The sequence below is a fragment of the Mustela lutreola genome, chromosome 14 (genome assembly GCF_030435805.1).
Source record: "Mustela lutreola isolate mMusLut2 chromosome 14, mMusLut2.pri, whole genome shotgun sequence".
NCBI lineage: Eukaryota > Metazoa > Chordata > Mammalia > Carnivora > Mustelidae > Mustela > Mustela lutreola.
Genome location: NC_081303.1, coordinates 14,726,406 through 14,798,494, shown reverse-complemented (window position 1 = coordinate 14,798,494; position 72,089 = coordinate 14,726,406). Strand labels below are relative to the sequence as shown.

At 43.5% G+C, this 72,089-nt stretch overlaps 1 long non-coding RNA gene across 1 annotated transcript; it reads right to left on the bottom strand.

Moving 5' to 3' along the window:
* Positions 1-30,091: 30,091 nt before the first annotated feature.
* LOC131815085 (uncharacterized) lies at positions 30,092-47,860 on the bottom strand. Its single transcript, XR_009347557.1, has 3 exons — positions 47,549-47,860; positions 31,233-31,357; positions 30,092-30,337 (listed from the first exon to the last, which is right to left on the bottom strand). It is a non-coding gene; the product is annotated as an uncharacterized LOC131815085 (long non-coding RNA).
* Positions 47,861-72,089: the final 24,229 nt, after the last annotated feature.

Genomic DNA, 72,089 nt, shown 5'->3' with positions numbered 1-72,089 from the left:
TTATATTGGAAATCTCCTAGTAGAGAAGGTGGAAACAGCAGAACTTGGATATAATGTACTTTGTGATTGCCTGAGTTTTAGCTATGCCTTGTTCTAATCACCTACCACACAACTAAAAGTCAAAACTTTTTAGGATATTCCCTAGGTGGGGCACATGCAATACTATGAGGTAGATCAAGCATGCTTTAGCATTCTAGGCTCTCCACATCCGCTCTTGGTATGTTCTGGGCCCTTTGGATGTCTTCCTATTCACAGTGCTCTCCTGACAGCTGCCACCCATCACGGGTGTCAGTCCAGAGAACACCCAGGCAGGGCCCTCTTCCCAGGCTTTTGATCTTGCCTCATCCTTTCCCAATAAATGACAACAGTTGCTCATCATGTCTGTCATCCTAACTTCAGAATTGCTGAACGACTCAATACTAAGATGGATACGACTGGAATTATATTCTATCTCCTAGGAAAACTATTCACATATTGACAATGGGCTTCTGCTGATTAGGCCCAATATTCTTCATTATATTTTAATTTAATGCAAAATATCTCAGTGTTGATCAACACCTTCTTAAAACTCTCTCCTCTCTAGAATTCTGTCAGTACTCAGGTCCTTCTCTTATCCATGAGTGTTCTCCATTTCTCTCTACCTTTCTCCTTGTTTCGCTCTGGCACATCCAGCCACTCATTATTGGACGTCTGCTTCCCATTCCCTGTAGTACCCCTGTGCATTCTAGTCCTGCCTGAAAACCTTTAGAGAGAGGTTATATCCCATCTGTAGGAAGGGTCTGTAATTTATCTTATTATGCTACCCCAGATAGCTGCTGTAAATACCCCCGTAGGTTTATATTGTAAAGAAATTCAGTCTATAGAGAAGTCCCAGTCTGCAAGATGTTGGTAGCTGGTGCATGAAGAGAGGTATAGAACCTGAAAGGAAGGATGCCTGTGATTGGCACTTCTTCGGGCTCTGGAGTTTGTCCTCTGTCACCTTGAGGGTCTCTCCTGCCTCCCATTACAACTAAGGAACTTAATGACAGCCATGTATATGTACATACAAAAACAATGAAATAAATGATCACTAACTATCTGGAATGAAGAATTCAAAATGAGATTCTTAACATAAGGGGTGTGGTAGATTATATTATTCATTCCTAATTATTTGGGGTATGTTATAGGCAGGACATATTCTCTACCACCATGGACTTTGAGTTTAGTTAAATGAGTCACTTTGGCCTGTGGGTCTGATCTACACTAGGTCCAAGGTAAAGCTTCAAATGTGCTTGTCTGGTTTGGTTCTATAGTCTGTTTGATCTTCTGCCTTTCACTGTGAGGAGAACTTGTTCTAGATTCATCCTGGGTCCCATAGAGAAAAGACATTTAGAACCAGGCAGCTCCCAGTGGCAGGACTCAACAGAATAGTATCTAACCCATGGCCCTCAAGCAACGTAAGCAAGAAATTAATGTGTAATTTCTGTAATTTCAAGCAATTTGTGTAATTGTTGCAACAGCAAAAGTGGATGAGTACAGGAATTGGTACCAAGAGTGGAATTCTTCCTTAACAAAACCTTCAAATATGTGGTATTGTTTCAGTAATTAAGGAAGAGATAAGAAGATGGAAAAATCAGTAACCGATGCTATATATTGGTGAAACAGTTGGTAAAATTGTTATAGGTAGAAAATGTACCTACTGGATTTGTGTGAAGGGACCTTGAAACAGATTGTTGGTAGCATGGATTGGTTATCATCAGTTGCATATGATAGGAGACTATAAGAAAGCTGAGGAAAAGAAATGGCTTGTTTGCAATGAGAAAGGGAAAATGAGGATTCATGAATTCTGGGATCTGCTGATTTGATATGCTACACTTTTCCATGTCCTTTCAATAAAAAGTTCTCATTTTAATATATAACCTGAGGACGAGGGCTAAATGAGGAGTGCTACCATTAACACACAGACTGGGAGCAGTAACACATTTACAACATGGCTTACACATCTTTCATTCAGGTGTCTGTTTAAATTAATAGTGTCTCCTCAAGTAGTTTATTTCAGTTGGACAGAATAACTGAGAGCAAAAAGAAGGGCCTGGTTGTACCAAATCCCGATAAACTTTAAGTACTTGTAATGAAGAGAGAAAGATACATAGGGATGTAGAAGTTGAAAGGAACCATGGTACGGTTATTGGCATAGGAAGTTGACTGCAATCAAACAGATGAAAGGCCTACAAACAGAATCCTTTAACATTTAATATAACACTCTTACCAAAAATGCTTTAACATGGGTTCAGAAAAACTGTGACTGAGATTTTAAAAATAACCTAAGTTTATAGAGATAGAAAGTAAGCTTAGGAGATTGCTTGACCACCAGGAGAGCATATCTTCTGGTGCCTTATTCAGATGTGGTCAAGGATGATGATGGAAGAGAACAGAACCCCTGGAAAGTTGAGGCAAGACATGTGAAGAGTAATAAACTGGCATAGTCCTCCCAAGGAGTGCAAGTGGGCCGTAACCCAGGCTCCACTCTTTCCTTCCTTCTCTAAACAGAAGTATTTACTGGAATTACCCTGTTCCTGTCTGACCATAGTATGTGGAATGTGGTGAAGGGGAATAATATGTTTTTTCAAGTTCATATGTCTCTGGATCAACAAGAACTGGAACTGGACCTGACGGAAATGATGAGATCCTCATCTTTAAGCCTGAAGACTTGATTGAATAATACTTTGGTCTCAGGAAGAAAGCAAATACTCATGATCAAGAGGTTGATCTTGGTAGATAGTCCTATTTGTCTACAATTACGCTTTCTGTCACTTCCCTTGCCACGCCTCCCTCTGGTGGGAACGTACTTTTCCACCCTATTGACTTCCGGCTTGGCATGAGATTTACCTTGGTTGGGGGGATAGGAGGAGCACAGGAGCGTGATATATGCCACATCCTGATAGGAGCTTTAAATGTGCTTGCGTGGGTTGGCTCTGTCTGTACCAACCCTTGATGTTCTAGTGTCATGCTCTTCATAGTGGATGCTACTTTTCCTGTGACTGCAGTGGGTTGACATGTCAGAAAACCTTGGAGGTGCTTAGCATGGACACAGCCCTACCTTAGACCTCTGTGAGCAAAAAGTGTTTATTCTTGGAAAACACTGAGATTTGGGCATTGTTTGTTGCTATGGCAAAAGCTGACCACTATAAAGGATTACAAAATCAGAGAAGAAATCATACGTGAGACAGAATAAGATAATATCGTGCAAGAAACCAACATCTTGTTGAACTCTAACATTTATTACACATAATTGTTGAACTGTCAAAGGAAGCAAACAAGGAAGTCAAAATAAATGAGAATTTCTTTGATTTTATATCTGAAACACAGATTTAATTGAAGAACTGGAGAAAACATCTTTGAATGTTAGGACTGTCAAGGGGCAGCCTATTATAATGGAACTAACATGGTTGGTTGGAAAAAGGCATACAAGCCAGTATTTCTGAAAATCCAGATGTATTCTTTGTGTCATGTTGCATGCATAGTTTCAATTTGTTACTAGGAGACATGACTACGACTGATAAGGATGACCTTCTTTGGTATACTTCAAAGATTATGTATTATATTTTCTAAATCTGTCTAAAGACGAGCCATCTTGATAGAAAAAAATATAATTTGACCTTAGATTTACTGTCAGACTCACAAAAGGAATGCTAACTAAATGCTGTTAAAGTAATTAGGTTTAATTTAGACAAGACACGCGATTCACTAGAAGACTTAAGCAAAACAATAGAAGTCCTCAAATAAAAAACAAATTGTAGACTCTGATGGAAAATGAAATTAATTTTGAATTTTTACTGTGCATGGTTACTTGGTATAGATTTTAAATTTCTATTACTGTTAGACAGGAATACAAAACAGTCAAATAGACCTACGTTTGCCTATTTCATTTTTCAAATGGCTAAAACTGTCTTTTTAATTATAGAGGAACTATCTTTCCCTTACTGGAAGAAGCTACATGAGTTAAGTACAACAAAAGTGACATTCTAATAAAAAGAGAAGGAGACTGAAACAAGAATAAGAAAAACTTGCGTGACTATGGAAAAGAAGGAAAAGAAAGAGATGTAATTACAATTCAAAATGGATCTTAAGCGATATGTTGCAATAGTTTTGTTTTTTAAGTATCCAAATGTTGAAACATTTGAAAAGATGTAAGAAATACTTGAACACTCTAGATACTGTTGTAAGAAATGATGAAACTTACAGTGTGAGTGATAGTAATTTATATGATTAATTTAAAAACATTTTATATCTCGTTTGCAATAATTTGCATATATGACACCATCATAATGTTTATACATGATACGTAAAATTCATGGGGCATCTCTGAATCTAAGTATTATTTTAAGCATTTTTTACTGGCAAGTCCATTTACTACCACAAAGTTTTTCCATAATGAGATTAATTTAAAAAAATTAAGAGGCACCTGGGTGGCTCAGTGGGTTAAGGGACTGACTTTCGATTTCAGCTCCGGTCATGACCTCAGCATTGGGAGATGGAACCCCGCGTAGGCCTCTGTGCTGGACATGGAGCCTGCTTAAGATTCCTTCTCTCCCTCTCCTTCTGCCTTCCCCATCCCTAAAAAAAAAAACTGAAGAATGACGATGGCTCAGGAAAGGTTGTCGAATATGGTATTATTAAAAATAGAACATAGATTATGTGACAGTCTTGATTACAGCAACATACTTGGTGATTTTGCTGAAACGAAGGTAAGAAAAATAAATTTTATGGATGCATATAAGTAATATACTCAGTGTGTATATCCTTACTAGTAACCCACCATTGGATGAGTCAGTAAAAAGACTGGAAGAGGTTTTGAGATAAATTCACCTGAATTTAAGGGCGCCTGGGTGGCTCAGTGGGTTAAGCCGCTGCCTTCGGCTCAGGTCATGATCTCAGGGTCCTGGGATCGAGGCCCGCATCCGGCTCTCTGCTCAGCAGGGAGCCTGCTTCCCTCTCTCTCTGCCTGCCTCTCCATCTACTTGTGATTTCTCTGTCAAGTAAATAAATAAAATCTTTAAAAAAAAAAAAAAAAAAAAAAATTCACCTGAATTTAAGCATTCAAATAAATCTGCCTCCCACCCCCCAGTAACTGTCTTAGAATACCATATCTTTATTCCTTAGCTTTATTGTAATGATGTTTCCTTGAGGAAAATTATTCTGGAATTCATCTGGTATTTGAAGCCAGGTTTGTGTTGTGTTTTTTGTTTTTGTTTGTTTTTTGTTTCTTGTCTTTTTTTGCTGGTGTTTGAGGATCTCGAGAAAATTGGTTACCACTTCAGCCACATTCCTCCTTTGATTACAATTGCTTTGATCTGTGTCACCGTCATTGCACTAAATGTCCAACATCCTAACATACCTACAGGAGCCATGGGGCTATGTCAGGGCTGGTGGACTCATTAAAGCAAATCAAGAACATCCCTTCACCACAGTGCCCACAGATTGGGCTCTGATGGGAGGCTAATGGGTGTGAAATGAAAAAAGGGTTTATAGTCAAACAAATTCGGGAAATTCTGCTTAAGACTACCAGATGCATGTATTTTTCTATGCCTCAGGATTTCTCAGAGCATTTAGTACGTTGATGTGCACTGCAGTCTTTGCAATGGATTATTCAAAATATCTAGCTGACCAATGTCCTCTGGAACACACTTTTGAGGAACGATTCTCTATAGTAACACTTCACGTTTCATGGTCTCTACCTCTCCACCAAATCCCGTTGTTTGCAAAAATGAGAGGCCCAAATATTAAGGCAGCACCTGGATGAGAAAGGGGAGGAGAGGAAATCAGGGAGCCCTGCTGTCTGTCCGTCATCTTCTGAAATGCAAGGGCATGAATGGCTCCCCTGCCCTCACAGCTTTCTTTTTTCCTCCAAGAACAAGAAGCAGGGCCTCTCGAACAAACAAAACTGCTTGTGCACTGATGCAGGCACGGTGGTTCTGAGTTGCTCTGAGGCTCGTGCCTGAATTAAAGGCGAGGGGCCACATAGGAGAAAATAAAACGGTCTGCTCAGAGATCAAATGCAACATTTGTATAGAACCTTATTCAAAATGGATACAAATGCATCAATTCTTCAGAATTATAGGTGAATCAAAGGAAAATTACATCCAAGGAGATAAAGCAGCAGCTAGCAGTCGGACCACGTACGGTGCAGAGATGCAACTTTGAAGCTTCTGGCCTAGCGTGCCAAAGAGCCAGATGTGACAGGTGGAATCATAGCAGCTCTAGCTCAGCATCTGGAGTGTGTAAATCTGTCCCACAGAAAATTAAGAGGTGCACAAGAAGGTGGTGAGAATGACCAGTTGAAAATATCTTTTTGAAAGAAAAATCACTTTGAAGAACATAGCGCATTTTAAAAAATGAAAATTCTATCTAGACTTAAATTGCTCTACATAGCAATGGTGGTGTGAAAGGATCATATACAAGGATTCTTCAAGCTCCCCAATCGCAGAGCCCCCAAGATCTTGTTCTTTTCTGGCAGAGGGAGAGAGAAGAAGAAGGAGAGAGGGAGAGAGAGAACAAGTGGCAGAGAGAGAAAGAGAGAACAAGGTAGCATTGTGTCATTGCGCAGATAGGAAGAAAAGAGGATGCTGGGTGACTGAGCCTATTATTCCGATTGGGACCCTGATTCAGTCATTCCACAGGTGAGGATGTATTCCCCAAGGCTTTCTTATACAGATCAGAGAACTGGGATCATTTTTATCACCAAAAAGACAGGCAATATATAAAACAGGTGCAGCAGATATGAACAATGTAAAGACAATATGCAGCATCACTAATAAGCGTTTATGTAGATCAGAGAATCTTCTGGCTTGAAGGGACTTTGGGGATTACCTAGTCAACCCACTCACACTACAGAAGCTGCAACGGGGAATGGCTAAGAAAGGGACTTGTGTGAGGAAAGCTCCGTGGGTGACAGAGGCCGGGTGGGTGTCGGGATCCCAAGTCCCAGTTCAACATTTTCTCTCTCTTTATCGTGCTTGCTGCCTTGCGGGATGGTTTCAGAGGCTTTCCAAGCATGTTGCTCTACAACAACACCACACAATCAGAACTGATGTGAATATAGGCACAGGGGGTCTCCTGGTCCAAGAAGGATTCCTTTACTGTGAGTAGCAACTGTCTATGTCTTTGCCAAGAAAGAAAGATGGACAACGGGAGTAAAGCAAAGTGCTGGGGAAGGGTTTGGTTAATTATGAGTTAATGCTCTCTCAGGGGCGTTCTTCTGGGACTTGACACTCATATCTGGGCCTCGGCAATCATGAGGTAGATTCCAAGCATGAACAATGGGTCACCAAGTAACTTGATAACATACCTTGTCATCATCTCCCTTGAATTTAGTGAAGATGCGGAAAAAAAAAAAAAAAAAAAAAAAAAAGATGGGCCCTTTGGCCTATGAATGACTGTCTCAGCCTATGATCTCTTCTGATTCGGTTCTGTTCTGGGAACCCACCGCTGATACCCTTAACGCTTTCTTGCAGCCAAGATGATCTTTTGATCCTCAGCACTGACCGCTGAGGTAGGCCAAGGGTTATCATGCCCATTTGCAGATAAGGAAACACAGATTCTAAGCAGTTCAGTGCCTTGCTCGGCAGCGGGAGGTAGACCCAGGTCACTTGTCTCCCAAACTGGTGATTCGCCCACCCTCCAAGCTGCTCCTGGGACCGCTTGTGTGATGAAGGAGTGGGGGGGGGGGCGCTTTCCCCCCAGGGAGCCCACTGTGGACAAGGCTGGGGTAGGAAGCTGCACCCTGCTTCTGGAGACCCATGTCAGGTTAGAGAGATGACAGAAAAGGTGAGCAACGATGGGGTGACAAATTGATGGAGGGCTCTTGAAGACAGCTGAGATTGAGACCAGGGTGTGACAGGCAGTCAGGACCGCTGTAGGGGTCTTGACAGTGTGATGGACGCAGTAGCCCCTGAGGAAGATGCTTCTCTTGGATAATAGCTCTCACAGCAAACACGATAGCATCAGCATCTTTCCCGGGCCTCATCTCTGGGCTTTCCAAATGCTGCCTGTCACCGTGAGAAAGATAAAAAGCCTTCTCGGTTGGAATCTGGCCAGCTAATCTCAGAGCTCCAGTTCAAGGAGCGGGCCAGATGTGTCCTAGTAAGGAAACACTGCATGTTTGGACAAAGGCTTGTTCAGGTATAAAATATAGCTCTGGCGTTGGTGACAATTCCTACCACATGTGTAGGAAGAGAGGCTCGCAAGCTGGTTAATGTTGGTGGTGCTTTTTCTTCCTCTGGGAACAATGTGCTCTCCCTGCTCTGCACATCCCGGGAAGCTTGATGTGAGCCCAGACCTCCAAGCATCTGGGGATTAGCGTATTTTTATTTGGGATCAGCATCCATTTCTTAATTCCTAGTTAAACCTTATTAACTTGAAGATACATTTGGGCTTCCTTGATGTTATCTTATGCAGCATGTAGTCCTAAGGACAAAGCACTGAGTTTGGCACCAGCTAGTCCCAATTCTGTCTCTGTGACCACTTAAGATTCCCCAGCTGTAAGATCATCTCAGCAAAATGTTCATAAGACAGTGAGTGTTCAATCAATTCATGTTTTCGGCTGGAGGTGTGTGTAAGAATCAATGTGGGGCTCCCCCCCCCCCCAAAATGTAACAAGGTTGTGCTTTTCTTGTTTGTCCACAGGTATGGAGAGGAGAGTGTCTGGGGGAGAGACTGCGCACCTTCTGGTTGTGAAGATACCTCAGGTAATTTGATGAACAACTCCAGCTAAGAACCATCCCCCAAATATTGCTGCTCTTGCTTAATGATGTTTATGAACAATGGAGCCTAAGGACCTAGGACCTTAATCGTCTGCATACAAACAATTACTGTGTAACATCATGTGGCTGAGAAATTCATTCCAGTAGATTCTCTACTTGAATATGATTTAATATTTAGTTTCCTATAACTATTAGAATTTTTAAAAAAAAAATACTTCATTTCTATCCCATTTTGTTCCAAAAAGGATTTGAGAGGGTTTTTGTAAAACAACTTTTCTACATAAGATGGACTTTCATTCAGACTGACCTTTGTACCTAATTAGTTTGAATTAAGGAAGTTTTTTCATTTTTGAGTATTAATGTTTCTCCCGGAGTTCATTTCTCTGAACATGCTCCCCATCTTCTTTTAATTTCCCTCCAAGGACAGATATGGCAGAAATGGTGAATTGTAATGTGTCTGGGGATCGCCTTAACAGAAAAACAGAAACCTCCAGATTTCAGGGGCTGTGTCAGATTCTATCAGAAGGATTTGGCTAAGCAGTCAGAGAGTAAGGCAGTGGAAGACGGCAAACGGGAATACAAATGAGCTCATTATCATATCAATTTCCCATCATCAATGACTGTTCCATTTTCACAGGTGCCGTAGACCCACCAAATGTTCACGTTTTCCTCCTCAGCAGTAGAATGCATTGCCAGGTAAAGCCATTAACCCACAATCTCATTTACCTTCCTTTCCTGAAATATCACTTTAGAAGGGAAGAAGAGAAGGATTTACCATTTATTGAGCATCCAATATTCTAGGAGTTATTTTAGTTTCAAACATTATAAGGAAGTTAAGGAGCTATTCCAGAAGTAATACAATGGATTGGTCCAAATTAAAGTCACAAAATAACACTCAGGACTCCGTGGAGTGTGATAATTCCCACTCCTTCTTGACCAGCACGACCATGAATTCCCTCATCGGACAAGACATGCCCCCATCTCAGACCTATTTATTTTATTTGGTTCTGTGGTCGAGTCACACAGCATTGGTTAGTTTCTAAAATAGAGCCTACAAAGTGATTACAAAGGGTGCACTGTCCTTTGACTTATAAGAGCTGGAAGTGAAGTATACTCCTTACTGAATTTCAAATTCTCTAGCTCTTGCCATTGCTAATTACCTGAGAGCAAGCACCTCCTAGTCCCTTACCCCAGTCCCCAAATCTCCGAGGGCTGTTTGGGCTATATCGGCACCTGCAGCCAGGGCTCTCCCAAATCCTCCAGTCCCGTAGGGATTGGTTCATTTGAGGCATTTCATAAACGTGGAGTAATAAGCACAAAAAGGACCTATTATTATTATTTGAGATTTTTACACATTTAGTGTTTCTGCTATTAGTCTGCGGAGAACAGTTCAATTTTGAGCATCAGTTTTTAAAAGAATTGCTATGCTTTCCCAATTTTCATTTGTTTCCCTATTTCGTTGTTTGTATATCAGCCAAAATTCTGTAAGAGCCCATGACTCTTCAGTTGTGACCTGATCCTTTATTTTTTTCCATATGAATTATGAAATAGATGTATCCTGTCTACCTTTCCAGATCCTAAATGATCTTTTCTTTTTAATTGATTTAAATTGATTTAAAATATTTTTCCAGATGGTTTGTTGAGTAAGAAGCATTGTTGAAAAAGAACATTTCTTTTACAGGGTTAAGCTGATTTGCTTATAGTCTCTATGTTCTTCTTGGTTTTGCTTTCTTTCATTGCATAATCACACAGCAAATCTACCAGGCCTTCTATGTGATATTTCTCTCGTCAACACTGAGAAGCAGCAATCAGTGTCTGCTCACGTCTGCACTATCCATCCACCCTCTCTGGTGGCAGAAACAGCCCAACATTCACCTCCTTCCAACCCAAGTTATTCCTAACAGGAGTTGCTTTTGTTAAGATTTCAAAAGGGACAAATCCACAGTCACATAGGATTACTTGCTCCAAACAATTACATTTACAAGGAAGAAATTTAACTTAACTTTTAGACAGTTTGTATCTATCTTTTCTCAATCTAGATCTGTGTTTTTCAACTTTTGAGCTGTAGCATATTCATTTATGCGTTGAAATAGATTAAGTGCATCATGGTTGACATTTAAAAAAAAATATATGTTTATAAAAAATAAAAAATTAAAAAAAAAAAAAAAAGGAACAGGATAAAGTGAAATAGACTTCAAAAAGTACAACATGTAAAATTGTCTTGTGGAACTTTGTTTCAGGCATGTGTATGTTGGGGGGGGATGGAGGAGGTGTGGTCTTATAGGTCATGGTGAGAAAATATTTTCAAAGCACTGATTTGAATGACTTGTTTAAAAAATTATATTCCTAGGGGCATCTGGGTGTCTCAGTGGGTTAAAGCCTCTGCCTTCGGCTCAGGTCTTGGTCCCAGGGTCCTGGGATCGAGCCCCACGTTGGGCTCTCTGCTCAGTGGGGAGCCTGCTTCCTCCTCTCTCTCTCTGCCTGCCTCTCTGCCTACTTGTGCTGTCTGTCAAATAAATAAATAAAATCTTAAAAAAAATTATATTCCTCAAATTTTAGAGTTCCAGAAAAGGTGTTTGAGATGGTTAGAAGAGTAGAGGGCCTCCATCACTAATCCAGTCATTAAAAAACCATTTTTTTTGTTGTTGTTGTTGTTTTATGTGTTGGAGATGCTACCTAAGATATCATTTGGAGAAACTATTCTGGTTTCAAATAAAAATAAGGTTTGGAAGCCACTGGTTTATACTGACAGTATGTTGATCACCCCTCTACTTAGAATTGCACTTCTCCTCCTACAAAATAATTAATTATTCAGTGTCCCCCAGCCTTCTTCCAAGCTGGACATTCTCACCTGTTTCATTGTTGATTGTAGTTTTGCAATCTTTCCATAATTCCTGTTAGACCCGTGTGGATCCTTTCTTATTTCTCCCTACTTTCCCAGATATCAAGAAGATCTGAGGCCCAATTATCACTGTGATTTGGAGTGGTCTGGGTCATCACAACTCCATATAGATTTCCACATCCTACAACAGAGAGCAGCCTTTCATTCTGCCATAGCTTCCAACTCCGGGTGAGGGTATCTTTACCCAGATAGCAGCCACGTAAAAATGAGCCATGACTGCCTAACTTCCTTGGTATCTCTCTCCTTCCCAGCTTGTGACATAAAGAGCCTGTGGCCTTTCTGGCTGTTTGGATACTAACCAAGGATAAAGAATGTTGAATTGAATCACAAGTCAACTGAGTAACACAATTTTAAGCTTGAAAGGGATTTAAACATCACCTACTCACACTCAGTCATTTTTGTGTGTCAGGAAACAGGCCCAACTCACTAACCCAAAGCTACACAGCTTATAAATTCATATTCTCTTCTGCTCAGAGGCCTCATTCGAACATACCATGACTTTATTTTTACTACCCAACTTCTATTGAACATAAGAGATTTATACCCTAAGCAGTGTCAGTAGAACTTTTTAACTGCACTCCAGTATAGGTAAACACATATATGATCAAATGCATAAATAATAAAACAGAAATGTCACAAAACAGTGCATACCCTTCCAACAAGTGGTGAGCTTTTCTGTTTTTCTATTCTAGTTGTGTCTTAGGCATATGGTAGGTGCTGTAGCACAGAAATCCAAAAGACTTACTTTAAATGAGATAGAAGTTTACTACTTTCTTATGAAATAATCCAGTGATGAGTAATTCACATTTGGCTGGCTGGTTTTGCCTGACAAGCCATTCAGGGACAAGGTTCCTTCTATTTTATTGGTCTCCTATCTCTGGGTGGTTGTACTTATAAGCTGGTTGGACTCAGTTCACCTATAGATCTACCTTTGAGCCCACAGGGAAGAAAAAGGGAAAGTCTGGACCAAATAGTTTTGTCTTTAGGGCATGGCCTGGATGGTGCTTACATTTTCTTCTTGCCACATCTTACTAGCCCAGATTTAACTATGTGACAGTCCCTGAAAATTTAATTCTATCTTGCCTAGCTAAAACTCAGGATATATTTCTAGAAGAATGAAGTGTGAATGGGTACTTGTAAGAACGTGAGGTCTGCTACTACTCCATTTCTTTCCCTTCCCAGTGATTACTACTTACAAAATCCATTTCATCATCCACTAACAGGCCACAACACATGGTTTAAAAACATTGTCCTCCAGTATGGTAGGTGACATATTATGAATAATTTTACCGAGCCAGCTTAGCTTGAGAAGTTTAAAAACTACATATGGGTTTAAAATAGTATTCATAGTTTAGCTAGTTTTAATTTTTACAGAAGCTATACAGGCACAGAGTGACAAGGGCCACATGGTTTTGTAAGTACCCACACTCATCCCCGTCACTTTCAGTTTCTTCCTGGATGGATTTTCAACTCTCCAAACGGACTCTTTTGGGACTCATCTGCATATATTCTTACGATGTGTTTCTATTTCTACTTCCTGGTGTTTTCGTCTTGGGCATTATGTATGGATTATCCCACTGAAGAAATGAGGATTTACTCCTCTACCCAGCACTGCTTACCCTGCACGTAACTCCTTATCCTTTCAAAGTTCCAGCACAGTCATATCGTAATCTGGGATAGATCAGGATTCTTTGTTTACGTTATCACGACTCTGCAAATTAACTCACAGGCGCTTCATGTGTTCTCCTAGGATTAATTTTCTTTCTGGCACAGTCTTTTGCGTATTCTCATTATTGCCTTTTCTAGAACTTAGTGCTCTCTGTGCTTATCACTTATTCATCTGTCCGATTTTCCTCCCAGGTTTGTAAATCTCCACTTAGCACCTTCAAACATATTAGGCATTGTATCGACTTCATCCTCTTGAAGGAGACGTTTCCAGTCTTTTGCTCTGTTCCCATTGGGACCAAATGGCCACAGAGGTATGATCCCGGATTCTCCCTCCAACTCCCTCATGTCCTGGATACACTATTTTTTGGACCCTGTCTTCCCTTTTTAAAATTTTTTATTTTTTACTCTTCACTCTAGTGGAGCGTACCCTCCAGCAATAACCTGGATGAAGGTATAGGTAAAATAAATGCTCTGAGATCTTGCCTGTTTGAAAATGTCTTCATTCGACCCTGACACTTAATTCATAGTCTGTACGTCAAATTCCAGGTTAGGGATAATTTTCCCCTGAAACATTGAAGATATTGCTCCATTGTCTTCTGGCTTTTAAGTTGTCATGGGAAAGTCTGATATTACTCTGATGCTTGATTCTTTGTAGAAAACCTTTCTCTTTTTTTTTTTTCCTGGAAGCTTATAGGCATTCTGTATTCAGCTTGCTGAAAGTTGACATTGGCATTTCTTGGTGGGGATCTCTTTTTATTCATTGTTGGGAATACTTGGTTGATCCTATAAATCTGGGAAACAACAATAATTCTATTAATCATTTTCCCCCATCACTTTTTTTCTGTTCTCCCCCCATTTGTTTGTTTGTTTGTTTGTTTTGGACTTTGATTATCATAATATTTAACTTCCTGGGCTGGTCTTTTAGTCTTATAATTTTTTTATTTGCTATTTCCATCTTTTTGTCTTTGTGTTCTTCTTAATTTATTATCTTAGCTTTATCCCTCAACACTTCTGATAATTTTTTTCTGACATTGCTTTTTTTTTTTTTTTAAATTCTAAGGTTATCTTTCTCTCTCTCTTTGTTCTTTGGATGTTCCTTTAAAAATTAAAAAAGAATCTTTCTAAAGATTTCATTTATTGGAGAGAGAGAGAGTGAAGTTGCAAGCATGAGTGAAGGGAGGGGCAGAGGAATACAGGCTCCCCACTGAGCAGGGAGCCCCATGAGATGTGGGCTCCATCTCCAGACCCTGAAATCATGACACAAGCCAAAGTCAGATGCTTAACTGACCGAGCCACCCAGGCGCCCTGAAAGTTCCTTTTTTTAGAGCGTCCTATTCATGTTTCCTTTATCTCTGTGAAGACATTAATGCTTTTTTTGGGGGGGGGGTCTGTTTGTTGTTTCTTCTAATATGGTCTCTGCTCCTTTCGAGGTGCTTTTATCCTGGTTTTCTGCTCTCTGAATCCATTTTAGATGATTTTCTCTGACGTCTGGTGACACTTGGCCGTCTGTTCACATTCTAGAACGGGGCTATAGAACCCCACTTGGAAACTGTGTACCTGGAGGGATTCCCTGTAGGATGAGCTAGTTGGGACTTTTCCTTGGGGAAATCCACAGATCAGTATCATTCGTTCCTTCCCCTTAGGCTCATCAGAAGCCCTAGTCTAGAGTCTGCCTATTCCCTGCCTCCAGTATTCTGAGGACCAAGCTGGGGAAGGAAGAGGGGTAAGGAAGTAGGATTGGAGGGTCTCCACACGCACTGCATGAACCTCCTGCTCCTTCGGTTTTCTTGACAGTGCCCTAACCTCAAACGTGCTTGCTGTCCTCAGTGCAGAGGCTTCTCTAGGGAGTAAGCCTCCTGTCTCCTACTGGTCGATGTGGGAAGGGGCAGGTGCTGAGCTTAGCAGAGCATAGTGGAGATTTGTGCTTCTGAAATAGACTTTCAACCAAACTTCCTCTCTTAGCCCCACCTCTGGGGCTACATCCAGAGCTACCTGGTTCCACCAAGTGGTCAATCTGTATCGGTTCTGAGTTTCAGTCAGGTGCTTCTGCGGCTTCTTTACTCCTGGGCAGCGACGCAGTTTTCATGAGTCTGCTGTCGGTTATCACACGAACATCTGCTTTCCAGATTCCGAAATAGTGGTTTGTCTCCCCCCCCCCCCCATTTTATTTCTCCTTGTGGGTTTATTTCCTTAAAAATAAGCAAAGAACAACCTTCCCCCTCCCCCAACCCCCCCCAAAACCTTTATTTCTGTTGTATCAGTGGAGATTCTAAAGGAAGCAGAGTTTCAATGAATGTGTTCAGCTGCTGTGTATGACTCCTATGCTTAGGCTTCCCGATTTATTTTTTATTTTTTAAATGATTTTATTTATTTAACAGAGACTGAGCATGAGCAGGGGGCCAGGGCAGAGGGAGAGGGAGAAGAATGCTCCCCACTAACAGCAGGAAGCCTGATGCAGGACTCTATCCCAGGACCTTGGGATCATGACCTGAGCAGAAGGCAGATGTTTAACTGACTGAGCCACCCAGGTGCCTGAGGCCTCTCAGGCAATTTATTTTAAATGAATAGCTTTAACCCTTTCTTAACTTCTCCTCACAGTCCTTATTAAGAAGTAGTAAAAAAATAAATAAATAAATAAAGGGGATTAAGAGTACATGAATCTTGAGATGGCTGGGTGGCTCAGTTGGTTAAGCATCTGCCTTCAGCTCAGGTCATGATCTCAGGGTCCTGGGTTCGAGTTCTGCATCAGGCTCCCTGCTCAGTGGGGAGCCTGCTTCCTTTCCTCTCTCTCTGCCTGCCTCTCTGCCTACTTGTGACCTCTGTCTGTCAAATAAATAAAATCTTAAAAAAAAGAGACTGTGCTTATCTTGACAAACACTGAGGAATGTGCAGAATTGTTGAGTCATTATATTAAGCACCTAAAACTGATTTTAAAAAAAAGTACTATGGTTGTCTAATTAACATGTCCTTTCTGCATTACTGTATTATCTTTCTTCCTCTCATAGAAATACATTTGAACTTTAACAGCCAATTTGTGAATACTGGGGGGAGGAAGAAAACGGATGGGAATTAGTTAACCCTCAGACTCAATTTTTGTCTCGTGACTTATTGAACATGACTGTGTCTAATATTTTAGAAGATTAACAAGTAAAAAGATCTGAACACTGAAATTTGTATAGTTTACACAGATTTTTTTTTTCTTTTGACTGACATTATGAAACATTTAGGGGAAAAAAATTTGAAATCTCTGCTTTTTAAAGTAGCTGACCTTGGTTATTGGCCCTGAAACTAAGTCAATAGAAGTTGCTGTGTTGTTCCTGGGGCTCTGACAAGAAACACGCTTGTGACTGTTTGGTTTTTCTCTTTCATCAGAAGAAGAGATAAGGAACTTCAGACTGCGATAATAATAACAAAACTGTGAGATCAAGTGGCACCCAAATTTCCAGCATTCACGTGCTCACGGAAGTGTCTCAAGGAAAATGACACTGCCTCCCCACACGCCCGTCATCATTTTTTAAGCCAAAAGCAGCAGCAGGGGACGGTGGTTTTGAAAAGGTGTGTGAGATTTGGCATCAAACAGACCTAGAGGGCCCTAATTCAACTTCTGTCTTCATCACGAACAGCCTTGTGAATTTGTACCGGATACTCAGCCACTCGGAACCAACTCCTCCTCTGCACACTAAGGGCGACAACAGTGTCTTCTTTGAAGGGTTGGAGATAGTGCTTGTAAATCTCCGGCAGTGGGTGAATACATGGTCGTGTCTCCCAGAATATGAGGAGCCGTCCCCCTGGTGGGCTAGAAAAGGATACAAACTAGCTTGGAGGTTGGAGATCTAGAAAGGGGGGAGGGAGGGAGAAGAAGAAGTAAAACAAGAAAAGGAAAAAAGAGAAAGAGTGGGAGAGTCCTCAGTTGGGAATGCTGTCTTCTCCCTTCTGGGTAGATGGTTCCATGTGAACTATCCCAGATTAGTGAAGCAGGGAGGTGGTGAAGTAGGGCATATAATTCATGTTGCAGTTCATTAGGATGGATCAAGTCTCCTCTGCTTCACAGAAGCTCATCTCTTGAGCTCCATTTAAATAGTGTGCTGAGCCCTAGTGCATGCGAACAATAATGTCCCTAGTCACTGCCAGCAAATAACCTTTTTTCCAGCAATAAACTCCAAAGCCTCCAGAAATTAACGTGGAGTTAATTTTAGCAGAGACATAACCAATGAGGCTGCCCGGAAAGGCAGAAGAAGAGTATAAACAGGACCACAATAAGTAGGCCAGAAGCAGCAGTCAGATGTGCCAGGAGACTTGAAACCTCTCAGTGGTACCACAACTTTGGGGGTGGGGGGGGTGCATCTCTATGTGAAGTCTACATGCATGCGTGTGTGTGTGTGTGTGTATTAAACACATGTAGATGTGGACATCTCTACCATAGGCAGCTCAAGCAGGACCGTCCCAGGAGAGGCTGGGCAGGGAGGGACGAGACCCCAGATGGGAATGGTTGGCCCAGGTCTGAGACAGAGACTTCTACCTTCTCTCCTGACGCTTCCTTCCTGCCCTTGACTCTAGGCTGTGGCTCTAGATATAAAAAACTCCTGTCTCCCACACTGTTTTAAATCATGAGGAGTAACGAGATTGCCTGTGATCTCTTGTTCAGAAAGCCTTGAAAAGTAATCCATTCATGAAGTTGAAAGCCAGAAATTAAAAAGAAAAGAAAGAAAGAAAAAGGAAAAGAAAGGGGGGGGCGGGGGGAAGGAAGAAAGGAGGAAGGAAAACCAACAACCAAAAAAAAAAAAAACCAGCCCTTGGTCTTTCACTTGCTAAACCAAAGTATGGACTCTCATTTCTCTTCTAAGAGTCATAAAATGAGCTTCCTCTGGATAGAAGTCCCTTGGCTCTGAAGCCCTGGGTTTTAACAAGAGACAGCTGCCTTATAAAGCAAGCAGCCCTCTTCAATAGCTTCACTTGTATTTGTTTCTTACTTAATTGACAACTACGAGCAGGTTGCCTTATTTTATGGCTCACTATGGAAGGCTTTTGTAGGGCACAGAAGGTAGCGTCGAGGCATCTGTCCCTAGAGTGGCGTAGAAGGTGGCCACAGCATGCGCCTTCAGATAGAAGTGGAAACTTGGGTCATTTGCTCTCGAGTCGTACTTGAAGTTCTTTTTAAAGACGAAAGTATTTATTAGAAGAAGTGCAACCTGTGTCTGATAAATGGGAACACATCTGGCTCTCTCACGGGCGCAAACCTCACAGCATTAATTGCTGTGATGGTTAAAGCCGAGAAGGGAGTAGAACATTATTTATAGTGATCGTTGCTAAGTAAATCATTTAAAAAATGGCTTTCTAAACGTAATATTTCCCTTTTAAGAAGCCCTCCAGAATTAAAGGGGCTTTACAATGGAACATGAAACATATTGCAGGGAGAGAGACAGAAGCCGTCTTGATTAATGCCCACGATTATCAGCGATGCAAATCACTTTCACTTATTAAGTCTTGTTTAATATCCTAATGAAGGCTTCTGAGCAGATTTGGTAATTCCAGAGAAAGTGACTGTGAACTAATGCCCTTTCAGCATGTTGAGAATGAGCAGTACTATAAAGAAAACCTCATTTACCATAATTCCTCCCCTGCACAGGACACTTTTCTCAGCTTCTACTTCGCAGCAGGAGACAATTAACCTTTTCAGTGCCAGAAGTGAGTCCCAGCACATTCCAGCTGCGAAGGCCAGCCGGGTCAGAGGAAGACGGAAGTTCTCTTTCGTTTTCACTTCCATAGAACAGTTCTAAGAAACTGGACTGCGGAGTAGGGGTTTCAAATGTCGCTGCTGGTTGTGTTATCTGACGTGGGCCGATGTGGTATCCTGCACCCTACCAAAGTCATTTAAAATGCCAACCCTGGGCCAGGGTGGCATTGCTTATTCAGTTCAAATCAAAGACTGCCAGAAATGAAAGCAGATTCGCCAAAGGAAAGCCTGTTCCACCCCGAAATGCTGGGCTTCCTTTGTGATCTGTCAGGAAGTAGGTTTTATTGAGGTTGAAAGTCTGGGAGGTCGCGCTGGGGGTGGTGATTTAGGGATTTGCCTTAGGCTTTCTTGCACTGCTGGGCTCCTGTGTGACGGTTCCTCTGGACCTGGGGCCACTGGGACAGACTGGAGCTGGGGCCTGGGCTGAGCCCTTCTCTGTCCCAGGGGGCTGCACCCACCTGTGGACATGGAGTGACTTCCTAACATGACTGCTTCCTGCTTTCCGAAGCAGTAGGTAGAAGTGAGGGAGAGAAGGACCCCCCCGGGGCAAGAAGGCCGGTTGGTTGGTTGGGGGTTTCCTCTGCTCGTGCCCCTCTCAGCGTCCGCCTGGGGTGAGTGCCGTCATTGAACCAGCCCCTCTGATTTCCGGAATCCCCTCACCAATCTCTCCCTGCCGAAGTCTGGCTGCGTTAACCCACATCCTGCTATAAAAGAAGAAGGCTTTGCATTGGGTTAAGATAAAGAAAGAACCAGGCAATTTCCTGGAATATAAAACAGCTTCCAACTGGCCACTTAGGAATGAACATGAACTTCTCATCGTCCTAACTGGGTCAAGATCAAGGCTAAAGATCCCCCCGTTCAGGGACTCCAGTGGGCCAAACATGAAACCTTCTCATGTCATTGCATGAACGCATGAAGTCTTACTCATAGCAGATGAAAGAAAACCATCACACAATTTGTTCTTCCTAAAGATTTTCAGGGCAGAGAGCAGTGGGTTTGGGTAAGAGAGGAAGAGAGTGAGGTTTGAAGAATGAATTGCTGGTTCCTGGTCAAAGAGGAGGACAAAACATTGGGATGCAATCTGGGTCACTTTGCACCTCCAGACCCCAGGTGGAAAGAGATGCTGCCTGCTGAGTCCATTGCCTTGGGGTGGAGGTGGGACCCATCCCGAGTGAGGGCTGGCCACGGGCTATGGCAAGGCACCGCTACTGTGGCTTAGAGCGCGGATTTCAGAGCTCAGTGGAGCCCATGGATCGCTTATCATCTCACCTTGTTGCTCTGCTTCTTCTTTTTTTTTTTTTTTAATTTTATTTATTTGATAGAGAGAGAGAGAGAGATCACAAGCAGGCAGAGAGAGAGAGGAGGAAGCAGGCTCCCCGCTGAGCAGAGAGTTCGACGTGGGGCTCGATCCCGGGACCCTGGGATCATGACCTGAGCTGAAGACAGAGGCTTAACCCACTGAGGCACCGAGGCGCCCATTGTCGCTCTGCTTCTTAATTCACGCTTTCAGCTGTTCCACCCCTCCCTTCATGCCTTTGGGGTTTTTCTTCAACCTGTGCTTCTCATCTCTTAGCATACTGGGGCCTTCTCCTTTGACTTGTTTACTGCTTAGTTCCTGTCTTTCCTGCTAGAATGTTAGGGCCCCCGTGGCTCATTTTGGCCCGAGATTCTTAGAACAGCGCACCCAGCAAGTGCTCGGGAGAGACTGGTTGAGAGACTGCTGAGTTTGGGGGTTACATGGCCCGAGTTTCTCTGTGGGACAAAAGATGGGTTTTCGACTAGAAGGTCAAAGACCGGGTTCATGCTGGCTCAACCATGTTTAAGCCACTGCACATTTAAGACCTTTGACGACCGTTTAAACTTGGAGCCAACAGATCTTCATTCCTGGAGTGGCGATGGACGAGACCCACGGGCCTGTGTTTCTCTGTGGCACAGCGAAAAGGTAGCCATGGTAAAGCTGTGAAAACCAGGAGGTATTTTATGGGTTTGGGGGTCTTATAATCAGTTGGGGCAGGCCTATAGCTACCTCATTTTACTTAAAGCTTATTTTCTCATTCTCCTTTTCTGCACTCAAGGCACACATGTCTTCTCTGTGAAGTGTTCTCTGATCTTCCCAGGCAGAATTCCCCACCCCTTTATCTCAGCTCCCCGATCCAGCCTGACTCGTTTCCACATCCATGTTGTGGATCCCTCCGAATCTACTGCAACAATAACTCAGCTAACATTCACTGACGGTCCACTACACGCCAGACGTTGTTCCAAATATGTCACGTGAACTCATTTCAAGCCCAAAGAACCCATTTTATAGATAAAGGAGCTGGGGCACAGAGGATTAAGTTAATACGCCCAAAAGCATACAATGGGGAAGTGGGTGGTGAGGCTTTAAACCTGGGCAAGGGGCTCTAGCCTTCCCATTCCGTGCCCATGGCCCGTTGGACTATGGACTGCTCAGCACACAAAACAGAATAGTAAATGTTAGAGAAGTGGGCACACATATGGCATCAGGCAATGTTTTCTGCCTGCCTCCCTGCAAAGTTCTGAAAGCAAGTGAAAAATGGATGTGAGGATGTACATGAAGAAGCACTAAGCACTGAGGGGTTATTGTTATAGTTAAATAGTATTTTTTAAGGTTTATTTATTTTAGAGAGGAGTGAGCGAGCACGTAAGTTTGAGGGAGGGGAAAAGGGAGAAGGACAAGCAGACTCTCTGCTGAGCAAACAGCCCGACATGGGGCTCGACCCCATAACCCAAGATCATGACCTGAGCTGAAACTAAGAATTGGATGCGCCACTGACTGAGCCAGCCGGGGGCCCATATAATTAAATAGTTTTAATGACAGGGAAAGTAGAAATGTCTAGAACATAGTTAAAGAAGCATCTATGAAAATATTCACCACCTGTTCTTGGGCTGTTTTGTAAAAAAACTCTATGAAATGGCTCACAGATTTTTAGACTTCTCTCTTGATCCCCTACTGAACTTCTGGGTTAATGAGATCTGGGCAACTTTGCTTCAACCTGGCTCTGAATCTTTTTTTTTTTTTTTTTTTAAACCTTGTATTTATTTTGTTTTTATTTTTAAAATTTGTAAAATACACATGCCATAAAGTTTACCACTTGAATTGTAGAGTTCATTAAGCACATTCACATTGTTCTGCAATCATCACCACCATCTATCTCTAGAAATCACTTCTCTTCCAAAGTGGAAACTTTGTTTCAATAAAACAAGAACTCCCACAGCCCCTGGTAACCACTATTTTACTTCCTGTTCTATGACTTTGACTACAGTGCAGTGGGTCATATCTTCCTATGACTGGTTTATTTCACTTAGCATAATGTCTTCAAGATTTATCCATCTTGTAGCATCTGTCAGAATTTCCTTTATTTTTTAAGACTGAATAATACTCCAGTGTGTATGTGTGTGTATGTATATATTATAGTGTGTGTATATATAGTATGAATAACACACACACACACACATATATGTATGTATATATATATATATATATATATATATATATCACACACACACACACACACATACCACATTTTGTTCATTATTCATCTGCCAGTGGATACTTGGGTTGTTTCCACTTTCAAATATGATGAATAATGCTGCTATAGACATGGGTATATGAATGTCTATTTGAGTCTGTATTTAAATTCTTTTGGGTATATACCTAGAGTGGAATTGCTGGATCATGGAGCAATTCTATTTTTAATTTTTTGATGAACCACCAAATCATTTTCTATAGCAGCTGTACCATTTTACATTCCTGCCAGCAGTGAACAAATGTTCCAATTTTCCTTCATCCTCACCAACACTTGTTATTTTCTGGCTTTTCATTTTTTTGAAAATAGCTATCATCAAGGGTGGGAAGGGGTCATTAGGAATCTTTGAATGATTGTTTTACTTGTTAATCTTCTATGTCTCTGAATTATTTTTCATCTTTAAGAAACAATCTTGGCCACATTAAATCGACTGGATTCTATAATCTTGAATGTCTTCATTCTTTTTTTTTTTAAATTGAGCCTTCAAATAGATGGACCAGCATGTTACTGTCCTAGGTGCTGGAAAACCTTGGTGAGCAGGACCATTGCAGCTCTCAGCTTTCTAAGAGTTCAAGGTTGAGTTTGATCACATAACACATAATCATGGTGGTTTGTTAGCCAAAGGTGTAAATCATGCCATTTATAGTTACCTTTGAAATATCATAATTTCAATTGTATATGACAAAAGTTTAATTACACAGAACCCTGAAGTTCTTATTTCTAAAGACGTGAGTTTTCTAGATGCAGGAGGGTTTGGCGCTATAGGCCCCTTGGGTTTTTTGTTGGTTTATCTGTTTATCTTTTTTAAAAACCGACTTTATGTTTTAAAACTGTTCTACTTTTACTACAAAGTTCCTGTAGAGAGTTCCCATAAATCCCTATTATTAACATCATACATTAGTATGGGATATTTATTATAATTAATGAACTGATATTCTTATATCATTTTTAACTAAAGTTCATAGTTTATTGGGTTTCTCCTAAATTTTACCCAACGTCTTTTCCTCTTCCATGATTTGCATCTAGAATACCACAGTATGGTTAGCTGTCATGTTCCTTGTTTTTTATTACCTTGACAATTTTGAGGAGTACTGGTGAGGAATTTTCTAAATTCTTTTTTTAATTGGTATTTGTCTGATGATTTTCTCATGATGAGACTGAGGTTATGGGTTTTGGAAAGTAGATCAGAGAGGTAAAGTACATTTTCAGCACATCATATCAAGGGTAAAAATCAACACAATTTATCACTCTTAATGTTGACCTTGATCACTTAGCTGCGGTCATGTTTGTCATGTTTCTCTACTATAAATTTACTCCTTCTTCTCCTCTTTACATACTGTACTCTTTGGAAGGAGGAGTATCACTATACAGGTGTATAACTATGTAAGAGGATTGCACATTGCAATGAGAAGCTACACTCTTTGTCTTGGAGGGTGGTGTATCTACATGAATTTCTTGGCATTCTTTTGCAGGGAAGACTCGTCTCTTCTCTCACATTTATTTGCTTATTCACTCACTTACTTATATCAGCATGACTCATGGATATTTATTTTATGCTTTGGGTCATAATCTGGTACTATTTTGTTTATTTTCTTGCTGAAATTGTCCCAGCTTTGGCCACTGGGAACAATTTTAGTTGGTGTGTCCCTTTGACATATTTCCACATCACTGTGGATTTTTTGATTTCTTGTTTTTGAGCTCTTCTTTCTTTTTATTTTATTTTATTTATTTGACAGAGAGAGAGAGAGAGAGAGAGAGCGAGCATGCAGGAGCAGGTGGAGCAGCAGAGAGAGAGGGAAGGCAGGGTCCCCGCTGAGCAGAGAGCCCGATGTCGGACTCAATCCCAGGACCCTGAAATCATGACCTCAGCTGAAGGCAGAGGCTTAACCAACTAAGCCCCCCCCCCAGGTGCTCCAGTTTCCAAGCTTTTTCTTACTTTTTGGCATTGCAAGGTGCTCCAGGCTCATCTTGTACATTCCCTGCTTGAATCCTTGAATCAGCCATTTCCCTAAGGATCCCTGGTTCCTTTTATTGGAGAATATACTAGAAACAAAGATCTAGGTGCCAGGTGTGCTCTCGTGGCTACCGGGGTGCTGTTACATTTAAGTCTGCTCAGTTGACAAAGAAAATATATGGGTGTAAATAAGCCCTCAATGTTGATGATGATTATTAACACTTTGGATGAAAATATTGATGAAACATATATTTTCTGTACTCAGAACAGAATAGAGTTAATATAATTTAACCCGTTCTTGGCAGCTGGGGTATTTGTCTCGAATGCTGGTTATTGGCCATAGTACAGGGATTTCCCTCAGCCCCCAACAAGCTTTGAAAGAGTGTTTATGGACACATTGTGGTGCCATGCTACTGTGCCATTTGAATTCTGCTTCAGCTTTTTGTGACTTTTCTGATTCTTTTCCCCTTGGTATCTTTAATTCCCCGCTCTGTGTCCCTCTAAGTTACTGTTTGCGATCAACTGTCTTCCCATAATCAGATAACCAGGTATGGTCAACTTGTCCATCAAGTAAATGTGAAGAGATACTAACTACAGATCTGAGGTCTACTCCAAAAAAGAAAATGAATCTTATAACCCCCATTTTAGCTTATGCAGAAAAATATCGTACCCACTTCCCCGTTTCTCTGCTGCTAGTTGCTAACAGCACTGAATAGGTGAGGTCAGACATCAAACCCACGCAGGCACTGTTTTGTCCAGGCAGTTCTGTGGCCAGGACCTCAAATCACATCGAGAAAGCTCTAAGCGCACGGAAAGGAGCAGCAGCCTTGAAATGCTTTTGAGCTCTGGCCCTGTTGCTCTGCCTCTGGCAAGTCACTCAACCCGTCTGGGTCTAAGTTTTCTGACAATAAGTGAAAGAGTTGGCCTAGAATCTCTAGGTCCCTTTCCAGCTTAAGTCCTGTGACTTCTGAGTAAGCTTATTAATCTTAGGTGAACAATGTGGTCAGATGGGCTCCAGAGCATCTAATCTCAGTTAAGCTGCCTTTGGACTGAGTGACCTTGGGAAAGTCGCTCTAAAAATACACACGTGTACATGTAGGCATTTACGTAATCAAGGAGGCATTACAAATTGAGAGGGGATGAGTGGATGGGATGTGGCCAGTATCAGGAAAACCGTATCACTGTAGGAAGGAAAATAGAACTGGATTTCCAATAAGGTCACTAGGTAAATTAAATTCCTAAATGAGAAGCACTAATTTATAAATTTAAAGATGAAAATTTAGGAGATTATCTCTGTAATTAGGCATGGGAAAGGTCTTAAACACATGTTAGAACACAATCCTTAAGAGCAGCAAAGAGAGGGAATAGGTTCCATCACAGTTAGATATCTGCCAACAACATGGATGGATTTGGGAAGTCTGATATGTGCCAATGTGATTTGCAAAATTAAAAACATATTCACACAAACCAACAATATGTATTTTGCAAGAACATATTCAAATGAAAGGATAGACTTTAAGAAGGTTGCTTGTGGAGTGGAGAGGGGAATGAAAGCAGGCACAAGAACAAAAGGGACAGGGGCCTGGCTGGCTCAGTAGGTAGAGAGTGCAACCTGGGTTGACCTCGGGGTTGTGAGTTCAAGCCCCATGTTGGGTGTAGACTTTACTTAAAAAATTAAAATCTTTAAAAAAAGAATAAAAGAGTCAAACACCTCAATAAAAAAAATGCAGAGAGAAGGCCTTGGAGGGTTGTCTGATGATCATGTGTCATGTACATATATGTGGGTATATTTTTGAACATACATGTATTTTTAATGGATGTTTGCATAAACATCATGACCCTTGGGCCATGGGCCATAAACCCCCTGAAGGTAGGAGTTGGCACACAGTGGGCATTTATATTGGTGGGATGAATGCATGGTGTACATGGAACAAGTCTGCACTAGCTACTTCACCAGGATTTTGTGGAAATAATGAGGGACAAAGCATAAATACTCGGACTTCAAAAGCTGTTGACCTGGGACGATCCTTAGAATTTATCTGCACCAACACATACCACACCTCTGGATTTCACAGATAGGTCTAAGAACAGGTGGCTGGACTAAAAAAAGTCACATATGCTGGATCAGCTCCCTCACCTTTTCCTAAACCCATGTACAGGCTCGAAACTCTGTCATTGTTATTTTACAAAAGAAAGGGCTTTTTAAAAATATCACTGGGTTAGGTAAATATCAAATATCATTGAAAAGAGCCATCGAGATTCATTTAGAGTATCAGAACAAGTTTCTGAGTGAAACAAATAGTTGAACGAGGCCTTGAATGATGACAACACTTTCGATGAAGGAATTCTGCTTCATACAACTTGATACATACTTCTCGTTTTTCTCACTTCTTTTCTGGCAACGGCACTGCGAAGTCGGTCTGACTTCAGAGAGGATTTTAGCTCCTTCTGGGAGACCTGAGCTATGATCCAAGCTTCTGACTCACAAGGTGTTTCCCACCTGAACACACTCCAGAAGAAGCTCCCGAGACCCAGCATGTCCTGGTGGAAAATTCCTCCCTGTTTTGGCCAGCCCTGGGTCAGCTGGCAGACAGCAAAAAAGAAAATGTCTTCTGATCCATCCCAGGGCAAGAGGTGCTTTGAACTCAGTCTGGAGAGGAACTTCAGCATGTGCACATCCCAGACCTGTTGCTATAGTGCCTGACACGAATGAGTCACAGGGGAAACACAGTGGGGACTGGTGACAGCTATATGTGCAAGTCGACAGTTGGTCACCCAGCCAGCCAACGATGATAAACTTCCCTTCGGCCATAAACCCGACCCAGCTGTGGGGCGTGCGCAAACCTGTGTCAGGGGAGAGAGAAGGCTTATTTCCTATTGGCATGGAGTCCTTTTGAACCTTGACCTTCCTCAAACTGTCCTTCTTTGATAAATGCAGGGTACCAGAAACTGAAAAGAATGGGCAACAGAAGGCTGTGCATCGACCTTCAGCAACGACAGACCCCAGAAAGGGGGAGGGCGATGCTCCCCCCGGCGCCCCCCCACCCCCCACCGCTGCGAGGAAAGCAAGACGGACAGATGTGCAGTTTGGAAAATGCACCAGGACTGGGCTCTCGGAAAGCATTTACTGTGGGTAGGAGAAGAGTGGAGGGGACTCCGTCTCCCGTGATTCACTTTTGAATGTGCCGGTCCAGCCACCATTAACAAGAGTAAACACATCAGATAGACCTTTAAGTATTGTTCATGTTTCCGACACATCCTGGTGGAGCCTAAGGAAGAGGAAACTCTGGCAGACAACTTAGGACCATAACAGCTGTTTCTCATCATGTTCATAACTACCCAAGTTACGGCCGTGAAAACTAAGGTGGCCAACAGTTTGGAACTACTGGAAACTCTTGTAGGACCAAACCAGACTTTGAGAAAGCAGCACCAAGAATTCAGAAGGAGATATAGGTAGGCACTTGGGGGCATGTGCCCACAGTCCCACGCACACCTTCAGAAGCAACGTCCTGTTCACAGAAACTGTGGGGACAGAAGCAAAGGGAGGGGAAAGTTCAACTCAGAAGCAGAAAGAAAAACAATAAGATTTGGGTATTGCATTATTCATATTGGCTGATTATATGTGTGACTTCTCTCTATCAACATATTTATATGTATATATATATATTTTTTTTTTGAGGGTAGAATACATGTTTTCTACATTAAAGGCTTTTATAGGTCTCAAACAATAAATATAGGCAAGATACACCAGTGGTGGTAAATGGCAGCATTGGTGAACAACCGATTTCAAGAGGGGCCCTTGGGATGTTACAGAAGGAAGGGATCCAGGCGAGTGTGGACATTGAGCCTTCAGACGGCCACTGCTTCCTCTCCACACCTTAGTATTCTAAAGGTCAAGGGTAATCTACATAACTTAATGGCATTCGTGTCTCCAGTCATCTTCCCTTCGATTCACCCAGTAGCTTATTGCCAATTTAATTCTTCTAAATACAGTTCAAAGACACAGTTTTTCTTGCTCACAGTTCTTCTGTGGTCCTCCTTTATCCACTAAATAAAATACATTTCTAGCTCTGTGTATTGCTTAGCTTTAGTTAAGCTGCTTTCCATTGACTAAAGAGGTTCTCTCTGGACTTTTTTTTTGCTCCTACCCTTCCTTCCTGCTCAATGGCCACCTCCTAGGAGCTCCAGCTCTGCTGTCGAATTGTTACCCATCTTTCAAGGCTGATTTCAACTACTACCTTCTCTTGATGCCTCATCTGATAACTGGAATCTCTCCTGATGGAGAGATTTTTATTCCTATTTTGTTTTTATTTGTATATGAATTTGTATTTACCTGAAATTTATTTATGCAGATAAATAATTCTATCTATATAATTATATAATATGGGTGAATGATTGTATTTATGATCATACATCTATATTTATCTATAATTATTATCTATATATAAATTATGGTATTGAACATACCTCCCTGCACATTATAAGATAGCTTCTTTTCTACTCGATTGGAAACTCCCTGTCTGGGTCTTTCATATTTGTCTTTTTCTTTTTCTTTCTTTTTTTTTGTTTTTTAATTCTGAAAAGTAGCAGATGATTATGGAAGTACACACAACCTAACTCTACTGCTTAATACATTATTAAAAGAAACCAGCAAGTGGGGCACCTGGGTGGCTCAGTGGGTTAAGCTTCTGCCTTTAGCTCAGGTCATGGTCTCAGGATCCTGGGATCGAGCCCCGCATCGGGCTCTCTGCTCGTCAGGGAGCCTGCATCTCCCTCTCTCTCTGCCTGCCTCTCTGCCTACTTGTGATCTCTATCTGTCAAGTAAATAAATAAAATCTTTAAAAAAAAAAAAAAAAGAAAGAAAAGAAAAAAGAAATTAGCAAGTCCCCAGCACCCAGGTCAAGAAATAAAACGTTGCCTCCGAAGCCCCACCATTTGCCCTCGTTATGCCTCTTCCCTCTTGGCCCTGTCCACTTCCTTCTCCTCTTCAGCACCTGCCGTGGAAGCCTGGGCTTCGCAAGGGGTCAGTTGATGCTTGAAGGGTAAAGGAATAGATGATGGAGCCTAACAGAATGTCAGCTGGAATGATTATCATCACTGGAAAAGGGCCCAAACATCACTCCCCTACTTATTGGTAGGTCTGAATTCCCTTCATATGTGGATGACGAATATTCTGCAATCCTAGTTGTCAGTTTTTAGAAAGAACCTACAGGAGAAGGATTCTCAGCACCGTGGGATCAGCGTCCCAAGCAAGGAAAGGCACTGCTTGACTGGGTTGGATTTTGAGCTGTCAAGAAGTTAGAAATAGTGGCTCCCTTTGGGGGATTCTGCCTGGGACCTCACCAACGTCACACGGGCACCTGGTTCTTGGGAACCGTGGAAGAGAAGAAAGGGCCCAGGCTGCGTCTGTGCTCCCGATAAAGTTGGAATCCTGAGGTCGAATATGACTTTCAGGCTTTCTCTGCAGCGCCACACGGCAGAGAGTATCAGAGTGATTGCAGGGGTAACAGAACCAGGCATGACAGCAGCATCTCGTGTCATCTTGTTGCTGTGACCAGTAACCTTTTCAATATTTATGTTTTATTTTTATCTGTGCATTAGAGAGGCATTGTGCACAGCCTGTTAAAAACAGTTCTGAGGGAAACACACTTCCAGCTGCTTCCTCCTGTTTTCCATCTGCTGCATTTATGCGTCTTTGTATGCATTTAACTGTTGCTTGTTGGTGTAATTGGGGTTTTACGGAGGACGGGGAAGAAAATTCCCTAAGGGTGGGTTGTCGGTCCAATTCATCTGAAAGAGATGATCTCCGTGAGTCGCTGATAAACCTTAAACTTCACGTGGAGCAATGAAATAAACACCAAGTAACTTTAAGTTTTAAGAGTTAACTTGCTCCCGTAGTATTTTTGTATTCCTATATTTATGCATGAGCTACTCTTTCCCCCATTTAATCTTAAATATGTAAATCCTCAATTTATCTGGAATTACTCAGTGAAAGGCTGATGTGTGAGTGTGGCAGATTATAATATTCCATCGCCACCCCTGATCCTCTTTACCTCTTATTCTTTTCATAGCAGATCAAAAAAGCTGCATGCGTGCCACAAGAATATATTATTTTAAGAGACTTGGACTTAGAAATTGATTTCCTTGATGAGAAAAAGAAAAGTCTCCTTCTGACCCAGAGGGTCACTTCATAATCCTGTCACTCCACATCAAAAAAGCCTTTTTTTTTTTTCCCCTTTTAGGAGAAGATGAGAATATTTCTGAAAAGGAATTAATTTTTCAGCTGTAGTAAAAACAGTGACTTGCAGACTTCGCCATCCCAGAAGAGGGGCTCTTTTCAGAATTTATCTCCTGTGATTAGAACAGGCTCTTGATCTATTTTAGGGCCGGGCAGTCTTCATGGCAATTGGGATTTGTGGCATGGAATGAAATTGATATTATATTTTATTGATGATTTTAAACCTTAAGTTAGTGTTAAGGTGTTTTTTTTTTTTTTTTTTTTTTTTTTTTTTTGGTAAAGGGATTTCACTGCTTTCCAATACCGAATCACCGTGTTTGAAGTGAGCAGCTCTCCTCCTAGTGTGTGGATTTAAATTCATAGGCTATTAAACAGCACGTGATTTTCATCACCTTTTGATTGAGGTTCAACTTCCGATACGAATTTGCATTCCAGGAATGTCCATACCTGTTCCGGAAGCCGTCCAACTGCACTTTAATCCGCCTCGCCCCTCGTCATACTGCTGGTGGATTTTGATTTAGTTGATCCGGAGCCCACGTCTCACAGTGCTCTAGAAGCTTCCCACAGTGATTCTAGGAAGCAGACAGGGTTGAGAATGACGGAGTCCTAGTATATTCTGAAGCCACGTGGGGTTCTGTTATCATGAGGTTTGAGTCCTCTGTCTGACTTGTTGACATATAGTTGTTCTAATGGAACCTCTCTAATCTCTTTACTAATATGAAGCCTCAGAACATCTATTGGAATCCCCCAAGTTAATAGTTAGTGCTCATTTTACTGAGGGATATAATGAAGTTAGAAAAAATTATTCTCCATTCAGGACATGTGTGTTTGTACTATAGATGCACACATATAAACTCAAATAAAAGACTGAGTGAGGAAGTCTTAGTAAAATAATGGAATATAAGGTTCTTGCCTGCCCCTCTAAGCCCTACACAAAATTATCTCTGCTAAAGGGACCAGAAATTCCATTACTAATTCAGTTCTTAGCTTTAAGCTTGTTACCCCGGTTGGTAATCTTTAAAGGTCATTTGATTCCTGAGGAGATAGCATTAGATAACACTAGTTCCTAGTGCCCCAGTGGGAAGGAATGTGTCAGACCTTTCTGGACACAGGGGCATGGAGAAAGGTGTGGCCAGGCTTCGTGACCTCATGGGTGCGTGACCTGTGCAGTTGTAGGGCATACCCTACAGAGGAGGGTCCCCGCACTTGGCCTAATGCTCTGCTGCTGCCATCTTGAAATCCTTTATGATAATTTTTTAACAAGTGTCTGAGGGTCTTGGGTTTGGCCCCCAAAGATAAACTGTCTTTATTGCCCTGTGGGGTCTGTCAGGGAGTGTGAAGACTCAGAGGGAGGGGTTAAAGAGTTGTGGACCCTCAGAAGGACTAGAGTCCCTGGGGCCGTAAGTCACCAGGGTGAGGGGCTGAGGCAGACACCCACTACTACCATAGGCTCTTAGGGGATGTTTGGGACCATCTCTAGTCCACAATGACACTGCAGACAATTGTTCATTCACAAGTATTTACCAATAGCTATATGCCAGGCACCAGGCTAACTGCCGGGTATAGCATACAAGGACTGCATGGATCAGATACTCCAGCAGAGTAATCGTCAACTACAATCACATGTGCCCAGTGCTATGGCATGGGGTGTGTGAGGTGCCATGAGAACATTGCACAAAAGCACCCAACTGAACTTGCTGGGGTTGGGGAAGGCAGGATATCTCTAGGGATTAGCCATGTGAAGAGGAGGAATTAGACTATCCTAGACAGAAGGAACAGCATATGCAAAGGCCCAGGGTAGAAGAGAAAACTGTCTCAGAAGAAATGAAGTTCAGTGTGGATGGAAATGCCAGGAAGAGGGGGAATGTTAAGAGATTACTTTGGACAGGTAGATAGGGGTAAGATGACCGATGGTCATAACAGATGGATGGATTGACCATTCTACTAGACCACAGAACTAAGTAACGTCTTGTAGGCATTGTATCACCTCATCTTCACAAGGATCTTATAAATAGGTTTAGTTGTTGACCCATTTTACAGAAGAGGAAACTGAGACAGATTAAATAACTTGCCCCAAGAAACTCAGCTACTAAATCGTAGAGTTAGGATTCGGATATAGCTGTGTCTGTTCACAAAACCAGAGTCCCAAATCACAGTATAATATAGTTAAGAAATTTGGACTTTTAACTTTAAAGAAATGGGAAACTACGAAAGGAATTTAAACAGGCAGATTAACACGAAGAACCTCGCATTTTAGTTGGGCGATTCTGGCTATTGTACTCTGAGTTTCATTCAGTGACTCTGGGATTCATTTTGTGAATTAATAAACTATTGCTTTGCCCTTCTTTTCTCCTCTGGCTTATCTTTTGGACAAAGAAGCCCAAACTGAACACCTTAATTTCTAATGGAAATTAAGATTGAATTAGGTTGCTGGGGCTGCCTGGATGGCTCAGTGGGTTAAGCATCTGACTCTTGATTTTTGGCTCAGGTCGTGATCTCAGGGTCGTGAGATTGAACCCCTTGTCTGGCTTCCCCTGGGCATGGACACTGCTTAAGATTCTCTCTCTCTCTCTCTCTCCCCCTTCTGTTCCTCAAGTGTGCTCGTGCGCTCTCTCTCAAATTTTTTTTTTTTTTTTTGGTGGGGCAGACCATGTAACTCAAGGCTGGAAATAAAGTTCTCATTTAATTTGGTGATAATTTGGTCTCATTATGGAGGATTGTCTGTATATTCTGAGCCCATAGACATAAGATAAGAAATAAAAGGATTCTAAATGGTAATTTTTACTGTGCAATTTTAAAAAATTAAGTCCTTATAGAGTCTCATGAGATTCAGTAAATATAACACATGTCCAGAAATAAAACAAAAAAATCAACTAAAAAAACTATAATATTGCCTCTCTTTACCTTCTCTTTCTTACAAAGGGTGTTTTCTTACTTGGCACTTCGCTCTCTGAGAGATCCTCCCTCCACCATGCTCAAGCTCCTCCCTCCCCTATAGGTTTTCCCCAGAGGTCTTGCCTTTTCATCTCTGAGAGATCATACTCTGATGCTCTCAACTTTTGTGCTTCCAGGGAAAGAGCATGATCAAGCGGGAAGTGCTTTGGGGTCTGCCTAACTGGGTTCAAGTCTTAGGAGTTAGTGTCCATTTCCTCATTATAAAAATGGTAAGTTAATATCATCCCAGGACATTGTTTGGGGACTAAATGAGTCAAAATATTTGAGAGGACTCTGTCTCTTGTAGGTTACCTGTTGGTTTCTTTTCCTTCCTTTTCACTTAGACCTTAGTTCAAGTGACTTGCCTATCTGACCTTCCTCTCAAGTTCAACTGAGAGGAAAAAAAAAAAAAAAGTTCCTTTTGAACTTTCCTGCCTCCTGCCCTGAAACCTTTCTTCACTCTCTGCTCCTTCAGCAATCAGAGGCCCTGTGGTAACACTTGGCTTTGCAAACGGTTTACTCCTTTTGATGGGTATACTAGGAGCTTCCTAGTCAGGCTTCTTGGGTGCAGAAGCCAAGGCTGATAAATTTTTTGAGCATTCCTACAGTGTCCCTCCAGAGGTCTGCACGTAGAAGGAAGTCACAAATGTGACTTCCAAAGCAATCATTGGCCATCCGCTGGAAAGGGCAATGTGGAGGGGACAGGATGCCCCACCCCCCGCCGTGTTAACATTAGTGTAGTAATAATTTTCCAGAGTTCCTTAAGCTTTTGATTGTATGCTTATTCAGGGACAGTGCCCGTGTCCGTGGCTTCTTATTTATCTGTTAATGTATCACTGCTATCAAGTTCCTCGAAAGCTTGTTGAAATACAAGCTTAGTGTTCCTCATTCCAGGAGAGGCAGATGTGGTTACGCTCTATATTTATAGTAGAAGAGTCCTCACTGAATCTCTCAGGGTATGGGATGTTCTTTAACTCCAAAGAGAGAAGTGCATTTTTTTTTGTTTCCTTTTTTTTCTATTTGCACATAATTCTACTAGAGAGGAAAATCCAAAAGAGGGAGGGCAGGGGGGCAGTGTAACTGTGCAGCTAGGTAGTCTGACTGGGTGCCGTCCTCAACAGCACCAAAGATCCCACGCACGGTACCTAACTAGGAGCCAGGCGCCGTGGGAATTCTTTTACTAGTCCTAACAGTCCTAGAAGGAGGTACTCTTGCTCCACCTCACTGTTGGGAAAACTGACTCAGAGAGGCTAGGTAATTTACTGAACGTTATTCAGCCACAAATAGCAGAGCCCGCATGTAACCCAGACAGCTGGTTCCAGAACCCGAGTGGGCCATTTCTGCACTGTGCTGCCCACCTAGCACAAGGACTTAGGATAAGAAAGACTTTTTAATTACAGGTATCCCCATGCAAACATATGAACTAAGCCTGGCCCCTTATGCCATTTGAATACAGATAAGAAGGAGAGGCCAGGGCTCAGAAAGCCCGGGGCTCTAGCAACCACATCCATTCACACTCAGCTCTGTATCTGTGTGTCGTATGAGGATCACAGGAGTGCTTTTAAAAGCCCTTCATGCAGTGCTCCTGTCCCGGGGTCTACAACAAATCACCCAGGGAGGGGTGGGGGGTCTCTCTCGGGTATGCCTCACCTTCCTGCCCTCTTGATGGAGGACAGTTACCCAGTAAAGCCCTCCTTTCTCTGTCTGGTACCAGGAAATGGTCTCAGAATGTTCTAGAAAACCTTCTCCGATGGATTGCAGCTGTCCTGGAGGACAAGACCTGTGTGTTATGCTTGCCTTAGCCCACAGGGGTAGAGATCATGTCATATCTGTATTTAGTGCCCAGTGAAGAGGCAGCCTCTGGTGGGCGAATGACTGAATACTTATGGAACTCAGACATATTTGCATTTACCATGGATTCTGCTGTGGCTCCGATTAAAACCAGTGGTTTTAATCAAGGCAGAATATCTTCTTTAAACACCAGGATTAGCCTCTATGAAAAGAGAAATGTAAACAGGACTCTAATTAGAGAATTTACTAATTATTCTTCCCTGCTGAGGACATTAGCTGGGGTTTAGTCTTGAGCTGTGATAGCCATACGACTTTCTCTTTATCTCCAGAAAGGGAAAAATTGCCTGGAAAGATTCATTTCAATACCCTGATTCCTTTCCTGCTCTCTTTCACCCTCAAAAAAAAGATATTCCAGCATGAAAGATCACAGACTCAGCCCAAAACAGTGGACCCAGGTTGATGGCATTCAGGAGACTGCGCGCTCCCGGAGCCCCGACCGCCGAGGCAAAGATAAATCGGCAGGAAGATTTCTTTGGAATGATGTGAATTTAATGAATCATGAAAAATATCCCCAGCTGTTCTTAAATTTAAGGGAGATTGAGTGATAACAAAAGATAGTTTCCCTCCCTCTTAGATGTAGGTTGGAGCGGAAAGAGTGGTGGTTTTAAAAAAAAAAAAAAAAACCCGAGGCCAAAAGCTTGCCTTTTCTTTCCCATCTCTTCTATTGTTGAAGGGGAAAAAAGCTGTCTGCAGTCAGCAGCCACTGAAGGGTATGATGAAGAGTGTTTGCTATTACCAGACTTGAAGAATTCTCCACTCTGATTTCAAAGACCAGGCCACCCTTGCAGGCAAACATTTAGAAAGTGATGGGCTTTGCTCTCACCCCCTCCCAACCCCCAACCACCACCATCCTCACATCTCCCCCAACCTCTTTATTAATAAGTTGACTTGTTGAAATTAAAAATAATGATTCTCCCTTTGCTCATCGCAGCTGCTGCAACCCTCACTACCTTGGCCCCGAAATGCTTATTAACCCATTGATTGGTGTGGTCTCCCAGGCCCGTCTTCAGTTGGGACATCTAAACCAGGCCTTGGTGGGCTTGGCTAAGGTTCATGGAGTCCCAAATTAGGTCCTTGAGAACCTTGCTGGGGGGCTGACAGGGCTCTGAGCAGGGCTTGACATCCATGAGTGACTTCCCTTCGCTCCCCTTTCTTTCCCCTGCGGCCCTCAGCCTTGGCAGCCACGGGTCCCCTTGATCAAGCCAGGCACTGGCCCAGGAGGCCAGGCCCCAGGAACAGAGTCCAGGCACACATCTTGCTCCTCTTACCCGAAAAAGTGCAAGGCAGGTGAGTAGCCATGAGGGTTGGGAGGAAACCCCTGCTCGCCTCCGCCATCTTGGGGTCTATTACCCGTCCAGATAAATTTCCCTTTTCTTCAAGGTGGGTGAGGAAGGCTAACAGATGCAAAGCAAGGTTGCAAGGATTTTTTGTTTGTTTGTTTGTTTCTATTTTTTAATCCTGAAGATAATTTTTAACTTCTTAGTTGAGAGATGTGTTGGAGAAATAAAAATGCTAGCCCCTCTGTGTAACCACTAGAAGAGGTTCAGAGAACACCGTGGATGATGAAGGCGATGATAATGTTGAACGCTAACGACAAACAATTAATTTGAGGACTTAAACAACATACGATATACGAGACACAATATCAAATGCTTCTCACACATGATGCGTTAAATACACAACACTCACACACACACAACCAACCCACCAAGAAGTAGATATTGTAACTATTTATCAAACAAACTGGACTTTTAATAGGATTTTAATAGGAAGAAAATTTACTTTTTGCATTACTCTCTCCAAACCCTGTTGGATCATTTTCCTTTCCTCCTGGATGAGAAATTAAGCAGATCCATAGCCTTGCACAGTCATTTTTACATATTAAAAAAAAAAATCAGTCACAACTGTGCAATAGTGGCAGAAGGATAGGCACCTAGATCAAAGAAAAAAAATAGCTTGGAAATAGCCCCACACAAGCACAACCAATAGATTCTTGACAAGGGGGCACAAAAGCAATTCACCAGAAGGAAACCAATTTCAACAAATGGTGCTGGAATAATTGGACATCCACAGGCAAAACATGAACTGACCTAGACTTCACACCTTATATAAGAGTGATCGCACAATGCACCATATACTTTAATGTAAAATGTAAAATCATACAACTTTTAGATGGACACATAGAAGGAAGTCTTTGAGACTTAGAGAGTGGGGAAGAGTTTTTAGACATGACATCAAAGTATATTCCATAAAAGGAAAAAAGTTGATAAATTAGAGGAAAGACATACTACAGACTGGGAAAAAAAAATTTGCAAACCACTTTTCTGAAAATGGACTCATAGAATATGTAAAAAGAAAACCCTCAAAACTCAAGAATTTTTTTTAAAAAAGCAGACAATTCAATTATAAAATGAACAAACTGCATGAAGGAATATTTTACCAAAGAAGATACATGAGGACAAATGAGACCTAGAAATGAAATTCACCATCTCCAGCCATAAGGGAAGTGAAAATTAAGATCATAATGAGGTCTCACTACACGCTTACTGGAACAGTTAAGATTAAAAAAAACAAAACAAAACAAAAGAACAAGAAATAAACTTAAAAAAGTGGACATTGACTGTACAACTCAGCAATCATTTATCCTGGAAAAATGAAGCATGTCCACATAGAAACTAGGCATGATTGTGCATGGCGGCTTTCTTTACTTAGCTGGCTTTGTTCCAACAGTGGTAATGACCAAAATGTCTTGCAACAAGTGAATGGTTAAGCTAGATGTGGTATGTCCACACCATGAAATGCTACTCTACAATAAAAAGAAATGGACTTTTGATATACTGCATGTGGATGGATCTCAAGGCTATTAAGCTGATTTTTTAAAAGTTCATCACAATAGGTCATAAAATACATGTTCTACTTCTACAATGGTCTCAGGATAACACAGTTACGGAAATGGAGAACCAGTTCATGGTCGTCCGGCTGAGGGATGTTGAGGGAGGGTGGTGCTGAGGAAGCTGGCAGGACTACAGAAGGTAGCCTCAGGGAAATCTTTGTGGTCAAGGAGTAGTTCTGTATCTTGATCTTCCTGATAGTCGGAATTAATACAAATTTGCATGTGTGAGAAAATGATAGAGAACTAGACAAATGAATGCACCAATGTCAATTTCCTGATTTTGAGACTATAGTATAGTTATATAAGATGTAATCATTGGGGGAAACTCGGTGAAGACAACCTGAGACCTCTTTGTATTGTCTATTTTTTTTTTTTTAAGATTGTATTTATTTATCTAACAGAGAGCGAGAGAGAGCACAAGCAGGGAGAGGGGCAGGCAGAGGGAGAGGGAGAAGCAGGCTCCCTGCTGAGCAGGGAGCCTGATGTGGAGGCTGACTCTCAGGACCCTGGGATCACGACCTGAGCCAAAGGCAGATATTTAACGACTGAGCACAATGCACCCAGGCGCCCCTCCTCATTACTGTCTTTACAATTTCTTGTGATTCTATAATTATTACAAAAATTTAAAATATAAAATAAAATAATGCACCTTGCAGTATCAAGCATTATTCTCCAGCACAGTATAAAATCTTCATTCTCTCATTTTATTTAAAGCCTCACCTCCAACTAGCACTGCCAGGTCATGACTGATTCAGGCATTATTAGGGCAGGCTAAGCCATGCTGTAGTAACTAAAGAAAACAAATCAAAAGTCCCTGAAATTTTGGTACTTGAGCATAATAAAACATTGGCACCAATGTCCATGAGGGTAGGGCAGTTCACTTCTGAGCAGTGACTCAGAGACCCAGGCTCCTTCCATCTTGTGGCTCTGCCATCTTCAGCCTATGTCTTCCAAGACCGCCCTGGGAGGAGAAGGAAAATGGTGGGGGATCGTGCAGGGGACTGGATGGCGAGGCCTGAAAGTATCCCCTACCATTGTCCCCTACATTCCATTGCCCAGAAGGAAGCCAGCTTAACCTAAAGTGCTCTTGGGAAATCCAAGAACAATTCTGTGTTCCCTACAGAGGAAAGGGTGACATGGTAGTTTCTTTTTTGGTCTCCCCAAAAGAGAGGGAGACCTTTTTTTCTGTCTTTTTTTGGTCTCTCTTTTTCTTTTTTGTCTCCCTTGGAGGCAAGGAATAAGTAGAAGAGAGAGACAGTGCCTTTTCTTGGTGGTGTGTCGGGTTGGCTCCATGCATGGCCCACATGCTCGCTCTCTTCCTCCTTGGGCATCTCAGTGGAGGTTCTGCTCCCCTCAGTATTGGCACAGTGAGTGCACCTTCCATGGGACACTCCCTCATCTTCTGCATCTAACAGCACATCCAAGCTTCTTTCCATTGGAGCCACCTCACTCTGCTATTCAGAATGGTCACAGTGACACAGTGAGTCCTCCTGGGCAGGTTCTTGGAGGTGACGCAAGCCTAATCCTGGGAGAGCCAGCATCCTGGCTCCACTGAAAGCTTGAGGTGCGCACTGATCCCTCCATGGCCCAGAGAGGAGCTTTTGCCAAGAGAGAAACTTCAACCAAACTCTTAAACCTTGGGTTTTTTCTGGCAAGAGTCAGACAACACAGGCCATTTGCTCCCCCAAACTCTAATACTTTGCTCTTCACTAGCAACCACAGAGTCTCCTTACTTCACTTGAGGAGGGAACCCACTTTCCTTCTCTGTGTGGGTGAGCAGGAAGGGAAAACACTCCATCCTCTTTGGTTTCATTCAAATCAACTTCCTCATCTCACGTTACGCAGAGGCAAAGAAGGGGTGCCACACTTCAGGACCCAGGCCCTCCATTAGACACTCCTGTGGGGTGCTCGGACTCCCCTCTCTGGACTATGTTGCTGCTTAATACCTATTGTCTTTAGCTCTGGGGTCTCAGCCAAAATGCCCAGTGAACTGGAAAAGATGCATTTAACACCCTGTTAAATGACATTATTTCCATTTTATAGTTGTAGATCCTCAGGTTCAAAATGGTTAAGGACTTTGTGCAAAGCACCACAGCTCTACCGTAGTAGGTAGATCTCAAGAGCTGCGGACTGTGGTGGACGAGATACAGGAGATGGGATGAAGAAAAAGAATGCAATGAGCTTTAATTTTGGTAAGTCGATGTGTTCACTGCAAGTAGAGGAGAATCATTTCATTTCCATGTGCTTAGCTGGGGACCAGGAAGTCAAGAAGTAAGCGTGGGTTAGAAAGTGTCTGCAAAAGAAAAGAAAATTGTCAAGCTGTCATGTACCAGGAATCTGGGCGGAGGGAAGAGCACAGACGGAGGGAGAGAGGGAAGAAAGAGGGTGAGCGGGGCAGCTAGGTGGGAACCTGGACCTGCAGATAGAGCCCTGGGGATGGGTTTTAAGGGAAGAAAATGTCCAGTGACCATTTTGTATTACTTGAGATGTAAACCACCCACCTCCTGACCTTCGATTAAGGCTCCTGAACACCCTTGCCTTACAAGCACGCTGTTGGGGAAAGGAGAGCTCAACAACAGAGCAGGCTAAGTCCAACTCGGTGAAGAGTACAGAGAGAAGCCGGTGACAAGAGAAGAGGGAGGCCATGAGCCTAGGGAACACAAAAGTGGCCCCAAGAAGGATGCCTGCGAGAATGCGTGACAGTCCTGGAGGAGCACACTCGACTTCCTTGCGGACGTTGTCACGTCAGCTTGAGCTAATTTAACCCAAACCTGTGACAGGGCGACTGCAGCTGACATCTGGGCTGCACTCAAATAATCAAAACTCCTCCCAAGAATGTGCTTCGTAAGTCCTTCCTTACTAAACTTTTTACCCAACTTACTAAAACGAATAGCTTTGCAACAACTCCTACTTGATTTGCCATTTCAAGCCTTTCAGAGGAGGTGCTAGAGGGGAACAGAAGAAACAAACACCGGAAAGAGTCTGACTCAGGCTGAGAGCAGCAGAAGTTGCAGTGGGATCAGCATGACCCCTCCCGATGACTGAGGGACCGGCCAGTTGGCGCAAAGCTCGCTCTGTATGTGCGCGTGTGCCTGCATTTCAGAGCAGGGTTTCCCAGATTTTAATGTGCGCATGAACCACTGAGGATCAAGGGGGGATGGATGGTGGTTAATGAGATCTGCTTTGCCAATAGTTTGCAGGTGATACCACGGCCGCTGGTCAGAGCAACACCATTAAAGAGCACAGGGCAGTAACTTTCTAACCTGGAGGGTCATTAGGGCGGCCAAAGGAAAAAGGGGGACATGGAAAAGATAAGAGTGTAGATGGGTGGGAAATAATAAAGGAATAATAAATAAAAAGGAAAGTTAATAAGAAGGAAATAAAAATAAATTTAAAAAAATAGAGGGAGAGAAGATTAAAAACAACAACAACAAAACAAGCATAACTACACAGAACCAGGGATCTCCAGTAAGGGAAATGAGAGGTCACCAGTGACTGTTCTGGAACTTCTCGATATTTTGTTTCAATGACATAGGTTGGTCTGCCCTCTATTAAATAGCATATACTCTTTGTGCCCTAACAGGCCTTCACCCTTCTTCAAGGGTGAAGAAGTAGAGATGGGATTCTTGAGTCACTCACTAGTATTTATTCCTATGGATTACATAACATTGGTGGTAGCATTTATGTGTATTCCCACCAGTATGGGCAAAACCAGTGCTGTGATACAGCTGTTTCCTGTATAAATGGAATTTACAATCTGGTGGAGAATATCACACACAACACACACGGAAAAGTAAATTACAAGTCAAGTAAGTGATGCAAGGAGTCTAATACAATACATGTATTTAAAAAGAAACTTTCTCATCTGTTTTACCGGTTTTCTACCACTTGTGGATGTGGGAGAGGCAGACTCACGATTTTACGGAAAGAGGAGCTCAGAGAGGTAAGGTGACTTGTTCAAGGTCATACCGATAGTAAGGAGCAAAGCTTAAATAAGGCGTCTTCTGGCTCTTTTCATTAACCTCCCCTGCTGAGGGCAGTAAAGTTTATTATATGCCACTTCGCCTACTTTTCTGACTTTCTCTAGCTGAGCAGGCCAAGGCTTCTCAACAGCTTGGCATTTAATTGGTTTACAGTTTCCTCCCTCATTCAAAACCTAAACCAGTTAAACAAATTTCCTGGAAAACCAAAATAAACTCTAAGCAAAGTCCACTGCTGGGTCACATTTGTCTAAATAGAAGGTATTTTCAGAATACAAGTCATTGAAAACAGCAGGGAATCTTGAAAACCTCTTTGCAATCTTAATTTCTCCACTCCCTGTTGCTTGGTTCCCAGACTCATGCATACAACCCAGCCTCTCTTACAGACCTGAATGCCCATGGGACCTGTGTATTTATACACATGCAGACATACGTGGGACATAATTTTGCTAATTGAAAACAAGTTCTCCCATTAATGCAAACACACGAATTTGACCCTACTGTTACTGTAACTTAATCATGTAGTTTAACCCTAAGTGGGTCTGTAGTCTGATGATTTATTTACTTATTTATTTTTAAAAAAGATTTTATTTATTTATTTGACAGAGCACAAGTAGGCAGAGAGGCAGGCAGAGAGAGAGGGAAGCAGGCTCCCCGCTGAGCAGAGAGCCCCATGCGGGACTCGATCCCAGGACCCTGAGATCATGACCTGAGCTGAAGGCAGAGGCTTAACCCACAGAGCCACCCAGGCGCCCCAAGTCTGACGATTTAATAAGTGTAAATGCAGCTGAATTTCCACCTAAATTGCTTGTGCTTGTAATGCACGTATTCACTGACGCCTGCTTCCAGGAACTGATTACACACATACAAGTTAACTAGTTAAGAGAAATTTGCTTTGGAAGGAAAAGTCTCATGGTGATGGTGGTCTGGGCAGAAAGGATGACAGTGAGCCAAGTTTCCCACTTAGTGGAGTTTTGTTGTGCTTCCCTGCTTCTTACCAACAGAACAGGCCAGGGGCATGTACCCCCATCACCTCCTGACTTCATGAATGAAGAGTGTTGCCAAAGGACACTCACATTAGGTGCTGGAGTTTCTGGTTCTCTGTCCTTAAGCCAGCTACCATCCCTCCCATCCCTGAAATGCATTTCCATTTTCTCTTTTTTAAAGTCTTTCCCCCCATTTTACCAATCTCGTCTTTTCCTCATTTACATCTTTACATTTTAGAATATATTGAAAATATATATTTAGGATATCCCCAGACATGGATTTTGTTTCTTCTCCATTCCCCATTTGATGCAATAGTTGCTGGAGGGCTGGGCTCACTTGCTTATTTCCTCAGGGCTCTGAAACGCACAGTTCCGAAAGGGGCAAGAGTAGAGGATCTAAACCCCTGAATTCTTGAGAGTTGCTTGATGTTGGAGCTTTGGGGTGCTAATCAGTCTCCAGCGTTTCCCCCTTCTTTAGTTCTGACCAAATGATAATTATGCCTAAGGAGGCAAATGGGAATCAAAATGTGTTTCCTGGCTTCACTGATGGCAAAGTTGGATTGGAGAACACAGCAGGAAGTGTGTGCTCTGTTAAAAACAGGAAGACCTGAGAGAGAGACAGACAGAGAGAGAGAGAGAGAGAGAGGGAGAGAAGGAGAGCTAAGAGACTAAGAGACACCGGAGATGGTCTACAGAAACATCCCTCCAGTCCCCTTCCTGAGCCTGGTGTAGGCACGAGGGTAGAATATCTTGTGGAGGAGTAAAGTTATCCCAGAAGCCCTTGCACATTTGCTCTTCTCACTCTGCTCTGGGAAGATGTCTGAGTATGTGTTTACAGCCTCCTCTGTTCTGAGGAGTAGTCAAGGGAAGGCCCAGGAGCACTACTGGTTTGGTCCCCTCCCCTAAGCCCTGTGCTCTAGAGGGCGCTGCTCTGGTCCTCCTCTGGCAGTGTCCTGCCCCCTGGGACAAGAGGAGGGGCCCATCCCCAGACCACATTCTCCTTGGGAATCTTCTGCCCAAATGGTCAGGAGCATATGTGGACTTCTACTTTGATGGGCTTCTGGGTCTCTGCCCTTCTGCTTGTGGCCCTGGTGAGACCATGTCACATGGGTATAGCTCTCTAGGACTGAGGGATGGCCAAGGGGTAGATGTAAGCAGGGGTGGAGAGGTCAGGGGTGTTATGGAACTTGGACACCCCAGCTGGAGCTGCAGTGTTGGAGTGTGGGGTGGAGACAGTGGGAAGAGGAGGAGGAAGGGGGCAAACCACAGACTGATGGCCAGCTGTCCTAGAAGCCTGAGTTCTGGTATAGGACTCTAAGGACTGTGGAAATTTTAAATAAGACCCTTTCAGGTTGTTACAAACATATATTTATTTATGTAGGGGAGCAGAGCATTTTTTATTTAATGGTTTATTAGCTTGATTTATGGCTTTTAAAAATTCAGACACATGATATTTGGACCTCTATCTGGATTCTTGCCCTAAGCCCCATGAGGGTTAGGAATAGGAGCAGGGAGGTCCTGGGCCTGCCTCTTATGGGGGCTTTAAGGGAGAGAGTAGAGCCTGTATTGTTGCATAACAAAACACTCCAAACTTAGAGACCTAAGACCACAAATATTTTATTATGCTCACCACACTCATGGATCACGAATTCAGAGTGGGCCCATGGTGGGGACAGAGGCTTGATGTGTGGTCACTGCACCAGTAAGACTGGAAGGCTAGTGGGGCTCAGTGACTAGGGATGACAGTCACTGAAGACATCCTAACTCACTCTGGCGATCACTGTAGGTGGTTGGTGGGGGAACCCTGCTGGGTGTGTCAGACCAAACATTTACACATAGCCTCTCTTTGTGGACTGAGCTTCCTCACAGTCTCATGGCTGGGTTCAAGGGTAAGCATCTTTAAAAGACATGGGCAGGACCTGTCAGGCATTTTATGACCTTGGAAGTCACATAGTGTCACTTCTGCCCTAGTTATCAATCCACCTAGATTCAAGGGGAGGAAACACAGACTCCACTCAAGTGTCAAAAACACACTACACAAATGGGCTGTAGGATGGAAGATATTGTTGAGGCTACTTTTCGAAAATGCTGTCTGCCACACTGTCCTCTGTTCAAGAGTGCACAATAGACAGGGGTTTAGGAAGAGATCCCTGGTCTTGGGTTCCAAGAGGATATTCTGACTTAATTCAAGTCAAAGGTTTAGAAGAGTGTTTGGCATAGGAGAAGATTCACTAAACAGCAGGGGCCACCATCATCATCACCATCGCCACAAGCGTGTCACCACAACTGTCACCATCATCACCATCACATCGTTGTCATCAACAGTCACATCATCATCATCTCTGAAGGAACTCTGGGGATGGTTCAGTCATCTATAGGAGGGAGGAAGTAGTACCTGGAAAGCTGAGTGAGATTTTGGATGTCCCCAAATGATCCAGTGGTAGTTCTGTATTTGAACTTGGGCTTCTGTCTCCTACCGGGAAAACTATATAGTAGTGGTTTGGGGGACATTGTAAGGAATGGGCCATGTATTAAAACAGCATCAGTAATTCTAAATCTCAGTCACTGCTTTTGTCTGATGCTAATGACTCCAGAGAAGATTTAGCTGGTACATTTTTTTGCATATCCTTTAAAAAAAAAAAAAACCCAGCAAACATTTTTTAGACTAATAACCACAAACTTTAGTAATAAGAGAGCCATTAATTTGGATAATTTAGATTTAAAACAGATCGGACTTTTGTTTTTTATTTTGAAACAATATCTCCTAAGGCAATTAGCAAAACAAGTTTGTAGGGAATGATGTCTAATTATTTGAGGAGTCAAACGTTATCTGTGCAAATATTCTATGTATGGAATGCAGTAATTATGAAATTTTATCACTTGCTCCTTAAATCTTGTCTCCACAACCCCACTTGGCAATATTCTCTTATTTGATAGTGCTGAAGTACTTGAAAATTAAGCAATTTCTTTAAAGAACTCTTCTATAGCTGTAACCACTTTCTGCAAACTTATTTTTTCCACAAAAATCAAAAATTAGAGCTTTTGTCTTGCTAAATGTTTTGTTTTGTTTCATTTTGGGTTGTGTTTAAGGAGCTAGTCTTCCCTTGAGGGAACAAGGGTTGCAAAACCAAACCAATCAATACCCACTGATTTGTGGTCAAGTTGGGCCGCTGGTAGGGTATGTGAGGGGTAAGGGCAAATCAAACATCAGTTTGTTCTCTCTCGGTGAACCCTGGTGTTCACTCTGGGGTCCAGAAGCTACTTACAGTGTCAAGAATGTAGGTCAGCATTACTTTATGTAACTGTCCCCTTTTTGTTTTCTGTTGGGAGGTCAGGGCAAGGGTAAATGTTCGTAGAGGTTGTCCATCTAGATCGAGCTTGGAGGCTGTCCAAGGAGACAGAGTCCAGCTGATGTTGGACGTTCACTGCCTGGTGTCAGCAAGTGACAGGGACAGCAATGAAATCTCCCTCTCAGATATTTTGGGCAGAAATGGCAATACTGTTGTTTAGATCAACAACTATACCTTCCTTTGTGAGGAAGTCTCTGAAATCAGACAACTTGGGTTCATGGAGATGTGTGCCTTAGTTCCTCATGTCTCTAAAATGGGAATAAGAATAGGACTTGTGTCATAGGATCCTGATGAGGTGCAAAGAGTAATCCACGCAGAGAACTTTAAGCTGTGTCTTGCACACAGCTGGTCCTCCCCAAATGCTTTGTTTCTCTATACCTGACACCAACAGCTGCCACTTACTGAGAATTGGCTATGTGGCAGAATTTATTTTCTCCTTACCATAACTCTGTCTGGTGGCTGGGGTCATCCCCATTTCATAGATGACCAAAGAGGCACAGGGAAGTCTCATGTTTGCTCAAGGTCACGCATTAATGGGTGAAAGAACTGCGATTCGGACAGGTTTTGTCGGACACAAAAACTCGTGAGCTCCACCACTGCCTGGCACCACGATAAAAATCAAAATTAAAGAAAGCAAAAATAACCTTGTCATTAGCATACTTGATGTTTGCTGAGAAGGCTATTAGGTTATTCTTAGACTGTGAAGTCTGTGGTGGCTGTGAGTTTTTCGACACCGCCTAGCATGGCGCTGTGTGCAGAAGACACTTACCAGAGCTTTCTGTTCCCTGCCGCTGTCGTTGCTGATAACACTCTAAGCTGGAACCTTGGACGTGGCCTCTAGTGCTGTCGGCAGGGGCCCTTGCACAGGCAACAGCCCGCGGGTTACAGCAACCTCGATGAAGGGGATGGGTGGTGCTTTGGGTGGAGGGAGGGTCAGAGTCTCCCCGTGAGTCCTTGATTCTGCCACATCTCCATCCATTTTCAAGAAAAGTCAGACCGAGTGACTTTTGTTAAGCTCTGCTCGAATAGAGCCAATTTACCTTTCTGCTGATGTCCTTCCTCGCCGGTGCGGCTCTTTTTTCTTTCAAACCACAAACAAGGGAAGATTGATAGCCAGGCTGGAAAAACCCATGGTGTGGTTCACAAACATAGGTCTAAGCTGGGGTGGGGGAGGTCCTCCTTCCTCATCTGTTTGTTTAAAGATAAAGAGGCCCTTTCTGTCCACAGGGGGTCCAGCAATTTAACCACAAACTATATTAATAGGTGTCAGAAAGTGTCTGCTCTGCTGAGCTGAGTGGGGAGGGACAGAACCCTGGGTTCTCATCACCCTGGGCCAAGCTTCCTCAACCCCCTCAATTCAAAAGTATTATCTCTTAAGTGCTTATTGTAGACTTTCCTACCCCATGTTTTTAAATTAAAAAAAAAAAAATTAAGCCTTTTGTGTTTCTAATACATAGAGATCCTGGAATTTCAGATCTGCCAATAACTCCCCTGTTCCAAAGGAAAAAAAAAAGTCATTTTTTTTTTCCTTACTGGAATTTTTTCATTCCTTCCCACCCACCCCACCTCCATTTCTCATTTCCTCAGGAAACCATTTAGTTGGAGACACAGGGAAAGTTTTCCAACACACTTCCCCCAGCCCCCACAGACTCACGCACACCGGGAGAGCAATGTAGTACCCAGAACATGTGTTGCAATATAGTCAACCTTGCCCATAAAGATTTCTGTCTCCAGTTCTCTAGAACACTTGGAAGGCCTTATGGGGAAGGCAGCCTTCATTTCTGTTTGCAAGAGTCACCCTTCAGGAACCCATGTGGCTGGCCCTGGGGTGACTGCCCTCTGCTCTGGGCTGTCAATCAAGGAAGCAAATATAGAGTTGCTGTGGCTCTTCCGTGGTATCCCTGAACATGACCTTCCTGTGGGCTTTCTAGAAGAAAGGAAGGTGAGGGACGGACTCCCTTTTGACCTTCGGATGGGACTAAAGGAGTGTTGGTCACGTTTAAAAATTGCACTTGAGAACTTTATCCTGTACTAAACAACATTTCAGGTGCTAAGGATATAACTGGTGGAGGAGACCAGTGAAGTGCTTGCTTTCAAATTTCACTTTCTAATTTAGGGATTGGGAGTATTAAGTACAGAAGGCAAAACAAGAGTAGAGACGCAAAATCCAGGATCACTAATAAACAAAATGCATGTATTGAGTAATGAGAGCCATGAAGAGATCAAGTAACATTTTAGAATAGTGACTCATCTCCTTTCTGCCTGTAACTTTGGGGAAGCCTTCCTCCCCACACTTGAATTTTGTAGTTCCAGACCTATGGCTGGGCTCTGAGAGCCTTAGCGCTAGATGCCTTTGTCTGGTCCAGGGCAAAGATTCCCTCTTGCCCTCTGGAGATGGAGTTCAAAAAACCCTTGCGAGCAAAGAGCTGAGGTCCATTACACTCCCACCAGCTCCCGACCACACCTTGTGAGCAGAGAGACGGAAGAATACAAGAATTCCAAAAAAGTGGAAACTACTTTCCACTCGGTGCATCCCCAACACATGAACAGCTTCTTAAAACACTCAAGCAGCAAAGTGAAAATGAACAGAGTAGAAAATTTTCCAGCTGCAGCAAAAATATTACCTGTCCCCAAAAGAGATTCCCTTGTGTGGTTCACCTTCCATGATTCATCAAGTATCTTGGGACCAAGTGTCATCTTGTCCAAATCCAAGGACTCTTGGCTGCTCCCGGGAAGCCGACTTTCGATTCTAGTTGCCCACACTCATCTTCTCAGTGCCACGGAGGATCACTTGCATTGGGTCGTAGTCCATAGTCTGCATTCTTGCTATCTCTTTGGATTTAAAAAAAAAAAAAAATGTTCTTATGTCAAGAAGAGGCCTCCAGGAACGGAAGGCTGGGAATTGACTGTAACCCGAGGTGGAAGACCTTCAGAGATTGAGCTTACACTCTGCTTAGCAACCACCAGATGTCAGCAACTCATCTGATTTCAGTTCTTTAGCAAAGGGGAAGGCAACCCTTGATGGAGGGAATGACAGCCTTTGGCTGACATCAGCTTTTTTTAAGTTTCAGGTGTGACTTCAGGAAGGTGTCTACTCTGAGGAAAAGTGTTAATGGCTTGAGCCGGATCCAAGTCTGAGGATGAGAAAAGCACTCAAACACATGCGCATGATGGGAATTCTTGGGCTGATACTTTCATTTGGTGTTCGTTGTCGGCACCATTTACCGATGGTTTAAAAGAAGTTTGTCAGGGAATGAAAGATTCACCGGGAAGATTTTTAAGGCCAAAGGCAACTAGATGGATAAATTTGCTTTCAAGGGTTCCTGCTAGACTCTTAGGAAAATCTCTGGAAGAAGGGAAAGGGAAGTCTGAAAGTGCAAAAACCTTATTTAAAAGAGGAGGCATAAATAAGGTACCCAAAGGGCAGGAGGTAATTAGAATGAGCTCCTGGGTTGGTTATTTATTTCACAAAACCAGGTTAAGCAGCTATCAATATACGAAAATGTGAGACAAGATGCCTTTGGTGAATGAAGAGTCTAATACAGCTAAAATTGCCTCTAGTTTTGTGGTGGACGCCTCCTCATCAGGTAATGGGTTTCACAAACCCGTCATAATGTATTATTCTTCAGTAAGCCGAGCCCAGGGTGCCAATGCAGTAAAATGGTATTTATTAGAAGTTCTCAGACTCTGGGCGCCTGGGTGGCTCAGTTGTTAGTGTCTGCCTTCGGCTCAGGTCATGATCTCAGGGTCCTGGGATCGAGCCCCATATTGGGCTCTCTGCTTGGTGGGAGGCCTGCTTCTTCCTCTCCCACTCCCCCCGCCTGTCTTCCCTCTCTCACTGTGTCTCTCTTTGATAATAAATAAACAAAATCTTTAAATAAGATAAAATAAAATACAAGCTATCTAAAACAAAAATGAAGTTCTTAGACTCCCAAGAACCTTAATGGCAGTGATTCCCCATACATTCTTTTCTTGGTCTAGTCTCTTCTCCCACTTTTTGCTTTTATTCTTATTCCTGCTATTGACCTTGAACTTCAGAGTCAAACGGGCATCACCCATGCCCTTGTTGGAAAAAAAAAATTGTGGTTAGAAGTGCAAGGGGAAGGGGAAGGTGTTCTCTGCAGCACGTATCTCAGTGTGGAGGTTCATTACCATAAAATTAAAATAGCTGACCAAATTCCCAAGCCAGACATTTAAACTGGGACAGGGGCTCCGTGGACTCTTTGCAAACAGCCCCCTCTTCAAGGCCCAGCAAAGGGCTTGGCACAGAGAGGGCGCTAGACCCTCGCATTGACCAAATAGAGCAGGACCTTCCTCTCCAAACTCCTTGCCGCATTTCACCTCTCAAAAACCTCATCCAGGGGTGCCTGGGGGGCTCAGTGGGTTAAGCCTCTGCCTTCGGCTCAGGTCATGATCTCAGGGTCCTGGGATCGAGCCCCGCATCGGGCTCTCTGCTCGGCAGGGAGCCTGCTTCCTCCTCTCTCTCTCTGCCTGCCTCTCTGCCTACTTGTGATCTCTCTCTCTCTCTGTCAAATAAATAAATAAATAAATCTTTTAAAAAAACAAAAACAAAAACAAAAACAAAAAACCTCATCCAGCACTTTGGTCCCCTACACAAGCCTCGACTTTCCTTTCTTAATATTGAGTCTGGCTTCTTGTCACCTCTTCACACTCTCTCCCTGGAATTTCCTTCGATCTCATTTAAATTCCGTTGATGTTTCAACTTCTTTTTTTTTTTTTTTTTTTTTTTTTTTTTTTTTTTTTAAAGATCTTATTTATTCATTTGACAGACAGAGATTACAAGTAGGCAGAGAGGCAGGCAGAGAGAGAGAGAGGAGGAAGCAGGCTCCCTGCCGAGCGGAGAGCCCGATGCGGGACTCGATCCCAGGACCCTGAGATCATGACCCGAGCCGAAGGCAGCGGCCTAACCCACTGAGCCACCCAGGCGCCCCTGATGTTTCAACTTCTGCCACCTCCCTAAAGCCACTAGGACTTAGGGACAAGTCCTCTAGAAAGACATCCAGCCTGATGTTATTTCACACCCCTTCATTCCTAAGCCTTTGGGGTAGCAGATCTATAGTTCTTTTAATTAACAGTCTTCTATTCTATTAATAATGATATAGCTATAAGTATACATCAATAGTTTAATGTAAAGTATTATATCATATTGCCATCTATATCAATATTGTGTAAAGCAAATTCTTCCGCATTTTCTTCCACACGGGTTGTAAGTTTCTTGAAGCTTAAAAACAATGTTTAGCCACGTATTTTACAAAGGGTAGGATGCCAAGTAGGCATTCGTTCATTGAAAGTGGAAATGTTCTGTTTGCTGCGCTCAGTTTATGCACTCCCTTCCAGAGTACACATCCATGGAAATAAATCTATCTATCCTTCTTTCTTTCTTCCATTCAAGGCTCCCTTTGAGATCCATAAATGAAGAAAGGCCCAGAGAAGTGGCTGTGGTTCTCTTTCCACCCCCTTTCTCTCAGGTGTGGTTCCTCTTGACAAAGAAGAATGTCAAGCCTCAGTTCCCTGAGGGTAATTTGTCTGGTAATTATATGCAAAGACTCAGATCCCTAAAAGAGGGCTTGACTTTGTTGTCACCTGGGAAATGTCAACAAATGACATTATCTCCTGTGGAGCTAGCGTGTGGCTTCTGGGTGGGCAGGGCGGGTCAGCAGGAGATGCAGGTGAGTCAGGGGCCCTCAGGGTCACCAGGGGCGGGGATAGGAGGGACACTTCATGACTCACTCCCTGTAACTTTATTCTTCTGGATGAAATTTAGAAAAAAATCCATCACGTCTCCTTTATGAAGAGAATCTTGAAAGGCAGATCGACTTTCTGCTTTCTGAGTCGGAAACAGAGGAAGAGTCTTGCCAAAGCGGGGATGGGTGTGTGCAGTACCGTGACACCATGCTTGCTGGCTTGACTGAGGCACCCTCCGAAGCCGGCGGTGAGCAGCGGGAGGCCAGCTCTTCTCTGCCTCCCACTAGAGTAAGCTGAGGTCAGAGGAAAAGACCGTGTGGTTGGTGAAGCCGATTACGGTCACTTACTACTCCAGTTAGCCAGTGCTTGCTGTGGCCTAAGTGCCTTACATCCATCCTCTTCTTCAATCCTTAGCACAACTTTGGAGAACTTCCCATTTTATAGAAAAGGAAACTGAAGCTCAGAGAGGTAAGCAAATGTGCCCTGCGTCACACAGCTAATAAAGAGCAGGGCTGGGTTTTAAACCCAGGTGTCAGGTGCTTTGGATTCTAGTCCTGATTTTGCCACTGTGTAACTTCATGACTAAGGAAGGACAATCCATCAAACTTCTTTAAGCTTCTGTGTCATCTTCTTAGAACGAAGGGTCTAGGTTGGATGATCTGGAATTCCTCTGTTCAATATGGTGGTCGGTCACTCGCCAGATGCGTCCATTGAACACTCGATGTGGCTTGCCTGAATTGAGAAATGTCGTGTTTGTTACATACCAGATTTCAAAGGCCAGAAAAAAAGAATGTGCAATATATTGATAGTATTTTAAAGACGATTACATTTAAAAAATGGTAATATTACATATATTCTATGTATCATACACATATGGTTAAATACATACATATATATTATTAAAATTAATTTTACCTGTTTTATTTTTAGTTTGTAAAATGTGGGGCTAGTAGAACATTTACAATGACCCATGTGGCTCAAATGATTTTTCTCTCGGAAAGTGCTTTCTAGACTTTCTGACAAATTGTACTAGAGATCATGGGTCTCAAGAATTGATATTTCTGCATGACTTTTTGGGTCTGGAGTTGGGACAGAAGCCGAGGGACAAAGCACAGACAGCCAGTGCCACCTGTGGAAAATTCACAGGCTCTGACCATCGGGATACAGACTGGTCACTCAGCTTGCTTACAAATGGTCTTGGATCTGACAGCATGTTGACTAAACACCTGACAACGTGTTGTCTTACACTTTTCAGCAACCATGTCCACCACCACACTTGCAGGCTCCGGGTGAAATGCTTTACACAGAACTCCTTACCAAGTGTATGATTTCATCTAATCCTTACAATAGCGCTCTGGAAGCAAAATCCGCTATTATGCGGACTTCACACATCCGTGTGACAACTAAGGCACAAGACGGGTTAAGCAACTTGTCCAAGGTCATAGAGCTGGTTAATGATAAGAGTGTCTGATTCAAAAACTTACGTGTATAATCATTAGGTAATACAACCTATTCCAAGAAGCCCCAGTTTCTCTAGCTGTAACCAGGTGACAAGTGGAAAAAAGCAACTGTTTTGTGGGAAGGACATTGGTCCAGGAGGAACCTTCCAAAAGATCCTTGATTCTGCTAAGGGATTATTTATCATCTCGGAGGGCTTGTCCATCATTAGCTACCTCCAAGTCAGAAGTGCTCCTCTAGGCTCTATGCCCCAGTGGTTCGGAGAGACTGTGCTTTCTAGGTTCTTCAGTTGAAGACAGACAACGGGAAGGAAGATGGAAATAATTATTCACGACGCATAAAATTCCCAGCGGGGATGTCTGGGTGGCTCAGACGGTTAAGCTCCTCCCTTTGGCTCTGGTCATGATCCCAGTATCCTGGGACTGAGCCCCGCATTGGGCTACCTGCTCAGCAGAGATCCTGCTTCTCCCTCTCCCTCTGCCTGCTTGTGCGCATGCTCTCTCTCTCTGTCAAATAAATAAAATCATAAAACAAACAACAACAACAAAAACAAACACAAAAAAACAACTCTGCCAAGCAATTGAATAAAAACTGGGAAGTTTGTCTCTGTTATCCAACAATTTCCCAAACATTCAGGTTTGGCAATTTAGAGGTCGGACTTTTAAATTTCCTTCCAGGTATGATGCTATATGTGTCAGTCAAAAGAGAGAGCTTGCACAGTAATTTGAACACAAAAATGTTAGTATAAAGAATTATTAACTATAACAGGTGATTAGAGTAATGAGGGGTTCACTAGGCAGAAGTAAGGAGAACCCTAAGGTACAGGAATAGCAGTTGAAAGAAGCAACTATTACCCCCAGGGCTGAGAGAGGAGCCCCAGGAGCACCTCCCTGCCTCTTGTCCACTCTCTGTCCCACCCACTCCCCAGGCTGGGATTCAGACATTGTTGGAGAGAGCATGCCTTGTGGCCCCCAAGATAGCAAACGAGTAGCCATGTCAGTGGAATTTGCTGGAAATTTGCCCTCTAGACCTCATCATAAATGAGCTCTCTAGGGTGCAGACAAAGCTTTGGGGAGGTCGTGTCTCTCAGAAGGCTTTTAGATAAAATGACCTGAGATGCTGGGGGAAGCTGCTAGACGTGGGGCACTGCTGGCTGCCATGCACGGAAGGAACTGGATACTTGCAAAGCCACCTGTGCTGCCGCAGCTGGCTGCTGGAAAAGTTGCCCGGGCGGCAGGAGCCTGGCACTGAAGAGCTGCCCACTCGGCAGGAGCTGGGCAAGCCGTGTGTCCTGCAGCCTCCCGGTGCGGAAGAAGATTCTGTACGGCAGGAGCTGGACGCTGAAGACGCGCCTGGTGGGCAGGGGCGGAACAATGGAGCCCCGGCCTGTGACGGGGGATGCCGCCGGACAAGAGCACCAAGCGAGGCTGGGCATCCCTTCCCCCTGCAAGGTCTCTCCATGCTTTCTACAGACACAGCCTAGCATGATGCTGGCAGGCAAAGGAAAAATATCGCAAGGGTCCATATCATTTTTTCAGAGCAGGCAGTGAAGGGTGAACTTGGAGCCGAGAGAGGATAAATCCATGCCTGGCACCCTACAGAAGAGAACTCCCCACTGAACAGGGAGCCTAACACGGGGACTCGATCCCAGGACCTTGGGATCAGGACTTGGGTGAAAGCAGATGCTTAACCACCTGAGCCACCCAGGCACCCCTTAGTGATCCTATTCTAATATAAGTTAAAATATGTCACTTACCTATTCAGAATCCTTCAGTGGGTCCCCATCTCACTAGAGAAAAAGCTCAAGTCCCTACAGGGACTTGCATGATTTATCTTTGTTTGCCCTATGTGGACCACACTGACTTTCTCTCTGTACCTAAAATATTCCAGGCACACCACAGCCTCAGGACCTATATTATCACACTTCTTTCTTCCTAGTGGGTTCCCCTCCCAGATTTTTGCAAAGCTCAAGCCCTCACTTCTTCCTATTCTTTGCTCAAATGATACTTCTTTAACAAACTCTTCCCGACCACCCTCTTTAAAATTACAACCCTCTTTCTACCTCTTTACCCGGGCTACTCCTGATTAACCTGCCCTGGTTGTTTTTCTCCATAGCATTTACCATCATTTAACAAATTATCTGTTCCACTTACTTATATTGTTTGTTTTCAGTCTTGTCCCACTGCAATGTAAACTCCATGAGAAAAAGAATTTGTATCTTTCGTTCCCTGCTGTCCTCTCTGGGGTCTTGGGTGGTGCTTTGGACAAGACGTGCTCCACGAATATTCGTTGAGTGAATGAATTCAGCCTACACTTCCAGAAACTTCTCTGTGGAGTATGTAGGTTGTGAGATTGTTATACTAATGGAGAGCCAAGCTCCTTAACAGTTCTCAAACACGTCAAAATCTCCATGTACATGAACACTAACATGGACTTTTCAAGGAGCTATGCTTCATGAAAACAGAAGCTTCTAGAACAGTGTGGATGCAGGAGATAAAGAGAACATGCCTGTTCAATGAAAGAACTGGTGCAGCTTTAGAGAGAGAACACTGTAATGACTCACAGTAACTATTTTTTGAGAAAGGCTATATTCTTAGTCACTTGCCTCTGGAAAGTTTCTAGAGGTTTTTGGATTTAGAAGACTAGGCTCCAGATACAATAAAGCAGGTCTGTCTGTCTTTTCCCAGAGCCAGCTTTTCTTGCCTTGGAAGGAAGGAAGCATGCCTGTGTTGGTACTTCCTTCAGGCTCTGGAACTTGTCCTCCATCACTATCCGGATCAGACCTCTCCCGTTGGCTCTTCACACTGAAGGACTGCATGAATTCCAAGTACGGCCTTGCGAGTGAGTCATATCCCTCTTTCACGTGACTTGGACCTTATTTAGCCAAGGACATTTAAGAGTTTCTGGATGAATTATTCAAGGAGAGGACAAAGGAAGATTGAGAGGTAGACCCTGAGATTAAGGTTGGGCTCCTCAAAATGGATTAGAGGCAACAAAATAGGCTTGGCTCATCATGTATATATGCTATTGTAAGGCCAATGGTCTTTAAGTCTTTGTAGAAATATTTTAGGGGACCTGGGTGGCTCAGTCGGTTGAGCAACTGCCTTCGACGCAGGTCATGATCCTGGAGTCCCAGGACTGAGTTCTGCATCGGGATCCCTGCTCTGTGGGGAGTTTGCTTCACCCACTGCCTCTCCTGTTCTCTCTTTCACTCTCTCAAATCAATAAATAAAATTTTTAAAAAAGAAATATTTTAAATCATGGAATTGGACAGAGGTGCCTGGGTGGCTCAGTTGGTTAAACATCTGACTCTTGGCTCAAGTCATGATCTCAGGGTTGTGAGATACAGCCTTGAGTAGGGCTCTGTGCTGGGGATGGAGTCTGTTTAAGATTCTCTCTCCCTCTGCTCCTCCCCCATTTAAAAAAAATTTAAAAAATGGAATTGGACAGAAAAGGCCAAATCTTATTATTGTCAGAAGACAGAGGAAAACATGAGACAGTCAGAGTTGATTTTCAGTTATTGGAATTGTTAAGTCTATTTATGGAGTCCAGGCAACTTAATCCAATTTAATCCTCCATTAGTATGACTCTCACACCTGATTTTAACACTTGCTAAGAAAATATCAGCCAGATACATGTTCTAATATTCTGCCTGTCCTCAGCATACGCACGATCGTCTGAAAATACCCTGCTTTGTAAGTTCACAGAAATGTGGAAAATATATTCCCTCTTTTAAAGGTTGTCAACTCACCAAAGCTTTGGAAGGTGCCTTGGGTCTTGAGAACTTCCAATGGGAACTCACCACAAAGCATCATTAACTTTTAAAAAGACTATCTCTTGATCATCATTTTACTGTTAATATGTCTATTGCATAGGAAGCCAGATGAGACTAGCAAGAACAGTTGCAAGAGGCTGACTGATCTCGGGTGTCCCTGAGAACCATGAAGGAAGACAAGAATAATGCAAGGGAAGTTCATTGACTCCTCTGACCCAGTGCCCTTCTGTAATGATTTCTTGGTTTGTCTTCTTTGCTTATATTGGTAATATATGTCTCTCCAGATTGCCTGATCCAATGGCTAGATCTCCATATCATAGTCCATCAGCAGCTTTTGACAGAGTCCAACTTGAAAAGCTGTCTTTGTCAGATCTGGATGGCCCTCTCTTCTGGTTATTCGTTTACTGGTTATTCACTAACCGTTCCCTCCATCTCTTTTGCTGTTTTCTTGTCACTTCTGTAAGATCCGCCAGTTGGAAGGTCCAAGGATGTAGTCTAAATAGATCTTCTATGTTGTAACTAATCACTGCCAAGATAACCTCCCTGAGGGTCGTGGTTTTAAGTATCATCTATTTTTCAAGAACTTTCAAACTCATATCTCAAGCCAGGACTATTCCCTGAAATCAGGTAATATGCAACTTTTTACTTAACGCTTTGCCATTTGATGTCTGATGAGTACCTCAAACATAACATTCCCCCAAACAAACTCTTGATTTCTATACTGCCCCCCAATCTCCTTCCTATAGTTTTTTCATCTTAGTTAATGGTCATCTTATCTGTCTCATTGCTTATGGCCAAAAAACTTGGATCCTTCCTTGACACTTTCTCTCATCACCCACATCTGACCCATCAGCATGTTGGTTCTACCTGCAAAATAGATCTAGAATCTGACTCCCACTCCTATCTTGATCCTAGCCAGCATCATTTTCTCTCTAGATTCCTGGATAGCTTTCAAGAGGTCAGTCGGCTTCAACACTTGCCCCCCAAATATATTCTCAAGACAGTAGTTAGAGTGATCCTTTGAATAGGTAAGTCACATCTCCTCTGCTAAAAACCTTCCATAGCTTTCCATCTCACTCAGGGGAAAAGCCAGAGCTTTGCAGTGGCCCTAAAGACCCTATGTGATCTGTCCTCACTCCACACACCTGTCTAACTTAATCTCCTACCACTGTCACTAGCTTTATCCTGGCCACACTAGTCCCTTGACTCTCCTCAGAGGCACCCACCATGTTCCCATCTCGTGCATTAGGCTCTGGAAAGCTTCTCCCAGGTGACTTAATAATTCCCTTCCTCACTTCTTTCAAGGTCCCTGCTCAAATGTTACCTTTCCTGGGAGGTGTTCCTGCCCCTAAAAAAAAAGAGCAGTCTGTCTCGGCCAAGTTTCTAGGTAAGGTGTGAATAATTGCAAATAAGAATGCAGCCCACCACACGTTTCTTATCGCCACTGTCCTCCCATCCTTTCATGTGCCCGTAACCTTACCCAACTTTCCCTTCTTAGTGGTTTGCCGCACTTATCATCTGACATAACATATACTTGCTTGTCTATTTATTGTCTTTTTCCCAAAACTGAAGCACAAGTTCCATAAGAGCAAAGGAACCTTGTGCATTGTGTCCACTGCTATATTCCGGTTGCCTTGAATACAACCTGACACATAGTTACGTGTCCAACAAGTTTTCTGTTGAATGGATGAATACATACATGGGAAGCAGTGTCTGGTAGATTAGGACACGTGGAATGAATGGTGCCTTTGCAGACTGCTTATTTGTGTCCCTCCAGAATTCATATGTTGAAGCCAGCCCTGTGATGTTATTTGGATGCGGAGCCTTTAGGAGATGATCAGGTCATGAGGACAGAGCTCTTATGATAGGATTAGTCCATTATTAAAGGGACCCCAGAGCGCTCCCTCGTCCCTTCTGGCCATGCGAGGACATAGGGAGAAGGTTACCATCCATGAACCGGGAAGCCAGCCCTCACCAGACACTGAATCGACAGACGTCCCAATCTAGGACTTCCCAGACTTCGGACGTGTAAGATATTAAGTCCTGTTATATATAAGCTGCCTTGTCTGTGGCATTTTGTTACCATGGTCTGAATGGATGGAGGTAAGAACTGTGAATCCAGGAGGGTTAGGTGGAGCTGGATGCCTTTAAGATAACAAATTGATGAGGGAAGTGATAGTGTTCAAACTTGAGACCCTTCCGCCAGAGGCAGGAGTCTGAGTGCATCCTATCCAGAGCTCATCTGAACTCGGGTTAACTGGTTCAGCCACTTACTAGTGGTTTGTCTTTGGACAAGACATTTAACCTTGCTAGGTCTCCGTTTTCTCAGCCATAATATGGGGATAATAATAGGATCTACTTTAGGACAATTACGAGGAAAAATATGTTTGAAATGTCTAGCTCACTGCATAAGTATAGTAAGCACGCAATAGATGTTACAATGATCCCTTTTGTTGTACAAAATACAATTTTGTCAGGGTGCACCCTAAAACATCAACAAGGGCTAGCCTGAGGTTTGAGATTGTGGGTGATTTTTATTTTCTCCTTTTGGCTTCTCTTTTCCCCTTTTTCTACAATGAATAAGTATTATTTACTATAGGAGGACAAATGAGCATTGTTGCCTTTAAATAGAAAAAAAAAAAAAAAAAAAAAGACCAATGCAGTATGTTTAGCTGGGGCTGGTCAAGTAGACCAATCTGAATGGGGCTGATGGTCTCCCCAGGGGCTCAGCAGCATTGTATTCTGCTATTCCTAAAGCAAAGGCTAACACACCTGGAGTGTAGAGCCCACTTTCTCAGGACAAGTGTGGGAAGAGGCAAGAGGAAGAAATGACAGGCGTGGCAGGGAGCTTTGAAGCCTGAAGGTACAGGGGCTCAAGGGAGGGGCTTCTGGATCTAGCTTTCCCTTTCATGGCTTAGGACAAGTTTAATTTTAGGGCCCTGTGCTCGGGGGGGCGGGGGGGGAAGAAAACACACATCAATTCCACTTTGGTTCAAGCATGAGAAGGTTTCATAATGAGGCAAAGTCTGAAAATGGGCTCTTGAGGAAACCTAGATTTCAGTGTGTCGAAGCTAAAGCTTCTCCAGAGGTGTGTTAGGCAATTTTTAGGTTTCAAAAGGGGGGGGGAGCAGGTGACATTCTTTTCCATCATATATTTTATTCAACTCCACATATCCAATGTATCATTTCAACATGTAATCAGTCTCTAAAGGTTATTCATGAGATAGGTACCAGAAAGTCTGTGGGAATTTTTTTTGGGGGGGGTGGGGGGTGGGAGGAGCTATGAAACCTTCAAAATTCCAGGCATATTTTGCATTTACAGTACATATCAGTTCAGGCTAGCGTTTTCCAAGTGTTCAGCAGCCACCTGTGGCCAGTGGGCACCAGCTCTAGAACATGCAACCGTGGCTCCAGGAACGGGGATTCCCAAAAGCGAGCCAGAGGCTTCTCTTTCTTCTCTTCTATCTTACTGTATCTCTTCTCAAAGGTCCTCAGATGGCCATTTCCTGCCAGGATCATTCTCTGCCAACCTTTCCCAGAAAGGGAGTGTTTCCTGGAAAAGATAAGGCTTGTTGAGAAACACGGAGGGCAGGCAGCAAGCCATGCTGAGGGCACCCTGTGTCCCTGCACACCATTGGGGTCTCCAAGGATACTGCGTGTAGGTAGAAGATAGCTGGTGGTCAGAACAGCTGGGCTAAGAAACCCTCAAGGTTAGCAGAAGGCTTGAGCAGAGCTAGGCGGGGAGACGCCTTGTGGTTTGGCTACCTGGCCAAGAAGGTGACCTTCATAAGTTCTTTCTAGCCTACAGCGCTGCCCCCTCCAAACCTTCCCCATACCTGCCTCTCTATCCCTACACACTTGTGGTAGCCCTTGTGTTCCTTCTCTCCCAACGAAAGGAAATTCAAGATAAAGAATTATGTTTATCTTGCCTGGGGGGGTTCAGTGAGTACATCTGTCAGCGCCGGAGCTGGGGTTTAAACGAGACTAGCTAGTTCATTTGTCACGGGGGCGTATTTATCTGTGTTTGGAAGATTTAATTTTTCCCAATGAAGAACTGTATAAATAGGTCTAATGAGTCTTGAGGGCTCCCATTTGCTTTCAGAGTTTACAGCAAGCCGGGACACCTGAGAGCACACTTGCCTCTCGGGCTGCTGCGCCGCTCACCGGAGGGGGACCGCCAAAGGCCAGCGCCGTTCTCATTCTGGGGGGTGCTTGTGGCCTTGGGATGCCCAGGTTTTCCCATTCAGGGGCTTATGTTTTGGGATGTTTAGTTAAGATGATTTTTTTTTTCTTTATGCTTCTGATAATCTGCATAATCTTTTGTTTGTGTAGCTGGCAAAGTGCTCTCCAGATAAAAGAGAAGGGCACAGTTAATATATATGAATAGCAGACTATCCCTGGGGGCCTGCCAGCTCTGGAGATCGGCCTCTCCTTCAAGGCGCTGCCTGCTCCTGGCTTTCCTATTTTCTTTCTTTGTTTTATTAGCAGAGTTTCTGTCTAATTAAGGGCCAGTGTTAGCTCCAGCAGTCTCGGGGTGGGGGCGGCAAGGATAGAAGGCACGAGAAGGAGAGACAGACAGATGAGCGAGGCTGTGGTATGGAGGGAGGGCAGTGGAGAGCCAGAGAGGTCGGGGTGAGGGAAGGGAAAGAAGCTTTGGAAAAACTGAGAAAAACAGGAAGATAATGAGGAAGGGAGAAGAGAGGGAGAAGATGGGGGGAGGGAAAAGGTGGGGACTCGGAGCGAACATCACAGCTGTTACTGCTGGAAGAGGCCCCGGAGATGTATTTTTGTTGTAGAGCTGGGAGAGAGCGGGACAGGGACTTGCCCATGGCCACACGCAGTGACCCGCAGAGCCCGGCTTCTGTCCACGGCTGGCCTCTGTGGAACTCCCAGGGGGAAAAGAAAAGAGAGACATATTCAGGGGCTTTTGTAGAACTTTGCGGGTTCTCGCTTCAAGCCAGGAGTCAAGACTGCTCACCTTGGGTAAAGAAAAAGCCCTCTACCCCCTGCACGGGCCACTGCTTTGTAACAGGTGTTCTCTACTCTGGTGTAAGGTTTGAAATCACCTGGGTGAGATCAAGAAAGCAGAACTCCTAGTCCAGATTTGCAACACATTAAAAAAAAAAAAAGACCCAGCTGATGCATGCTTACCCTGTGGACTCCTCTGAGGGTGCCCGTGCTTACTTCTTAGACTCCTCACATCACAAGAACACGCTCTGTGACTTTCTCTACAACACACGCACACGAGCACACACAGGCGCGTGCGAACACACACACCGTGAGGGTCGGGGCTACAGGTCCTATCCCGCAGCCCTGCGGGGAGTTAGCCGACCCTTTTACTGCTTGTCTCCATTTCCTCTCCTGAGGAACGGCCAGGCCGGCCTGCTGATCTCTGATCTCTGAAGCCCGTTGGCTTCCATATCCAGTGCTGGCAGAGACAGACCTGTTTGGGCCAGAAAGAGGGGGCTTTGGGCGGGCTTACGAGCTGTGTGACTAGACAATTTTCAAAGTTTTCTCTCTGCCCAATTTTTCCCATTTGTTTTTAAAAACCTTGGGACTAATAACGTCTACCTCAGGGAATGTGTGTGAGGACGAGGCCCGGAGAGCCTCGCTCTGGGACGGTGGAGGGGACTCATGTCTTCTTCATGACCCTTGGTTGGCAGCTGTGGCCTCTTTCTTCTGTCCTATGACTCTGAGGTGTCTGTGCGGAAAGCTGGCCCCCCTGCTTTGCCAAAGCTGATTGGGCTCATCTCTTCCAAACTCTAACTTCTAATCTTGTCTCCTTGGTAGCTTGAAATCAGTCATGGTGGTTTTATTTACACCGAAATTGTCAAATGTTGTAAATCAAGATTTTTTTTTTTTTTTTTTTTTTTTGAAGAGTCAGTTGTTAAACAAGAGCAGCATACTCTTGGGCCTGATCTTCCTATTTTATTCATGTTTACTCTAATTTCTCTGGATTTTGAACATATTATCAATTTAGGCAACAGCTACTTAATTTGTGCCTGCTCTTGAGTCAGGGATGGGTCAGGTTGCCTGATAAAACACAGGACATCCAGATAAATTTTAACTTTAGGTAGACCATGAATACTGTTTTAGTCTAAGTATGTCCCATGCAACATTTGAGATGTACTTACACTAAAGAAAAATTACATGGAACTGGACGTCCTGGATTTTTACTTGCATATCTGTCAACCTTAGCCATGGAGAACCCACTTCTACAGGATAATCTCTAACCATGTTGCTTACGATCTGTAGGAGTGCCCAGCTTGTGAAATATGAAATCAAGGGATTAACTGGGCACTTTTTACACTCCTCCTCCTCATCTATCCTTTATTTAGTGTTTATTGAGCACCTATTGTGCACTACACACTGTTCTAGGTTCTGGGGATTCAGCAGCAGACAAAGCACACTCATCGCTGTTCTCATAGAGCCTCTCTCTTGTTTGGCAGACACAGGTGATAAATAAGACAGAACTGTAAGAGATACGCTAATATTAGATAGCAGTAACCACTGTGGAGAAAAACGAACCAGAGAAGGGAAGTGTGGGAGGGAAGGGAACAGGTCTTTCTGAAGGAGAGTGTTCCAGGTAGAAGAAACAGCAAATGCAAGGCCCTGTACTGGGTGTTGGCCATATGCCAGGCCTGTGCTAAGTGCCTCCCCTCCCTTAGCCTTGTGTGTGTGTGGGGGAGGCATTAGTATCAATCCCCTTTTGCATGTGAGCAAACAAGACTTTTTTGAGGTGAAGCCTCTTGTGTGAGGTCCCCCAGCTACTCTACTGTGGAGCCTGCACTCTCACTCCGGGCTGGCTGGCAACCACCTAGATTTTCTTTCTGGCTGAGAGTAAGTTTGGGAAAAGGCACTTCTGAATTCTCTGTGCTCCCATCATGCTGGGGCTCTGGGGAGGCTCCAGGAGGAGGCTGGGGCAGCCCTGGGCCTCCCTGGCTAAGGCTGAGAGCAGTTCTCCCCGGTGCCCTGCAGTGAGGGAGCAAGGGGCTGAGGGTCGCAGGGCCTCCCTACTTCCACACACGCCCCCAAACCAGGGGCCTCAGGGCCACGTGTCAGGAGGTGGTCTCTGTTTGCACCCTGCCCCCAACCCCCTCGGGCAGACTAGGCCCGTGTGAGTCAGGGATACCCACGGGATGGTGGGGAGACCGTCTTGCCTCCCTTCACTCCGGCTAAGGGCACTTCACCCCGCCCACGAAGCGCCTTGGCCGGCCCTTTGGAGCCTTCTCCCAGGCAGCGGGGGGCTGGCGGTCACCCTGAGGTCCAACAGACGCTGACCTTGCACCTAAAAAGAATACATTGTTTTCCAACAGGGCTTCCTATTCCTGCCAGATAAAGCAGCACATTAACAATGCGTCCAGGTTGTAAAATGTTGGCCGGGGATTCGTTTTCAGCAGCAAACTTTTTGTCAAGAGATTGGCATTTTCCTCCCCATTCACGAAGGCCGGCTCTCCTTTCAGGGCTGGGTGCGGGCCCCTGGGGAGCCACAGACATACACACTCCGCCGGCTCAGCCTCGCAGCGTTGATAACATTGTTATTATTAGACGTGGCCTCTGGAATCCTGAAGTTCATTCCCCAACAACGGCCCTTGTGGGGGAATGAAAGAGCAGCTCCAGCCACCGAGGTGGCAGCAGGTCCATTACCTCCCGGCCCGCGAGATTCTTCCCCCCGGGGCCCAGAAGCCGGCCTGCTAAGAGTCCCGGTGCTGCCTGCACCCCGGGCGCCCCAGGGCTCCTTCCCCGGCTCTCACCAGCTTCCCCGCCGCGCCCAGCCCTCTCCCACCTTGGGCGGACCCAACCAAGGCTCATTCCACACTGGGCCTCCTGGCCCCCCGAGCGCTCACTTCTGCTCTGCGCAACTGTCTGTGCCCCAGCGCTCGCTCTTTCCTGTCCCGCTGCCGGGGTGCACCTGCTCTGCACACCCCACCCCCGCCCCCCACTGTCGAATATCACCGCCACTTCATCAGTTTCTCCCTAAGGACCCTTTAAGACAGCGTAAGTTTTTATCACAAAATTAGTCCCTTTAAGTAATTGTGCCTTCCCAGCCAGATGGTAAGCCGGGAGCTTCCTGATGCCTTTGTGGCTTCTCATGTGCCTATTAATACCAGACTGTGAGGTCCTCGTGGGCAGAAGTAGTGTTTCTTTCCTCCCCATTATGTATGAAATGTAAGCTGACCCTCGAACGACATGGGTTCGAACTACACGGTTCCACTTAAATGCGGAATTTTTTTTAAGTAAATACCGTACAACACTGTAAATGTAGTTTCTCTTCCTTATAATTTTCTTAATAACGTTTTCTTTTCTCAGTCTCACAATATTGTAAAAATACAGTGTATATAATGTTTAACATATGCAAATATGTGTTCATAGGCTGTGCTATCCGTAAGGCCAACGTAGGCTATTGGTAGTTAAGTTTCTGGGGAGTCAAAACTTAATACCCAGATTTTCAGCTGCAGGGGTATCAGTCCCCTGCAGGTCCTCCTGACCCCCACATTATTCAAGGGTTGAATAATGTGTTTGCAGTCAAGTGCATAAATTGCACTAACCTTAAATGTATATACATACACACATATATATGCGTATATATATGTACACACACACCGAGCTGTACCCATATATATGTAAATATATACAAAATACATTTAATAGATGTGTGTGAGTGCGTGTGTGTGTGTGTGTGTGTTACCAACACCCTGATCAAGATACAGACAGTGTTTCTAGATTTCTCCTGCCCCTTTCTCGCCAATGCTTATCCCACCCCCTTAGATCACTAGGTTTTGACATCTAGGAAATATCTCAAGTGTCTCTTCATCCCACATAGCAGATGTTTGATTAAAGTACTTTTTAAGTCAACAGTATTAGCGTTGCTCCCTGTGAATGCTACAGGACGCTATACTCCGTCGACTGCCTGAGGTTGGCTCTTGGTCCTTAACGAGTTAATCGTGTAAGCCTGGGGTTGAATTTCAGTAGCTCTGCTCAGTGCTGGATTTAAACACAGTGGAAACCAAGTTAAGGGCAGTGCTGTTCTGTATATCAGTATGCCCACTGAGCCAAGGAGACCCATTTATTTTTAATTGAATTAAATTGCTCACAAAATGAAAGTAGCATACTTTCATTAATATTTAATTACATACAGTGTTAAACAATGATCACAAAGAAAACTTTGCAGCTTTTTTTGTCTCTGCTTTTTTTTTATTATTACTTTGTTAAACAAGATACTTTTATTAGCTGTTTTATGCTTGGAATTTTAAGGGCCCTGTTATTATACCACTCAAGAAGTACTTAATTGGCAGGACTCACCTGAGTGAGGTGGTAGGTTGGCTGTGACGCTGGTCACTGGTAATTGTGTGTGTGTGTGTGTGTGTGTGTGTGTGTGTCCACATATATATGCTCTAGCTTCAATTACTGTGCCACAGAGAGATATTTGAGGGAGCGTTCAGGGCCTCCAACCAAGATATATTCCTGTAATTTATTGGATTATTCTCACATCATAGAGCACTGATTCTCAAACTTTGGGGTACGTAAGAAGCCCCAGAGGTCCTTGTTAAAATACAGATTTCCTAGTCCCATGGCCAAAAAGTTTTAATTCAGTAAGGGCTAGAGAATCTGCATTATCCACAAGCTTCCAAGGTACTGATTCTGATGTTGGGGGGTAGAAGATCACACTAAGAAATACCATCATGGGGGCACCTGGGTGGCTCAGTGAGTTAAAGCCTCTGCCTTTGGCTCAGGTCATGATCCCAGGGTCCTGGGATGGAGCCCCACATCGGGCTCTCTGCTCAGCGGGGAGCCTGCTTCCCTTCCTCTCTCTGCCTGCCTCTCTGCCTGCTTGTGATCTCTGTCAAATAAATAAATAAAATCTTAAAAAAAAAAAAAAAAGAAATACCATCATGAAGACAGAGAACAGAGGAAGAGAGACCATCTAGTCATATTTTTGGCCACGGAATCATTTTTCAAAGCAAGTCTCCCATGGAAATCCAACATTTAGAACAACAAAAGGATTGGTGCTATGATTAAAATGGTGATCGGGTCTCTCTCCTTTTCCCCCATGTCTCCTCTTGGCTTTTTCCTGCAGGTTGGAGCCACAGAGCTATAGTGCTTGGAGATACAGCTTGAAAACCCTGAAGTGTGGTCTTGGTAGATAAATATAGACATTTTAACTAGTTAGGTAAATATGTAACATCATGAAGGAATCGTGTAAGATGTGACTAAAGATAAAAGAGCGTCCCAAAGGAGGATTCCTGGACTCCAAGCAGTCTTTGGCTGTCAGTTGACAGGGATAGTCATTTGATCATTCATTCATTTAACAAAAATTGGCTGAATGACCACCATGCAGTGGGCGCTAAGCATCAGCACTGGGAAGCAGTGGTGGACAAGAAAGACCAGGTCACTGCTGTCCTGGGGTCCTGGGGCTGTGTTGTACTGGTAGGACAGATGGTGGACAGGAAAGCAAATACATACAGGCTATGGAGGGTATAAACACAGTCATGTGTTATTCAGGAAAGGTGTCCCAGAAGAGTTGATCTTTGAGCTGGGACTTCTGTGATGAGAGGGAGGCTCCAATGGGAAGAACTGATGGAAGGAGCATTTTGTACAGGAATGCCAAAACTCTGAGTAGGAATAAGGAAAAAGAGGGAAAATAATATAGTTGCAGCATAGCATGCAATGGTATGAGATGTGGGTAGAGAGTCTGGATGGTGCTAGATCAAACCCCAAGGCCACAAGTGTGAATGATGGGGAAGCCAGTGTAACTTTGGCTATTTCCCTGGAGTAGTGACTGTGGCTGGTTATATTTTCCAAAGATGTGTGCCATGGTGTCTCCCATCCCTACTCTCTTCTGCAGTGTGACTTTGTCTCTTCCTCATCTACTCTCTTGTATCTGATTGTGATCTGTGATTGCTTTTGACCCACAGATAACAGTAGAAATAATGCCATGACAATTCTAGGCATAGCTTTAACTGGCCTGGCAACTTTTTTCTCCTACTTTTTGGAACATGCACTCTTGGGACACTACCTCTTGGAACCCAGAGACTGTGAAAAGGAAGAAACCCAAGCCAACATGAAAAGACCATGTGGCACTCTTTGCTTGACAGCACTGACTGGATGCAGTCCTCAGTCAGCATTAAGCACCAACCAGGAGGGGGAGCCATGTTGGACATCTAGACCCACTGAACATGCAGCCCAGCCGCACCTGGCTATTAAATGCAGGAAGAAATCCTAAGCAGGAACCATCCGGCAGAACCCAATCAACTCTGAACCACAAGAGATAGTGCCAAATTGTTATTTCAAGCCATGTTTTGGGGTGGATGGTTACTCAGGAAGAGATATCTAGACCAGTTCAATACTGAGATGCCCTCGTAACATGAGTCTGGAATACTAGTTCAGTTCTTTTTGTCCCTCGCTTGTGTTGCCATAGACATCTTAATGGATAAGCTCCAAGGAAGTGAAAAACTAAGAGAGACTTTTAAGACAATCCGCTTCCAAAATCTAAGTTGTTTTCCCTTTGGTGTCCATAACTCCTTGCCCCAAGGATTTTACCAGTTTTAGTGTTCTAAAATGATTCTCTTCTTGCTTACATCCTCCTCTTATTCTAGAAGCTTAAGCATCACAGAGCAAATGAGAGCTTGAGTTCAGAAAACTCTCCCAAAGGATAATTTTTCTTGGGTGGAAAAGAGTGGTTTCAGTTATCTGAAACTCCAGGGTTCATCAGGAAGATTCTGGGCTTTGGTTTCAGAAAGAGAATGGGTTGGTTCCCCTCCTGCCACCTCCTGATTATATAGTTTGGGTCCAATAACTTAAACTTTCTAGTCTGTTCCCTCATCTGTAATACTGAATTATAGAGGAGATAATACCAAATAGTAGAGGAGAGGGGACTAAATGAGATTTTTGCAAAATGCCTGGTAAATGTACAGTGGGCACTCAGAAAAGGCTATTGTGTCCCACTGTCTTCCACACTCTGATCTCCTCCCTTCCTTTTCTCCCCACTCTGTTCCTCTCTGATGAGAGGCTTAGAGCACAAAAACAGGGGCTGCAAATGACAAAATCGCAAAAAGAGCCTAGTGTCCCCTAAGCCTATCACTTGGCTTAGTCATAGAGGTTGGAAGGGGTGCAAAGGTCCCCCTCCAAAGTCCTTGGAGGTTTATGCTTCTCCCTTTGCTGGGTGATTCATGATCTTGTGGCTATTTCAGGTTACTGTTAATTGGCCTTTTAGTTTACAAAGCACTTTCACATACCTTATTGCATTTGATCTTCGCAATAATTGCAGGACAGTTATTATTTTCCTCATTTAACAGATGAGCCAACTGAAACTCACAATGGTTAAGAAATGAGCCCACAGACTGAGAGTTGAGAGGCAAAGTCTGAACTTGAGCCCAGATGAGCTGGCTTCTCTGTTAGAACAGTTCCACTCTTCTCGTGCTGTCTCCTGAAAATAATCATCACATTGGTGACACAATAATGGTTCTCTCTCAAGAGATGTCTATTATGTGAACTTCTTTTAAAGGCACTTCTGGGAATAGAAAAATAAGTACAAATCATAGTCCCTCTTCTGGAATAGAATTGCCATTTAGTACAGAATTGAGAAAAGAGCTTTCTGACCAACCCTTTCTATCTTTCTAGCTCTCTTTAGTACCCCGACTCCCAACAATTCCAATCGCCCCACCAGGGTGGATCCCCCTTGACCTTACCACCCTATTACCATCGCTTACTTGACTCATGTCCTTGTTTCTCTTCTTCCCTAGTTGAGATTCTAAGGCCCATCATTAGAGCAACTCGTTATATAACATTCTAACTCTTCTTGTTGGACCCATCTGACAAAATGCCAGCCCTGGTTGCACTGACCTCACAACCCACAAGACACCCACACATTCCTAGCTGACCAAGTCTGGAGGAAAACACGCAACCATGACGAGTGGTCTCAGGTTAAGTTCAGGATGACCATCTTCAACTTGGCTTTCAGTGTTGGCTGCCAGTTCTACTATAACTCCCTAGTCCATTCACTCTCCTGCCCTTTCCTACAACCTTGCCCCCTGCTCTTTCATAGGTATTCAGTGTCTCCCCTCCCACCCATGCTCTGCAGGGAAATTCCAGAACTTTTATAACCACATCCACCCTGCTCCCTGCCTTTGTACTATGTGTTTGCTCTACCTTCAACATTCAGCTTCCTACTTAAAGAAAACCCCTTCACTTTTGCTACTCCAAGCAGCCTTGAATCTTGCTATTCAAGGATATCACTCTGGCAATTCTTCTGCATCATCTCTTTCTTCTTTTACAATGCATCTATTTGCTTAGTATACAACCACTGTTGTTTTTCCCATCTTAAAAAAAATCCCTGCCTTGTCCCTTATCACCCTTTAGTTTTTGCTCAATTTCACTGTTGTTCTTTATAGGTAAACTCAGAAGAATTGGTGGCATTCAATGCTACAATTTCTCTTCAGTTCTCACTCTGCTCCAGTCTGTGTTTCTCCACCCCTCCCTCAAACCACCAAAACTGTTCTCATCAAGGCCACTAATGATGTCCATGTTTCCAAATCCAATGATGACGTCTCAGTTCACACCTCCTTTGTCTCTAAGAAAAATTTAACAATCTAGATGACTTCCTCCTCCTCCTTCTTTTTTTTTTTTTTTTAAGATTTTACCTATTTATCTGAGAGAGAGAGAGAGAGAGAGAGAGAGACAGAGCAAGCACACACTTGTGCGCAGGAGAAGGGGGAGAGGCAGAGGGAGAGGGAGAAGCAGACTGCCCACGGAGCAGGGAGCCTGATGCAGGGCTCGATCCCAGGATCCTGAGATCATGATCTGAGCCAAAGGCAGACGTTTAAGTGACTGAGTCACCCAGGCTTCCCCCCACCCTGGTATTTTTAAAGGTTTTATTTATTTATTTGAGATGACTTCCTCCTTCTTGATTAATTCCTTCACTAGGCTCTTAAGATACCATATGTTTCTAGATTTCTTCCAGTTTGCTGGCCACTCCTTCTCATTCTCCTTTGCTGGTTCCTGCTCATTTCCCTGATCTCTAAACAATGAAGACTACCAGAGCTCCATCTTTAGACATCTTGCCTCCTTTACTCTAAGTTCATCGCCTTAATGATCTCATCTGATCTCTTTCAATAAGCTGATGACTTCCTATCATGGGCTGAATTGTGTCTTCCAAAATTCATATATTAAAATCCTCAGCCCCGGTACCTCAGAACATGACTACATTTGGTGAAAGGGATCTGTAAGGAGTCAATTAAGGTTAAATGAGGCCATCAAGATGGGCCCTAATCCATTGTGACTATTGTCCTGATAAAAAGAGGGAATTCTGACACATAATGAGACACAAGGGATATGCATGCATAGAGAAAAACCATATGAGGACACAGCAAGA